This window comes from Haliotis asinina, chromosome 5 (assembly GCF_037392515.1).
Source record: "Haliotis asinina isolate JCU_RB_2024 chromosome 5, JCU_Hal_asi_v2, whole genome shotgun sequence".
Lineage (NCBI taxonomy): Eukaryota > Metazoa > Mollusca > Gastropoda > Lepetellida > Haliotidae > Haliotis > Haliotis asinina.
Genome location: NC_090284.1, coordinates 27,327,371 through 27,388,318, shown reverse-complemented (window position 1 = coordinate 27,388,318; position 60,948 = coordinate 27,327,371). Strand labels below are relative to the sequence as shown.

General features: G+C 39.4%; 1 protein-coding gene across 1 annotated transcript; it reads right to left on the bottom strand.

Annotated features, from left to right (window-relative positions):
* Positions 1-1,866: 1,866 nt before the first annotated feature.
* LOC137283483 (probable glutamate receptor) lies at positions 1,867-35,591 on the bottom strand. The gene is made up of 11 exons (XM_067815008.1): positions 35,540-35,591; positions 34,978-35,186; positions 33,840-33,999; positions 33,741-33,742; positions 32,109-32,282; positions 30,825-30,931; positions 5,233-5,323; positions 3,228-3,555; positions 2,794-3,011; positions 2,314-2,579; positions 1,867-2,077 (listed from the first exon to the last, which is right to left on the bottom strand). Exons 1-11 carry the CDS (start codon positions 35,589-35,591, stop codon positions 1,867-1,869), a joined length of 1,818 nt encoding a protein of 605 aa, XP_067671109.1.
* Between the last annotated feature and the right edge of the window lie 25,357 nt (positions 35,592-60,948).

Sequence of the window (60,948 nt, the reverse complement as noted above, 5' to 3'; positions counted from 1 at the left end):
CTACCACCATGTATAGTGTAATAAAGCACACTTTCACCCTGAATTATTATATTGTTAAAGCACTCGGACTAAGATACTGTATTTAATAATTTATAAGCCTAATGTCGATTAATCTATGGCAGAAAACAAACGACGGTGTCTGTGACCTAAATTAATAATCCTCGCACAGGGCTAACTGATGCGCTGTTCTCTTGACGTGTCAGCCCTCTACATTAAGACAAACGTTACTAGAAAAAACAATTGATGAACAGTTTGGTTACGGTTTATGGTCGGGTTAAATATCTTCTCTAGATCATTTTTATTACATCTGTGATTCTCTTAAACCACACAAGGCAATATGACTGTCTCATTTCTACTACCAACGAAAGTTTAGATCAGTACATTCAGCTGAAACATTCAGCACGATTGCATTGTGGGGATGTAAACACTTCCAACATTGCCGTGTCTCTGTCAAATTTTGAGTCGAACTATAAGACATTTTATCCTTCGGAAAACACAAACGTAATGTTTCCACTAGTGATGTTAGCTGTGTGATGCAACTGCAAACCAAGAAACGGGATGCGACGAAGCAGTTTATTGTGGGAGGCTGTATGAGGCGACGTCGGTTACATTGTGACAATGAAAAAAAAGTTCGATTACAAGGGGCAGACTGGAATGGCGCATTGACGTCAACACATTGTGACGTAATGCAAAAAGTGCACATTATCGTCTGAAAAAGTATTGTCGGCGCCTTTGATCTTTCACCGAAGCATCTTAGAAAATGCCGAAGCATCTAAGAAAATATGATAATTAAAGGGAACATATCAGTCGTGTATTGACATTTAGATACACTTGAATTCGACGATTAATGAAGGGACACAAGGCGATATAGTCAAACATTCATAACTTTGCAAACACGTGCTGGTATATAATGTGATGACAACTTCGAATAGACTAACTTCGAATAGATAGCAATCAGCTGAGGAATGTTCCCCATTCCCCATTAGTATATGCTAGTGAGTGAGTGAGTTTAGCTTTACACCGCATTCAGCAATATATGGTGACGATCTGTGAAAATCGATTCTGGACCAGACTGTTCAGAGATCAACAACATGAGCATCGGTCTGCGGAATCGGGAACCGATGACATGTGTCAACCAAGTCAGCGAGCCTGACCACCCGATCCTATTAGTCACCTCTTACAGTATATGCTTGTGGATTTGGCGTGTGCATGAATACCACGTACACATTCTTTGTTAGGTGTACATGTATTTATCTCAGCTCAAAGCATCACACCACCTTACAGAGGTAAGAACATCTCTTTTTAAGAGGTATCAAGTGCACATATCATTACACACAGATCGACGTGGCTGTCAGCTCGATCGTTTCGGTAACACAAAAACAAAGAACACTCCGCAATCAATTAAGAAAAAATATATTCTCGTAACTGAACTCACGAGAACGTATTTTACTTGCGTACGCCTACGAGTTTTCATAGTTCCAAACATCTTTGTTCTATCCAGGCACGTCGCAGTCGTCTCAGATTAGTAACATCAGCTGACAGTTAACGAAAGTTCACCGACACCTTATTCAGAATTTGGTAAATCAGATAAGGACAGTCTTTATATATGAATAATTTCATTACCCAGCTGATTCGACATTTCGATACAGATGCTTGTATCGTTGTGTCTTGCTCGATAACGATTCGGGATTCAGTACAGAAACGTCGCATTACTGGAATAAAGTTGTTTATCCAAAAAGTTGTTTGTTCTTATGTAAACGTTCTCTGTGAAATAAAATAGACAGTGATTGCGTCCATATCCTAACACCATTTCAACTGACGAGGAACACATGAACATATTTAACAATAGCATGCATACGTTCGCCTTCAGGTTCGCATACACCTTCGAATGATAAACTCTGTCCCAAGAATACAAGTAGCAATCATAATTCCGCCACCACATGCTACCAAAGCACTTTGCAATTTAGCCATAGTTTGAGGTTTCATGCGCATTGAGGTGTCATGAACGTCTTGTCTATTGACATTCCACTTTTTCAACAAGCCAGACAGCATTCCGTTCTCGTGCATTAGCATAAGTCTGAAAACAAAACGGAAAAGTGTCCATCAGTTCAGCGTTTTGCCTATGCTTATGACTATTTTACCAAGGAGTAGACGTTCGTGGGTTGCTAGAATTATGTCCCTTTCGGACCGCTCTGCGTTTATGTTTATGCAAGAATAATTTTGTATTAGATAACACATACCTTAGTGCATAAAGAAAATACATATTCTGGTATTTATAGAAAGCATATGATTCAGATCGCATTAGATGCATACTTCTCTGAAAATATGTCTGCAAGCGGCGAGTTGAGAGGAAACGGCAAGGCCATTTGTATTCCGATTATCCCTCCTTTCATCACTTTTAAGTTTTTCACTTCTTGCTTGATTGCGCCAACAGCGAAGTCCTCATCTAATACCGCATGGTTTACAGACTGAAGGAGTTTTACATGTTCTTGATATTCGGCTTTGGAGTTGATGATTTCTTTGGTTCTACTAGCGACAGTCCTTTTCCATAGCGCTTTCATAACAGAATCGTTCGAATTCTACAAAAACAAAAATCATACGATGACTTCAAATCAGAGTTGTTTGTTTCTGTGGTTATTTGTGCTCGGAATTAAGGTCTTCTGTTCGTAATTCGTTTCATGATGTTTACAAATGATCTATACATGTAAAAGTGAAAATGTTACAACTAATGATGTCTAAATGTGTCAACATGCCACACAATTTAACCTATGACGGTGTTCTTCAAATCCGTACCTTCACCACGTATTCAATGTAGGATCCCCTTGGAATGTTTACAGAAAACTCAGTGTTTGTTGCCAGCTCTTGAAGATTATTGAAGGGCACCTTTTCTCTAACCACAGCGAGAAGTGCTGTGAGATTCCCCGTATATACAGACGTGATGACTATACAGAAAAACCACCAGAATGTGTAGAAGACACGACTTGGTAAACTCTTGGGTAAATACGGTAACCCTAAAATTGAAACAATATGGATTTAAAATCGTATATTTTTCAATCATTCTCCTTTTCTTTGTTTACATATATGTTTACACGTGTTCCAAATGCAGGAAGTGACAAAAGAAAGTGGAAAAATAGTATTATGATTCTGATATTAATCTAGAATCTAGAATCTATGAAAACAAACATTGGAATGAATTGTACACATTCTACGGCAACGAGCACTCATACCCTGTCGCAATGGCACCTGTACTGCTATAACCACACTTAACGCTGTGGTGGATGTGCAGGAAGGGTTCCTTCTCTCCCCGTCTACTCGACGTCCAACGTCTGTTTCCTCCAGTAATTTGAACAGTCCCATACACCAAATGATGGCACACATACCACAGAAATATACTTCTAGTTTGAAACAGGACAACAGTGAATACCAGGATATTTCTTCGTTGTTTGCTTTCCTGTACATCACCCGGTAGACTGAGAACATCACAATGTATGAGTATGTTATCACTGTTGACCTCTCCACTGTTATTCCATACGGTAACCCGGAAACATCAGCTTCCTGCAAGCATAAACATCAGCATCTTCTCCAAGTATTTCCTTTTCTCAGACTTTGGATGATTTCCTTAATCTCGGAATCTCTGCTGCTGCCTTTCCTCTGTAGAGGTAAATCGGTTCTCATTCAGTCAGTCAGGTGACGAATGTTAAAAGAAGAAAAAACAACAGTCTTCTTATCATACTTATCGAGTGTCAGTATCGAGCCAGTGTGCAACGGTAGGTATTCGTCAATAAAATTACGGCAGCCTGAACTACTAGTGTAAATTCGGATAGAAAGTATAAGCGTTAACAAACCTTTCAGTGAGAGACATAAACGCGCCACCATTTCTCTTACGCCAACCCCTAAACACAGCGCATGGGGTGCACAATGCAGTAGCCCAACACAGGTGCACGGGGTGCCATTTTTTAATTTGACGAAGGTCTATAAATGACTGTAGACCATTAATTTTGACAGCCATCACGCATCATACAGTTTGCGTTTTTGTTTTGTTTTGTATTTTCTTGGTTTTGAGGGATTTGTTTTGTTCTGTTTCGTTTTAAAAATGGAAATTGTCCACATCTATATTTCACGTCAAAACCAATCATCTTTCAAGAGCAATAAGTGTTCAAGCAACTACTCGACTAAACATATTTTCATATCAACATGGATTGACTCCGATATATCTCCCGTGCGTTTCAATCGTACAGTAAAATATAGTTCCCTTACTTTTATAACGTATATAAAGGTAACAAAAGGTAACAGATAAAATGTAATAAGCAATGGGTTATCTTCTTTCCGTAGCATTTAGTTATCTGGGAAGTACAAGGAAAACCCTTTTTATTTCATGAATGTTACATCTCAATACAGATTCTTGTACCGTAGTCAATCTGGCGTGTACCATGAAATGTAGATGAAGTATATATACTGACTGTAACAAAGAAAACAAGACGGAACAGTAAACTGATACAGACACAGAGTTTATAAAGGGTTTGCTTTGTGTCTTTTGGGTGGAGGTGACAGCGTTGCATCAATGGTTCTGTTGACTGTATAGTTGTTTAGTTGTGCAAAGGTTCTCTTCAAGTGTTTTCTTCATACAAATGTTTTCAGCAGCTGTTCTACTGCCAGCCTGTGCATGTTTCCCGTCATGTTAATGTAAATCTTCTCTATTGTCCTACCTCCAGTCTGTACAGGTTTCCTTTCATGTCAATGTAAATCTCTTATAATGTCCTATTGCCAGGCTGTTCAGGTTTCCCCTCATGCAAATGTAAATCTCTTCTACCCTCTTTATGCCATGTTTCCTTCTTCCAAGCGCATGCGTTAGTATTAATTGTTTTTTCATGTTATTTTCACGACATAGTTTGGCTGTGCAATACTACATAGATCAGTTTTCTCCTCTTTAAAAGTTTGCCGGGGTATGTCTCGCTAATCAGGGGCATGTCTGATTGCCTTTGCCTATCGTATTACGTCTGTGTTAAGTAAATCCAGATGTTTCTTGAAACTGTAAGATGTTTTCAAAGTTTTACTGTCTGAAAACTGTTGTGACAGTTCTCTAGATTGTCTTGCAAAGAACCATTTGGCTCATATTGTGCTTAGACACCTATAACAATTAATGCAGAAAGGAGTTGGAAGTTGTAATTTCTTCAGACTGTCATATAATTTTAAAAAGGTGACAATTTAACATCATACATTATATCTACTTACATTTCGTGATATCAAGCCCAGTATTCCGCTCCATGATGTGTTGGGCAAACGCTCCCCCCACGATCTTACAGATGGCTCGACAAACACATAACTGAAATCAAATGAACATGGTTTACAACGCATCATTAAAATTGAAAACAAGAGTCATTAGAAGATGACATATTCCATGGAAACCGAGAAAATCTTAAATCACATAAACCTGTAAATAGCAAAAGGCACCACTTTGGGGTCTACCCCACATATCTGCCAAGTTTTAAAGACAGGTATTAAGAACCTTTTGAGTTCTGCTCCGGAAGCGAAACACACCGCTCACTTTTGAGACTAAGTCCAAAACGTTTCCATGGGAAAAGAGAAAATAATAAATCACAAAACCTTTTACATAGCTAAAGTCTGGAAATAGCAATAGACACAACCATAGGTTCAGATTATTATATCTTTCAACTTTGGTCTAAAAATATTGAATGATTTTTGAGTTAAGCACCGGAAACAAAACGATTACGGACGGACGGAAGACAGACAAGGCGTCGACTATATTTCCCCGCATTACATGCCGGGGGGATAAACAAAAACAACAGAAACAACAATTGGCATTGAACAGCTGCTGAACGTCTGCGCGAAAAAAATCACAAAACAAAACAGAATGTTCATAGGTTTAGAACAGCAAAGGCACACTTGAAATAAATAAACTTGAGCGTGAATTTACCATGTTGCTTTAGTTTGAGTGAGTGGATATTTGTCAAGTTAACCAAATATATTTAAGAAATACAGTTCGTTCTCTCTCCGAGTGCTTTAACGATATAATAGTTCAATGCGAAAGTGTGCTTTATTACACTATACATGGTGGTAGAACGAACTGTATTTCTTTTTTCAAATGCCGTATTTGATCATTTCCAAGCCTAATTTCGATTAATCTATGGCAGAAAACAAACGACGGTGTCTGTGACCTAAATTACGAATTCTCGCACAGGGCTAACTGATGCGCTGTTCTCTTGACGTGTCAGCCCTCTACAGTAAGACAAAAGTTACTAGAAAAACAAATGATGAACAGTTTGGTTACGGTTTATGGTCGGGTTAAATATCTTCTCTAGATCACATTTATTACATCTGTGATTCTCTTAAACCACACAAGGCAATATGACTGTCTCATTTCTACTACCAACGAAAGTTTAGATCAGTACATTCAGCTGAAGCTGACTAGTCATGCGACATTCCAAGATTGCATTGTGGGAATGTAAACATTGCAAACATGACCGTGTCTCTGTAAAGTTTTGAGTCAAACTATGAGGCATTTTATCCTTCTGAAAACATAAACATAATGTTTCTACCAGTGATGTTAGCTGTGTGATGCAACTGCAAACCAAGAAACGGGATGTGATGAAGCAATTTACTGTGGGAGGCTGTACAAGGCGATGGTAACTGACATCTATCGTGACGTCGGTTACATTGTGACGTACTGCAAAAAAGTTCGATTACGAGGGGGCAGACTGGAATGGCACATTGACGTCAACACGTTGTGATGTAATGCAAAAACTTGCACATTATCGTCTGATAGAGTATTGATCTTTCACCGAAGCATGTTAGAATGTGTTATATTTGTCATTTCTTCATATCGTGTGAGGTTTTTTGGCCCCAAAAAATCATCTATTACGTTTTTGTCGTATCTATAGCTGATTATCAGGACATCAGGTATCTATAAAATAACTTCGAGTCTCTTCAAGACCCCATGACAAACCACCTCCTCGTGGTGGGTGCTGGGTAATGTTAGGGGCTTGTCAACCCCTTGTCGATCTGGGGGCATATTTGTGCCTGCCTGCTATGGGTTGCGCCCCTCTGTCGGTGGAGGAGGGAATTCTTGTGGTTGAGGGCCTGGAACTATGTTCCTTTGGCCCTTACTTCACCTTTGACCCTTACTTCACCTGGAGGAGTGATAGAATCGGCCCGATTCTATCAGTCCCGCCAAACCCAGTGCTACAACTATGTAGTGTGGCACCAAATTTTGAGCATTAACAGGCGATGTTTTTAAGTCGTGGTGAATATTTTGATCTCAGATTATCAACTACACAGTTTCATGTATGTTCTTGCCTAGAGTTGTAGTCGTTCGGTGGCTCATGGGCCAGTCAGGTGAAATCACTGAACTTATAATTTTTTTCTGCTAGAATATATCATCCTTGGTGTTGCAAGCTGGAGATCCGCTTGTTTTTAGCAGTGCCCTTGTGATACTCCGTCGTGGAATCAGTACCTACCATGGAATACCAAATCTCAAACAAAAAATCCTGAAAGGTCCACTTGACAATGACGACAACGAAGAGCAACCCTCAAAATCCGCTTATTATTGGCCACATTTTCTTCAGACACATGGCCAGACTCCCTTAAAGTTGAATCTGTTCGCGATATCAGAATGTGTCCACTAGCAGGAGAATAGCAGGACAAATTGAAGCTGTGAAACGCTTACGTTCACGATCTCTAGTGCTCGAATGTAACAGCAAGCAATAAAAGATCATGGAGTGATTAATATATAAAAAGAGTTTCAAGCTGGAACAATAATGAGACTGTTCCAACAGACACGTATCTTTTTTCGTTTTCTGACCAAATCCGCCAAAATCAATCAGGGCAGGTTACTTCAATGTTAACGTTGATTTGTACTCCTCCAAAGCTTTGCGGTGTTTTGCGGCGTCCAAAACTTTGGACATGGTGTGAACACTTGCACGTAGTCTGCTACATGTGCTCCTGTGCTGAGAATACATAACAGTAGATTGTGAAAGTAGCTAAAAAATGTGACATCTGCCATGGAAATCATTCAGCCTTTTCTAAGGATTTGTCTCATTTGGAAAAAGCAGATGGAGATCAACAGGATTAAATTTATCAGGAATATCAGTTTTGCAGAAGCCAAAACGTTAATGCAGCCAACTGATACTACTGAAACCTATGCCTCCATCGCCAGAAAACCAATAAAGCAAACCCAAAAGAAAATAACTCACCAGTAATTACTTTTTACATGGATGAGAACAAACACTCCTGAACTTGCTTCTCCTGAGGAAACAACACAGAATGCAAAATCACTTCCTGCTCAGCAGAAAAAACTCACAGCAAACATCTTCTGTTTCACAACCTCGATCGCAACCTGAGCAAAATGAGAAACAGACAGGAAAACCAAAAGTCAAATCAGGATCAGACACTTCAAGAACAAATCGAGGATTTGGGGGATTTTCCCCAAGACAGACTGGTCCTTATTTAAAACGTTATGCACATCTAAACTCCGACCGGTAATGTTTCAGAGATGAACATGATCCTATTCGAGTTTTTTCTGCTGATAAATGTTCATAACTGTCCATACATGAAATAAATTTAAAATGTTTAATGCGAGGCTAGACATACCTTAAAAGAACACAAATGGAGGAACTAGGTCTCTAAAATTAACTCACGCACGCCAATGTCCAAGGTATGGAACTTGGTTCAAAGACTTAAAGGCAAAGGTTCAAAATCTACTGTTCCCCATCTTAAAGATGGGGAAAATTTAATCACTTACAAATCTCAAATTGCAAATACACGTAGAGAAACTCTTGCCAAAAATTCAGCATGGGGATGAAGGGAACAACAGGGAAAGACATAACTTGATTTTGACTCACATAACGGAGAAAACTATAATGAACAGTTACTGTTTTCATTACATGAGCTATATATACAGCACTTGAGCAAGCTCATGACACAGCAGCGGGTGATGACAATATACATTATCATCTACTGAAATACTTGCCTGAACCATTTTTGTTCACACTGGTCAAAACATTTGATGAAATATGGATGTCCAGAAATTTTCCTACCTCGTGGCATATTTAATATCACACATATGAAATATCTTAAAGCCAAATGCCTGGAGGCACTCGACTTGTTAAAGGGTGTTTGTAATTCAAAGTAGGGAGGGGACCAACCTATCCTCCTACATTTGTATAGATGACTGGTCCGACGAAAACTTTATTACGGTATATGATGGGGCCTGTAAAAGAAACCTCAAACTTCTTGATTCTGTGCATCAGCAGGGTCTAAGACTTTGTCTTGGATCGTTCATTACCTCTCCCATTGAAAGTCTCTACGTCAAAGCCGATGGGCCATCTTTAAATTGTCTTTACAATATATTACAAAGCTATATTCTAATGAATCCAATCCCGCTCACAAATGCGTATTCAATCCTCCTTACGAGGATCTGTATGATAAAAAGTCTTCACTTGTTCTTCCTATTGGGATAAGAATCAAGTAATTTATTTCTGCTGCTGGCATTGATCTTGAAAATATATCTCAGTTCCGTCTACTTTCTCCTCCTCCTTGGCAGTTGTTTAGGCCACACGTTGACCTAACACTGACCACATTAAAAAATCAGAAGTAATGAATTACAATATTAACCAGAATTTATTCAGTTACAAAATAAATAAAATACATACAAACCCTTATTTACAGACCGACCCAGAAAGTATCACATAGAATATGTGATAACAGTTCTATACTTACAGCATAAGCAAACGCTATATTAACTGCCTTAAAGTATAATAACCCTAAACGAAAGGAATATATAAACTTTTCCTACTCTGTGTCTTGTCTTCAAGCTATTAAAAACTTATCTTTGTAAACATCAACTTTTAACAGAAATTATTGAATTATGTAATGATCTTGCTACTGACTAATTTATCATTGTCTTAGTTTATGTTACCCAGCCACGTTGGCATTTCTGGTAACACAATGGCCGATTTTGCAGCAAACCTGTGACACCAGATTTTATTCCATCTTCAGATTATGAGGCCAGAAGAATGAGAATTTGACCCTAAACAAATTGCAACAGAAATATATCCACTTGTTTTGTACTAAGACAACATCAGTAAACATCATACTAAAAGTCTTTGTAAATCCATCGGGGGAAAAAATTCTAATTTGACTTAATTAATGAAGTAATTAACCGACATTGTTTTAAAATATGAAAATCGTTCTATTGAAAGCAATACAGGTTAGAACACATCATTTTAAAACTTATGACAAGGCAGTGACAGTTATTACTTAACAAACATCACAAACTTAACTATACCATCCTTAATTAAGTTTTAATTGATTTTTATTTGAATTAAGTAGCATTATTCACAGACAAAACCTATGAAAAAGACCATTGTAAATATTCCTTTGAAAGGTGATAGAAGTCAGTATGTGATTTGTGTAACAATTGTTATTTATTAAGCTTACTTATTAAAATGTTAATGAGATTACCTGCTAAAACTTTCAGGAGTGACTGAGGAGCTGCTGGCATATCTGTCTGAATAGGTGTTAACCTGCCCTGGCAGATTTTCCAAACCCCAGTCTGCAGGGTTCATGTCAGTTGATCTGATTGCCCATTCTTGCATCTCATTGAACACTCTGTAACTGTGGAACTGAGCAAGTAGTATAAACAATGGGGGTTTTGGGCCAGGTCTTATAAAAGCCTTATACATATCAATAATATAGATCTAGAGCCCCTTTCAAAAAACACCAAGACAAAAAGACACAACCTGTCTCCCTTCACACAAGCCCATAGTGAGCAGCCGACAGTGCTGTGGGCTGGCCTATTCACTAGACTAAACAAATGTGAATCGATCGATACTGTCTGACTGAGAGCTCGGTCACACAGTGCGCCAGCATCGATCGATAAAGTGACAACCAATTAGAGAAATGTTTCACATATGGTATGAACCCTGTATTATGGCTACAGTGAGTGTGTTGAAAAGGCTGGCCCTTGAGTGTGGTATTCGGGGGTTTTCTCATATGAGGAAGTCTGAATTACTAACTTTATTAAGGATAAGAGATCAAAAACCTCCTACTACGAAAGGTTTAAAAAGGCAAGTGCGTGAACGCAGTATGAGAGGTTATTCACGTCTGAGGAAGTCTGAGCTTATTGAATTACTAAAGGAACAAGCTCCTATAGAATTACAATTCACACCTACTGAGCGGGCTATAGGAAAATATTTGAGAGGGTGGAGTTTCAAGATATGAAACAATTGGTATTTGATCCTGTGAATGAAGAACAGAATGATTTAAGAGGTATTACATTTCAACTCACATTAAACATGACACTAGAGAAACAAAAGGCGGATGGTGCTTCTGAATACACTATTGTTTACTTAAGAGGTAATCAGGAAGTTACAACACAACCATATACTATCAAATCTTCTATTGACAGGTCATTCAAAATAAATCGAGAACCACTAGAATGTTATACTAATATGGGGTCTGGTTGGGTTGTTGAGATGAGAAATAAGATCTACCTGGATATAGCAAACTATAAACCAATGATAGGTGGATCATACTTACCCATCCCTAAATATTTCACTGCCAAACACTCTATAGTTAACATTGTAAAACATGGTGATGAATGTGCAAGGGTATCAGTAAGAGTTGCTAAGTTTCCAAACTAAAAAAACACCCCAACAGACTTTCCCGATGGTAGATGATGGGATAAATTGGGAAGGTATAAATGAACCAACCCCTATCTCTCAGTGGTCAAAAGTAGAAAAACAGAACCCAGACTTAGCTGTAAATATATATGGGCATGCGGGTAACACCTTAATAATCATTTATTAAATCAGGAGGGTCATCTAACAATTAATCTATTTCTAGTGCAGGAGGGTGAAAAATATCTTTATACAACCATACAACATTTCAGCCACTGGGTGTACAGTCAGTCGAAACACAAGGAAAAGAAAGACTTCACAGGTTTTCTAGGGCCGATCTACTCAATTCACACAGGGATGATTGCCTAGGTGTAGGGGAGACAGCAATACGGGTAGATATGCCGAGAGAAAATAACAATATCTTGAAGTTTATCAACCACAAGATACCAGTACCATACATTATCTACGCCGACTTCGAAACTATCATTAAACCAGTCGATATGGTGGCTCCAACCCCTTATAAAAGTTTCACTCAGAAAAATCAAGAACACGAGGCTTGTGGGTTTGGGTACGTTGTCATCCGTTGTGATGGCCAAAGTAACCCTCCCGTCATTTATAGAGGTCCAGATGCGGCTGAGAAATTTCTACAGTTTTCACAACACGAGGAGAGAAAGATCAAGGCAAAATTACACAACATAACCCCAATGCATATGACCAAAGCTGATCATGTGGTTCACATCAAAAGCACACATTGCCATGTATGCTGAAAACTAGAGCTTTGCTGCTATGTAAAGATATGAACAACTGGTCTAAGTTTAATGAGACAGAGTTACCTCCCATAGACCACTTCTATAGCAAGCTGTCAGACGTGTCTGTCTCACAAGACGATTATGAACACGAGAAAAATGTATGGGAACAACTAGGCTGTAAGAATCTAGGTGATTACCATGATTTATATTTGACAACAGATGTGTTGGTGCTGGCAGATGTGTTCAAGATATTGAGGAAAACATGTTCAAAGCAATATGGGTTGGACCCCACATGGTTTTATTCAAGTCCTGGGCAATCGTGGGATGCCTTACTGAAGAAAACAGATGTGGAGTTAGAATTATTCACAGATTACGACATGCATCTGTTTGTTGAAAGGGTTACGCAGTGGTATTTCTATCGTATCAAAACAATATGCCAAAGTTAACAACCAGTATGTGGAAGGATACAACCCTAATACGCCTTCAAACCACCTACTATACCTGGATGCCAGTGACCTATATGGCTGGGCTATGAGTCAATATCAACCAACAGGGGGATTCGAAAGGGTATGGACGGGGCTCTGGGGGATGTGATGCGTATAGCTCCGGATTCAAACAAGGGTTATATACTCGGAGTGGACTTAGAATATCAAGCAGAATTACATCTGTCTCACAATAGTTACCCACTAGCACCCAAACGGCTGAGGGTTAATCCCAACCCGATGTCTGAATACCAACATAATCTAATGAATGGACCACTAGCAAATGTAAAATTGGTACCGAATCTGATGAATAAAACAAAGTATATAGTTCACTATCGTAATTTACAGTTGTATCTATCTCTGGGTATGAAGCTTACTAAAGTCCATAGAATACTGAAGTTCAATGAAAGCCCATGGATGGAACCCTACATCAAGATGAACACAGACATGCAAAAGCTGGCCACTAACAGCTTCAAGAAAAATCTGTACAAACTCATGAACAACTCTGTATTCGATAAAACAATGAAGAATTTACGAAAACGTGTCAACGTGGAGCTAGTCAGGTCGAACGAGGAAGACAAGCTCAGGAAACTGATAACGAGCCCGGTGTACAATAGAAGTACTATTTTCGATGATGACTTGGCGGCCATACATACGAAAAAGAGTCACATCAAACTTAATCGACTGGTGTATGTTGGCATGAGCATTCTAAACCTTTCTAAATACATGATGTATGACTTCTACTATAACGAGCTAAAGAAACAATATGGTGACAGATGTGATGTGTTGTACAGGGATACTGACTCCCTGCTGATGGTGATTCAAACCGATTTTAGGCAAGATGAAAGATGATTTTCTATCAAGAAAGCAGGTGACGCTGAAATAAGAAAGGCTAAGGGTGTGAAAAAGACTGTGGTGAAACAACATATCAAGCATACCCTCTACAAACAGGTCCTATTTGAGAAAAAAAACGTTCAAACATCAAATAAACATACTTTGTAGTGATATTTGGATTAACATATAAAAAAACATCTCTATCACCGCTTGACACAAGATGCTGGATAGCCCCAGATGGTGTTAATACCTACGCTTACAGTCATAAAGATATTTAAGTAACAGAGATATAAGGAGAAAGTTTACTACAGCCCACGGGGATATTGAAAAGGGGCAGATGGACTTAGAATATCAAGCAGAATTACATCTGTCTCACAATAGTTACCCACTAGCACCCAAACGGCTGAGGGTTAATCCCAACCCGATGTCTGAATACCAACATAATCTAATGAATGGACCACTAGCAAATGTAAAATTGGTACCGAATCTGATGAATAAAACAAAGTATATAGTTCACTATCGTAATTTACAGTTGTATCTATCTCTGGGTATGAAGCTTACTAAAGTCCATAGAATACTGAAGTTCAATGAAAGCCCATGGATGGAACCCTACATCAAGATGAACACAGACATGCAAAAGCTGGCCACTAACAGCTTCAAGAAAAATCTGTACAAACTCATGAACAACTCTGTATTCGATAAAACAATGAAGAATTTACGAAAACGTGTCAACGTGGAGCTAGTCAGGTCGAACGAGGAAGACAAGCTCAGGAAACTGATAACGAGCCCGGTGTACAATAGAAGTACTATTTTCGATGATGACTTGGCGGCCATACATACGAAAAAGAGTCACATCAAACTTAATCGACTGGTGTATGTTGGCATGAGCATTCTAAACCTTTCTAAATACATGATGTATGACTTCTACTATAACGAGCTAAAGAAACAATATGGTGACAGATGTGATGTGTTGTACAGGGATACTGACTCCCTGCTGATGGTGATTCAAACCGATTTTAGGCAAGATGAAAGATGATTTTCTATCAAGAAAGCAGGTGACGCTGAAATAAGAAAGGCTAAGGGTGTGAAAAAGACTGTGGTGAAACAACATATCAAGCATACCCTCTACAAACAGGTCCTATTTGAGAAAAAACACGTTCAAACATCAAATAAACATACTTTGTAGTGATATTTGGATTAACATATAAAAAAACATCTCTATCACCGCTTGACACAAGATGCTGGATAGCCCCAGATGGTGTTAATACCTACGCTTACAGTCATAAAGATATTTAAGTAACAGAGATATAAGGAGAAAGTTTACTACAGCCCACGGGGATATTGAAAAGGGGCAGATGGTGTTAAAAAATTAGCTAAAGCCGCACACGTTTCAGAAGAAAAAGTTAAAGTCTGGTTAAAAAAAACAAGCTATATGGCAAGTATGATTATCTGCACCAAGATATATATCCAGGAGAAAATTTGGTATTCATATCCCTAATCAAGCTCACCAAGCCGACCTGTTGTTTCTTCCATATGACACCGTCAGAGGTAAAACCTTCAAGTATGCCCTGACAGTCGTCAATGTAGCCAGTCTCTACAAGAAAGCCGAATTCTTGACCGCGAGGGACGCTACACAAGTAGCATGTGGTTTTGAGTGCATATACAAAAGCAGTCCGCTGACATGGCATTCCAATTTGTAAGTCGACCCGGGTAGAGAAGTCATGGGTGCCGTAACACAACTGCTAGCCAAACACAATGTTGTGATAAGGAGGGGTGTTGCAGGAGAACATCGAAGCCAATCCATAGTGAAGAGATTCAATCGCTCCTTAACCGAACGTTTGTTTGCACACCAATATTCACGTGACCTGCAGTCGGCTGGTCGCAATAGAGAATGGGTAGTGCGACTTCCATGGGTGGTTGATTTTATGAATCATGAAATAATGCCACTAGACCGGTTGACACAATCCATATGAAATCAGTTATAGTAGAGGCAGCAGCACCCCATCGTAAAAAAAAATAGATTCCAGATCGCGCACTCGTAAGATATTTATATCAACCGGGCGAATACGAGGGAGACAACCGTAAACGTGCTACAGATCCTGTCTGGTCTATGAAAACGTATAATATCGATCAAGTGGAAATAAAAGACGGGGAGCCTGACCTGTACTTCCTGGTAAATGGGCCACGCAGAGGATTCGTTCATGAGGAATTACCAATCATACCTTGATCTTTAACAGGCATTTAACTTCCCGGATGTAGTCTTTTTTCTTCTCGTAAATAAGCTGAAATCATGTTTCATGGGATTTACATAAACGATAATGACCTTTCACCCCTATACCGCACATGGAGCACGTGTAGTTGATATTATCTTTACGGTGATGAGAACAATAACCCACGCTGTGGCTCATTTTACCACAAACTATGTTTTTCCCCATAAGTACCCACTGACAAATATGTGGAGGTATTCTCATTTTGGGATATATTAATTTGTGTGATTAGTCTAATTGTTTAATGATTAACAATGTCGCCGCTCAACCAAGTGCCACGAAGATCAATTCACGATCTTTCTGTTCCTCTGAAGGAGTGTAGTACTGAGACATTGTTGGTTCATTTAATGGTTCCAGCTGTTTACCCATTAATATTGCATTCTTTCATAGCTTCGTCGAAGCGGAATGATTTTCGCACTGGAGTTGGTCATTGATACAATCAAGTGTCTTCAAAAGCCTCTCAATGTAAACAGCCTGTGTGGCTTGTAGCTTTTCTATAGCTATATTGTGTCGTTTATGTCCTTCCTCTATCTCAGCCTCGTTTGACTCTCTCAACTGAGAAAATAGCAAAATTACTCCCGGAAAATGCTAGTGCATTCACGAGAGCTCCACCAACCATCCGCGGGACCATGTATATTGAAACAGCAGCAGTGGCTACTACACCACCTACAGCTACCCACATGTAATTATTATTATTTTTGTGCCTGACTATGGCATTTTTCTTACCAGCTACAACTCGTTTCTAGTTGTTCTTCTTGGTGACTTGCATTACTGGCTCTGCAAGGGTGTGGGGTATCCCCACTGCAGGACTCTCCACCGTCTGGCTGTCCATCACCAGGCTGTCCACTGAGCTGTCCACAGGACCTTCCATCTTTTATAATATTGTTTTTTACAGATTAGAATGAAAATGCAGCAGAGAGGGTTCGGGTGATCCTGGCACAGTCAGGCTGGTCAAGCTCATCATCAGCTCAGGGCCCTTGCCCCCTCTACACGCAGCCCAGACAGCGAATGGGACTTCTCCCAGGAAACACTGCCTAGTCGAACCCACCAAGAACTTTCCGGAGAATATGGAGGCTCCCCAACACTGCAGCCTTCTGCATTACCCAGATTGTCAGAAGGGCTGTGCTCCCGGTGGAGAACCCGGGCACTCTCCTGATCTGTGCCAAGAGGTCAGGAGGTACCAAACCAAGGGCACCGAGAATAATGGGGAGCCTGACGACAGTGTACTTGGGATGCAAGCGAGACATTTCAAAGGCGAGGTCCGCATATTTATCATGCTTTTCCTGAATCTTGCCAATCACATTGCTGTCAAAAGGGACAGAAAATTCAATGATATAAATAATTTCATTGGTTTTATCAAAAAGGACAAGATCAGATTTGTTGGCTGGAATTCGTCTCAGGCTGTATATTGGCCTATTCCAGAGAAGTTTAAAAGCATCATTTTCGAGGACGCCCTGGACATGTTCAGGGTCATACCATGGATGGACCTCGGAGTCAAAGCCACAGGCATGGCGGAGACGATAATAAAAGTAGCGAGCCATGCCATCATGTCTTTTAAGATATGCTGTTTGTGCCAAGGAAGGGCATCCACTGACAAGGTGTTGGACAGTCTCTGTAAATTGATTGCAAAGACGACATTTCATATTGATGTTTTCTTTAAGAATCACATTCTGGCGATTGCGAGTGGGAAGTGACTGGTCCTGAGCAGCAAAAAGGAAGCCCTCAGTTTGACATTTGAGACCAGCCGACTTCATCCAGGCGAAGGAGTCGGTTGGATTGCTGTTCTGTTCCACACACTGCATATACACACGATGCAATGGCTTCTCAGACAGCTTCTCCACAAAGGACCGACTCTGGGCAGACTTGGTGAAAGACTTCACCTGGTTTACTCCCATCACTGTACCGTCCAGCAGTACATCGCCATCAACAAAATCAACTTCAAATTTCAAGTTATTATTATTTGTTTTATTAAATTTACAGTGCGTTGCTGTGATGATCGCTGCCGTCATCAGGGCTAGATACATGCCGTATTGCACAACTTATATAGCTCAAGGCATTATCGATAAAGGGGTCCTTCTCTAAGTCCTCCCACAAATAAACACGATGCTCTGGTGGGATTGGTAAAAGGTGCGACACTATGCCTGTGTAAATCTGGGTAATAGTAGAACCTATGACTTTTGACATCCCAGCCCCGGGTTGTGCCTCATACCCACAGACGGCTGACCCCCGGGGGTGTGGGTGGACCCCCCACTAGTAGATGGCTTGCATGAATCTCCCATTGTCTATATTAAGTAATTACAATAATTACATATAAATATAATTTCAATTTCCCAGATGATTGAGCCTTTTTTGTTATTTGAATGGTTATACCCTCGCTTCCGTTTTCAATGCGGCGCCCACTACCATGTAGATTGTTATCATCCATCGATCTCATATCCAACCACAATGCTTACTTTGATGTTAAGTAATCCCCGCTATTCACAGCAACATTGTCGACTATTGAGTTTTGTTTGGTCGCCGGTAGTTGCATTATTTCTTCCCACTGCTGGTGCGCTCTCATTCCATGACTAAATAATTGATTAGGCACTCCCTCTATGGTCACTTCTACTCTGCTGATTTCTGGGTTGTAAAATTTCTCGCTGTCTCTTGTAAATGGATCATAATCCTTCACGGATATGATCAATATACCTTTCATCGATGGCGCTGGCACATTCATATTGATATTCCATACCGTGTCGCTCTTGTCACGTGGTACCATACTGTGTCACAGTATCCTATCGTTGAGGATGGTCATTTCTCACTGATTTCGAATATGCCTGGCAAGACCCGGACTTGTCACCATGTCCAACTCCAATGATATGTTGTCTATCACATAACTACCCTCGTCACCATTCGGCTATAATCATTGAGCGTGAGTTTGTATTCCAGCCTGTCACCCATTGTGGCCTGGTAAAACGTGTGAGGTTAGCAACTCGAAGTCAAGCGGGATACAAAACCTCTTTGGCGATTGCTTTTTCACTTTCCGGTAGTTTAGCTGTCTCTTCTTGTGTGAACACGTACCCGACATGTAACCTATTCGATCTTTTGCTGCCTAGTCCCTGGTATACGCCATTGTGTCGCTCTTCCTCACTTTTCCACAGGTCTGTGCAACAGTAAAACACACCGCTGTCGTCTATGCTAAGCACCTCATTCCCACTAATTTTTATGGTGGTCTTCTTGACTATGGCACGACTCACATTATTCACGAGCTCACGTTTGTCGTTGTCTGAAGTCAAAGTGATGTTAAACGCCAATCGTACCGTACCCAGTACTATGACGTTGTTCTCACCCAAGTTTGGATATCTAGCCAACAGTGCTTGGTTCTGGTCTATCTTGCTGGGGTTGTTCGTAATAGATTTATATAATATAATTTCAAATTATGGACGATATTGAAATGGATGATTTGGGGGCTACTGCTGCACCTGATGTTGATTACAATGAAGATACTTCGTTTATTAGTTCACAAGCAAGAACCACAATGTTAGAAACAGCAGTAGATGATTATTACAAAGGATTAAAAAGTGATAAAAACTCAGTGCGCTTGGTAAAATTGCCACATGGCTTGGTCAAAATCTGTGGGCATTCATCGTTGCTGTGGCTGGGCAGGTGTACGTTGTGGCTAGAAGGGTCCTGCGGTGAGTTGCAGTTGGCTGACCAAAGGGACTTGCAGTCGGTGGTCAGAGAGTGGGGCTTCCTCCACTTTACCAAATAAGGCACAAGCCGACCGCGACACTTCTGACCACTAGTGCTGTTTTATGATCGATATGTCACTGGTTTGCTGGCTGCACGGTGGGTGGTGGGACCTGCTGGTCGGGCAATTTCTGTACCCTTGGCTATGGTGGTGATGCCACTATACCCGTTTCACTAGTTGTGGATGGTGGTATGTGAGAGACATTGACGTCCTCATCAACACCTAATTTTTGATTGGTTGTGGCGATGATTATTTCATTGTTGTAGCCTGTTATTTTATTCATTCTCAGACGCATGTTGCTAGGAGCCATGTACGATCAAACACTGAACACGTAGTCGACTTTTGACCTGGCGTATTGTAACGTGTCCCTGTATCGTTTTATAGAAGTAGGTAGATCTACCGGTGATGCAATAGCATCCTCAATATTTACCACAAACTGTTGCTGCCTGTCAAAGCGGTTCTCTTACCTATGATGCGGGAGTGCATCTACGATTGAGTGCCAAGAATAGCCCACACATACGTTCTAATTGAAGCGTTTAAACAGATAATGCCAGCGCGAGTGTATCCTTTCGACGTATATAGCATAAATTTTTACCAATCATCACCTGGTCCTTGTTTGAACTTCGGAGACTGATTGTAACAATAGGAATTCCTAACCAATGATTCGGCCCCAGCAAACGCCAGTCCGTATTCGTATCAACACCGGATTCATTACAAACTCGTTCGTATGCCTGTCTATCGTACGGATTGTTTATTGCATTCCATGCCTTATCCTGAGATATTGGTGCGCTTATTTCTTTGAGAATACGTCTGATATGGTAGTACATGTGAAATGTAAACACAGATTTACTCAGTTCACCCCGCCAAAATAACAGGATTAACATCAGTAATCATATACACACAATAGAGGATAGTTACTACAGCGTGTGTTCTCTCAATGATGAAATTTTCGAACCCACAGGAGGTGAGCTTAAAATAATTGACTCAAACGGAAGAGTGACGTTTGATAACACGAAAGGAAAAGAAATGGTGGGAATCATTGAACAGTTGGCGAATACACCAGGGATGAATCCAGCTTTTGTATCCCCTGACAATATCATCACTGGTATGAAAGTTCCAAAGCTAATTCCATACCACGAGCCATGCGTTCATCTCGACCAGCTTAACACAATTGATAATATACAAAGTGAAAGTCTTCCAAGTTGTTGAGAGCTATCCCGGTTCAAACAGAAAAATACAATGAGGGTTGCACCGAGCCATTTTCATCACGCCAGTATAAAAAATTAACAAATGGTAATATTCCCGAATTAAGAGTATCAATTTCAGATACAAAAAAAATACTGTAAATATAGCTTACCTAAGCATAACACTACTTACACAAAATGGCCAGTAATCAAGGTCCAGGATAAAGAGATGTATTAATGTTGGTTTATCAGACTTAGGTGATACTAGTGGGTTTGACACGGGAATAGATGGTAAAATACATGAGCTTCATATGTAAGCCTATGAACAACATTTCCAAACAAGTTGAAGTCCCCACCACCGGTTGATCTGGTAGTACTTTTGAACAAGGTACATTTGGATCTACCAACCTAACACCATACAATATAATTTGCAACAACGCAGGTGAATGGTTAATACACCCTTTGGTTGGTGGTAAACTGTTTGATTTAGATGACTTTGATAGGCCTACAGATATTTATCAAAACTTACCATACCATCTAATGCACACTGACGACAACAAGTGGACGATGTTAGCAGTTCAAATCAACTGGTTTCTCAACGTAACACTAATCTCCCCATACGTTTTCATGGAAAACAAAGACCACTACCTAAACAAAGACATAAACAATGGAACCCTGTTCATGGTTTACGTTCCATCACAGAGACGCAGTGTAATCATCACACCAGCCTCTAGTAGAGCAGTCCACATGCTGTCGAGTAAACCTGGGGAGCATGCTGTATTGCAGTTGGTTACTGAATTTGATGGTGTAACCACCCTCCTAGAAAACCTCTCAGAGAATACCACACTGGCAATCCAAGTTTTCCTAGGTGAACCACCACAGAGCGATATTGAGATCATGAAAGGAATCAAACTCCGATTGGTTAAAAAACACTAGGGTTGCATTTGCTCAATTTCCGTATGGGTGGGAGATGATTCACACACCAGTTTGCGAGATGTCACAGTTATCGTGGAAGACACTGTAATTCTAACCAAGATTTTTCTAACCGAGCACATCAGTTTTATTGGTTTAAAGTTCATACATGAGACATTATCAGAAAAACAATTTGAAACTATTTTCTAACAGTATTATATAAATAATGGCATCTAATTAACACCCGGTGATCTAGGAGACACAAATGAATTCGTTTTACCTGGTAAGGAAGACATCCCACACCTCTTACACCTTAAAGATAGAGTATACAAACGAATGCCTCTAGCAGATTTTACAGATCTTGAATGGGTAATTACAATAACACTAACCAACCCTTACATCAGGTTTAATCAAAATGGCTTGATCACAGGGAGCACCAATTTTCAAGACCTTTTAGATGGCTGTTCAATATCTTAGGATAAAAGTCTTTATGAGAATAAAACTTGTCAAATCATAATAAGAAAAGGCTATCCACCAACAACGAGACTCCATGGTGTTATCGTTAAATGTAGATCATATTTAAATTTACAACGTATTCATAACCAATAATTTAAACCTTTTAGGCTTAAAATAAACTACCGGGGAAAAAAAGTTATCACTTTTAAATTAGCTGTATAAAAAACACAAAGATGGAAACAGGTGTGATCCCACGTAGAATATATACGCCCAAATGCAAATTTTCCCAATGTTTCGAGTGTGTATTTTCTGTATATTTTTTTTATCAATTAAGTAATAATTATTATTGGGTTACAACATTTAGTGTTTTGAATAGTAAATATTATGGGTCACATTTCGCTTTAATAGCTGGTCAACACTTTTAGCAATCTGGTTTTTCCGGAATTTATCTGCTCGTATTTTTCGATGTTCACTTCCGGGATACTGTTTCGAGACCATTCTACAGTGCTGACGATGTTCATTTGAGCCCAAGCTTTCCGGAAACGACTTTGTAAATATATATAAAGGCTGGTTGTAGTGCGGAGGTTGACACTCACACTCATTTACATCTCTGCCCTGCTTGAAATCCTGTCAACGCCTGAATCTACATTATCTGCTGTCGCATTGATTGCTGTGTTGACATTCTGCCATAGCTGTTCTCTCTAACACCAAGACTTTGTTGAGTTTGCAATATTGTATTTTGTGACCCACTGACTTAGATTTTGTCTCTCTTGAACTGTACCTGAAATCTGCATTGTTATATTGACTTGTGACTTTATATACCTTGCTCTCGTGGTATAATAATAACAGAATTTGAACGTAAACAACTTGTCTTTGTTCTGTTGTGCTGGTTCACGGGGGATTTCTTAAATAGTTTGTCACGGTAAATTCTTAACCGTAACACCATTAACAACACAGCTTCCTGAACGCAGCTTTCCAAATCATGCATTTTGCAAAACGTGAGAAACGTGTCTTCGGGACATTGGTCAAAATGCATGTACATGATTGCAGCATAAATACTGACGTTGAACAGAGCAAGCATACAGTTAGCAATAACCCTTTAACAATATGGCAGGACTGACACAGGCGCAATGAGACAGAGCAATTGGTATGGCGAATATGGGGGCTTCTCATTGTCACCTGGCAAGAACCTTCAACTGCAGCCAGGCCACCATCAGCAAGTTGCTATAACGCTACAGGCAGTACAAGACACTCAAGACCGACCAAGATCGGGAAGACCGAGAGTTACAACACCAGCTGTAGACTGCTACATGCAACAGATTCACCTCCGGAACAGATTCGTGTCAATGACGTCAATGGCAGCGACGGCACTAGAGCATTCCATCAGCAGACGAACTATCCTTCAGTGACTTTGTAGTCGTCGGGATACGAGCTGACGACCCTTCTGTGGAATGGCCTTGACCCGTCAACACCGTGAACGCAGACTGCACGTCGGTGGCAGCGACGCGACTGGGAAAGGGTGCTCTTTACAGATGAAAGTCGGTTCTGTCTCTTCAGGAACGATGGCAGGGTTCAGGAACACCACTGGTGATCATCCGTGGACATTTGACTGGTCAGTGATACATGGATGAAGTATTGAGACCGGTTGTGGTGCCCTTTATTCAACAGCAGCCAAGACATGACAACGTAAGGCCTCCCACTGCCAGGATTATTCAAGAGTACCTCAACAATGTTAACGCCAATGTATTGCCTTGGCCAGCGTGTTCTCCAGACATGAACCCCATTGAACATCTGTGAGATCACCTTGATCGTCAGTTGAGACAGCATGTTCCACCTCCAGTGAACCAACATGAACTCAAACAGACTCTATTGAACCTATGGAACAGGATTCCTGTTGATGTTATCCGCCGTCTGACGACGTCATTGAGAAGCTGTGTGTTAGCATGTATTGACACCCAGGGGAGTCACACTCGCTATTGATGAAGTGTTTCCTGACTTCTGTGCCATAAAATGACTCTTTATGACCTTTTTGAAAGAACTGTGATTTCTGTAATTTTTAATTTGGACCTACTGACTCTTTCTTTGTGTATTGCGGGAGATTGCAAAATGACATGACAATGAATTTTCATTCGAATTATCAGAAAATGATTTCTGTCAATATATCAGTTATCAGAAATCTCATATACGCTACTGTTTTTACTGTTGAGCCAATTTAAGTTGGTGATAACCTTCTTTTGCCTGGTAGTTTATAACGATAAAAAATTAACTGAATTATAATTAAAAATAATTTATAAACTATATTATAGACAAACAGAATGGGGCTGTATCCAGCCGTAGATGATGAAGGAAATAAAAAGGGAAGTGCAGATGGATTTCGACTTAAACAGATATGCAAATAAAACACCAGCTAGAACAAGAGCGCGATACCCGGGCATCACTACATAAAAAATACAATAGAGCTTTAAACTACATAGATGGTGCTGATACCACCCTAATGGCAGCTAGCATGGGATTAGGGGCTGTAGGAGTTGCACTGTTGACAACAGTCATAGCCGCACCTCTTGTGTAAGGACTTGAATTAGCAGCTGTAGTGGCAGGAACAGTTGGATCGGTGGTAAAATTTGTATCCCATAAATTGAATCGAAAAGCAAAGAAACACGATGACATTAAAATACTTGCTGTATCAAAGTTAAACATGATAGAAGATCATGTTTCAACCGCACTCAGTGACAATAAAATTTCAGAAGAGGAGTTTCATTTGATCATAGGTGAACTCGAGAAATACAACAAACTTAAAAATGAAATTAGATCTAAGGTTCATAAAACATATTCTATAAGACAGTAGTTCACTCTATTAGAGATTTATTCACACGTAAATTAATAATGGATTTGTGGTGTATTGAAAATATATCATTGACAGATGCCGAGCCTCTGATTGTTAACAAACTCAAAGAAGTAGAGAATGGCATCTATCAATTGACTATTGTTATTAATTAAGATATCTTGAAAGAGTATTTTATGACTGAATCCATTGCTGATAGTTTACATACATGTTTATCCAGCTTCCTAAACAACTACATAAGACATGAATACAACACTGAACCCATAATTGATAGAGTTAGTCTGACTATAGCACTTGATTACTGATAAGCTGTACAGCTGGCACACTGTGTGACCCAGCTCTCAGCCAGACAGATTCAATCGATTCACGTTTAGACATTTGTTTAGTCCAGTGAATAGGCCAGCCACAGCACAGTTGGCTGCTCAGTGTGGGCTTGTGTGAAGGGAGACGGGTTGTGTCTTTTTGTTTTGGAGTTTTTTGAAAGGGGGCCTAGATCTATATTATTGATAGGTAGAAAGCTTTTATAAGACCTGGCCCCAAACCCCATTGTTTATACTACTGAGCAGTATTTTGAGTCGGGGATAATGACTGGGGCTGGACACATGGGAAACTCGTTGACACCTTTTCAAAGAATTTCCTGTACCTGAGTTGGTCTAGGTTTACCTCAGGGTTTCCTCCATACAGGCACACCAGAGCTTCTTGTCCTGCCTTGCTACATCACCCTGTGAAGATTCTGGATCATGAAATATGAGCGCCTGAGACAGAAAATGAGAACATTTACCAATGGTCTTCAAGGCAAGTTCTTTGTCGAGTCCAAATAGCCACAATGTTGTGTCACACAGAGGTATGGCAAGAACAAACAGTATGTTCTCACATATATTAGAGCTGATTTGTTAGATTGTCTCATTAGAGCATGGGAATCAAAGAGGGCAGGTGGGTGGCTACACATTTCATATCTGAATACATCTGCTAATACCTCCTGTGAACAGTTTGCTGCAGTAATCAGGCCTTGAAACAACAGTTGTGGATCCACTTTAACTGTTTCACCATCAATCTTCAGTGATGACTGTGAGGCAAGTGTAATGGCTTGATCTTTCTTTCTGAAGCTGACATCTCCTACATCGTTTCCTGTCATCCTTTTCAAAAGACAATTCCCAACTTATTTTGCCTTGTCAACATTCACAGAAGTCTCTGATGACATGTCGCAATACTTCTCAGTGTTGAATCTTCAGAGAAAGGGTTTCTGTCTTCTAGGTACTGCAATATTTGAAGAATATCTTCTGAATCTCTTGCTAGTTTGGTAGTTCTTGCATCCTTGTGGTTGCAGTCAGTTGCAAAGGATACACTTGTGAGTTCTTGCATGGCACTACTCACTTCTGCACATGCTGGCATTGAGAGGAGCCAGAGAGAACGCTGCATTTCAGTCATTCCTCTTCCTCTTGCCAATAACCCTTGACTTCAAGCTTCTCATCAAGACTTATTCAATCACAGGAAGGAACACCACTGATGACATACCTGGAAACTGTCCACGATGAACTGTTTGCATCATTCCTGAATATGATGGTCTAACTTGATGTCTCAGCAGCCACAATGATTTCCAAAGAAGATCAATACTTGCTGTAGGATCCACTTCTGATAATTTTTCTACTGGCTCATAGTGAAGAATTCCAAGACTAGTACCTGTCGATTCATAGTGAAGGAGTTTGATTTGTCCAAGCTGCAAGAGATCTTCTGCTTTCACATTAGTCTTCAAAATAGGCATACTTGTCTTTGTTCCTGGTGTGACCGCTGCAATGATGTCCATACCATGAAACGTGTTTGATCCATCTAGAGTACAGGTGTTGTGGTCCACATTGTCTGCAACATACTGAATGACATTTCCAAAGCTTCCTGGACATATTCTAGAGATGTCAGTTCCCTTGCTGACAGCAGCACTTCTCTCACATCTTTCACCTCATCATAAGAACTGCAGAAACCATGAGTACTGAGAGAATCCACAAGAAATCTGGAACCAAACAGATGATGCATTTGCACAGCAAGTCCAATCTGAAGTGGGGCTGTGAGAACTCTTGGTCTGCAACATTTCATTATTGATTGTCCCAATGAAGCTTGATATCAATATGTTTTCTTGAAATCAGTTCTTTCAGGAAACATCGCAACAATTCTGGGACAAATTCCAGATTTGCTTCTAATGATGCCATTTCATCACATGAAGGGTATCTACCATCATTGATCTCTACTGACTTAATGTCCTGCTTTATATGCTTGGCAGCTGTTTGAATAATCTGATGCTTTTCTGAGACTATTTGTTTCTTTCTGTGTTGCTGATAGAAATCATGGAGAATGGATGAGGCTATGGTTGTAAATGTTATAACATTGTGTTTTCAAATGACATCAGTTATGCTAATTCGGTCTCTAAAATGCTCATGCAATCGCTTCTTCATGTAAGGATGGCTGTATTCTTCAATATCTGTTCCCTTCAAACTATCCTCCATGTAATTAACCAAGTGACTTATGGAAATCTGTTCATCATAATTTTCCTCAAGGAACTCCAGTACAGAATTAAAAGCTGCTGTCCTTTCAAAATCTTCTGGTCTTCCCTGCTTAGATTTCATGGAGATGGCAACACTTTTGTCAAACTGAGATGGAATCTGTTTTTCAGTCCTGAAATTAACACTGCATGCCTGATAGTAGACTGCATCTGCTGCATGTAGATCACAGGTTTACACATCATGTGACCATTTGTCCCCCCGATCAAATTTCGTATCTGGTGAACGTAAAGTCCTAGAACGGTTGTCCTTTGTGACTTCATTCCTTCTACTCCTGAGTTTCTTAATTTGCTGCAGATTACAGTACCGTCGACGATATTCAACATGAACAATCTGTCCTGGTCTGGTTTTGATTGAGTCACCAGGTGCTGCACTTGCTTCATTTACACCTCTGCTGCCTTTCCCTCTCAGCACAACTGATCCTCCTGTCTTCTCCTTAAAATGCAGCTTGCATATTTCATAAAAAATTATTGTGCCATGTTTTGACCCTAAAAGAGAAATTATTAACTTGAAACAACTTTAAAAAGAATTAAAAGATTACTAAAGCAATTACATAAATTGAATGAATAAATCCTAAAATTTTGAAAAATAAAATTATCTATGTAAGTCAAGTAACATATAGCACATAGATATATTTATGTAATATTTTCAGGCTCATTTATAATAAATAGCCTGAAGTTATGTAAATTACTGTGTACAAAGTGCAGCAAATTGATATGATGATCCATGATCTGTTATTACAAAATGGTGAAAACCAATTTAGGATATGATTTTTAATGACAAATTGTATGTTTTGAAACATCAATAAATACAGAACTAGATATCTAATAATAAAACAATATAGGAACAACATGAAAAAACATGTCATATTCTTTTCTGTATTCATCTTTAGTTCATATAATACTATCTCATGCATGAATATTAAAGCAAGTACACTGACCAAAGTTGGCCATATGCTATGCATGTGACATTTTGGGTCAAACAAACAAACAAGCCTTTAGGAAAGTAGTATACACTAACAACTCCCTCTGCTAGGTCATAGTGGCCTTGGGAACATAATGACCAAACATTAAGCATTACATATAAAAATCACAGCACTTGATAACAGAGATAGTCCACATAATTCATCAAGGGAGAAGCAATGCCTCCAGATCAAACGTATAGAGCTTATAAAGCCTTCATTTAAAATGCTATGGCTATGTATGGGGATCTTGAAAAACAGTGCTTGCTGGAGCTTAGAAACATTAAGTATGCATTTACAAATTAACTTTGTCAATTAAATGCTGGGTCCAAAACATCTATAAACGCATGAACTTACCTCCCTTCTGTGAAAAATGCATTGATAACCGTTGCAAAGCACAAAAAACACAATGAAATCCAGCTGAAATGCTCCAAGCAAATGTCAATGTTGTGGAAGGAAGATAACTCTCATGAGTGTGTGTGTACGTACCTACACATACATGCATGCATGCATGCATACATACATACATACATACATACATACATACATACATACATAAATACATACATACATACATACATACATACATACATACATACATACATACATACATACATACATACATACATAGCAAAAGTTTAACAACACCCAAATCTTGGCAACTGTAAACTGGACTGTACAAAACGCACGTGCATCCAGTGGGCTACGCTGCGTGTCATTTAACGGAATATGGGATCCACTGTCATTCAGTCTTTTTTATCATTTTGAAAACAAATGCACACATCAAAACTGCTTGCTTGCTGTCAGATACAAAAACATCACATCACAATGGATTGTCACAGAAAAAAAAACTAGAAAACGCCACACATGATGTCATTTGAATGCTGAGAGCCGATATGAGCTTACGACAGGTTGCCAGACATTTTCAGGTCCACCACCGTACCGTATCAGGTCTCAGCTCACGCCGGGCACAAACTGGAACCGTGAAAGATGGTCCATGCAAGGGCAGCCCTCAAGAACAACGCCACCTGAATATCGTTATCTTGTGGTGTCATTACGTCGCTACAGATTTGTCAGTGCACCAGATTTTGCTCAGTCTTCGGCGGACTACAGGAGCACGAGTGCATCCGCAGCTTGTCCGTAATCGTCTCCATTTCTGCTCGGCTCTGTGCAAATCTTCCCCTCAAGGCTACCTCGTTAAGGCCACGCCATGTTCAAGAACAGTTAACATGTATGCATGCCCATCAGAGATGGCGTCTTGCTCAGCGGAAGGAAGTCCTTTTTGGTAACAACCCGCGTTTCTGTCTGTAGTTTAGAGATGGCAGAAGAACGTTTTCAACCTGACGTCATGGACCGTGAGCGTTACTGGGTGGACTTTGGCAATGCCCTTCAGCTGGAATGGGGTTCGACAGCTCATCATAAGCATAGGAAAACGCTGTGTGGCAGTACGACAAGCTGAAGGCAGACACACTCGATACTGGCCTCTTATTGTTTGTGAGTGTGAATTTTCACTGACCCAACCTCTCACATTGTAGTGCACCACATTTCCATTTTGAAATGACGTCACAACTGCTTGTATCAGGTTTTAAATCGAAAATAGTCAAAGTAAAGTATAAAACGATGCAGTGATTCTAATCCTCATTTGTGTCTGTGTAGTGGACTATTTTATTAGGTGTTGCTAAACGTTTATTACTGAGTATATACGAGGGATAGTCAAAAAGGTGTGACGTAAGAGATGTTGAGGGCCAGGGCAACTGATTTTACGTGACAATGCTTCGTCTCACACCTCTCGATTGGCAAAGTCTGCAGTTCCTTAATGTGGCTTCGAAGAACTTCTTCTTCCTCCATATTCACCTGACCTGGCCCCAAGCGATTTTCGCCAATTTCCATAACTGAAGGAACATCTCCGTGGAAAACACTATGAGCTCATAATGACGAGCTCATATCTACTGTACTCGTATGTATACCCAAGTTTGCTTCAAGGGCGTGTTGCTTGCGAACTAGTTGATCTATTCGAGTAAAATAACTGGAAATGCTGATGAAGAACACTGTCCAACAACACTCCTGAGAGTAGTTGGTGTCGCCAGTCTAGAAGTTATGTAGGCCTAGAACTGTTTGACCAGCCTTCGTATTTACGTTTTCATGAATATGAATTTACCTGAGCTGGAACGCGGACTGGAATATTTAAAGTAACCCTGATATACGTAATAGTAGTAACTCACCTGAAGTTGAGACGTGATGCGAGACTGTCGAAAAGATCCTTGCACAGGTGGATGTATGTTACAGGGTGGTGCTTTGAAGATGGCATTTTCTTGCAGTAATCGTACCACTGCAATATAGACCGAATAGCGAGTCACGTGTCCTGAGCAACCCCAGTTAAACGTGTTCATCATATATTGTTTCGTGTCTCTATAGTCTTCCAGCTTCTGAGATCTTTTTAGCAATATTAGTCCTCATGCAGGAAGCAAATGTACTGTAAGCCCCCTTGGTCCTTAGTATGGTGATCTACCTTCAGTTGTTGACAACCTATAGCTCATTTTTATATTGTATTGTCCTCTTATAGTTGAATAGTTTATAGATACATTGTTTTAGGTCTATTCACTAGTTTTACATTCTACACTGTGATATTCTAGTTAGTTTTACTGTCCTTCGTTGACAGAGTTTTACAATGTATGTGCTATTAATTCATTTGTATTTTTATAATTAATTGTTCTCGTCACAATATGGCTGCAATACTGCCGATGTGACGTTAAATATTAACTCACTCACTCACTCCAGCTTCTGAAATGTCTGTTAAGATCTCCGGTTGTATATAGCTACATTGTATGATTTGGTTGTATCGCCGTGCTATGTGGTCTCGCCAGTCTCTCCTTCAGTCACTGTGACGTCATTTTAATGCTGATAGATTAACCTAACGAATGGGCTGCGAACAGAATCCAAAAGTATTTGCCAGCTACATACCGTTTTACCGCCAATAACATTATCATTCTCAGATACGCTGCATATGGCCGGCTCTTAACTATGTTATGGTACTTCGGAGTAAAGATCAGATAAAAACTACATATACAACATGATTATATTTAGATTATAGTTAGATATACATAGATATTTTACTTTTTAAAATGTCACAGTAACACACAAGTATCGAAATGAATAGTCGTTAAGAAGTACTGTGTGGTGAAACATACCTGGTCCGTTGTAAGAAGAGGAGTGCTTTCCTCCGTTAAACAGCACGTCATACATACAACTGACACTGCCACCAGCTAAACCAAAAAACGCAAACACACCACCCCCAATGTACTTTACAAGATGCAAGTTTGTATGATGGATCACTTCTATGTCAGCTTTAACATTGAACCCAGTGCTGTCATCATAATTCAGTTAAGTTCATCTCATATTTCAGGCATTATAATGATGTGCCTATGGACTTGAGATGAAATAGTTATATATGTTTGACAAGGACTTCTCGGTGTCATGTTCACACAGAACATCGTCGAGAAACTTACCTCTAAAACAGCAACAGTGAGCGTCCTCCCGTTTAATCCCATGTGTGCATTAGGAAACAATGCCGATGTGTTGGTTACACTGCAAGGCTCACCAATACGTGTCCATTCTCGGTCAGTGCGAGTCCACTGCAGTGTCATCACGTGTGTGCAGGTGACGCTGGGGTTTCTATCGTTCTGCGCCGTGTTCAACAGAGTAATAGCTTTCGTAATGGCACCTAAGACATGCATAATATTTGGGAATTTTCAAGTATATTTCTCAGGATTAATTAAAGGCCAATAACTGCATTAGTTCCTTTCCTTCATTTTGTTTCTGATTTGATAGATTTAAAACTTTTTCCTGTGAAAATTAATGTTCTTATTATGTTTACTGCTCAAATTTTGCTGAGGATCACCACCACTTGTCATCTGTTGAAATAGCCAGGTGCAATAATATGTAAATGGTTTAATGAGCGAAGGTGTGTTAACCAATAATCACCCACATCAAACGTGAAAGGGAATGTGTCTGGCAAAAACAGATACGTACAAAATCACGGATGCAAACGTATTATCCCAAAAAACAACTCTAAGGAGTGTGCGTGCGATTCACGTCATGGTACGACCAAAGCCTGGCGAAAGTCGTTTCTTGCTGCAAAGGATGGTCACATTTTGGGTGACGCCAAAGACGTATAGAACATGTAACACATGTAGTCATCTTAGACAAATGACTTTGTTCAAACTCGTTTCTGTTCATCTAGCAGTGAATGGGTACCCGATGGGATGAGATGTTCATATGACTATTAAACTTTTAGTACCTCACAGACAGCATGGATTGTAATGCACACTGATCCTTTGGCTGGAGTAGTAATGTCTGCGCTTTGGGTATAATTTGTGTGCATGGGCATTTTTGGAATACAATTACACACATTATTGTTACATTTTAGAGATTAAGATAGATGTAGCAGAGAGGGTCCGGGTGATCCTGACACTGTCAGACAGGTAAAGCTCATCATTAGCCTCTTCTACACGCAGTCCAGACAGCGAAAGGAACGTCGCACACGAAACGGTGCCCAGTCCATCCCACCAGGTACTTTCAGGAGAATCACCATTATTATTAACGTTATTATTACATAATCATTAACATGGCACTGTCTTGACATGCTTTTAAAGAATAAATTTTCGATCGTCAAACGACGCTAAGGGTGCACATATGCATTCATCAGAAGCAAATAGTGTAACAGTCAATGGTAAATGCCGCCTCTGTCCGTTCATAATAGAATTGAGGTCCTACGAGAGTTATTCAATCGTTACATTCCGTTATGTTTCCGTCAGTTAATGCTTTATCTCTTGGATTTTTGTTTACATCATCACAACGTGATCCATAGCAGACTTTGAGTCATGTTTACTGTTCATGTGGTCTTTCTTATTAGATATGCTTCAAGGGTGAACATGATAACGAAATTTCAGTCAAGTAACAGTACAGAGGAAGTGATTGATATATTTCAAATGCAAAAACATGAGGTTAAAATACTCTCTGTTTCGTATGTACGATGCTTTATTTCAAAGATACCGGTGGATACCCTTTGCTATCTTTTGTCTTTTGTTATCTAAGTCGTCAAAAGTATTGCTATTCGCGGAATGGTTAATTTCAAACACTTCTTCCCCGAAGAAACTTCAGAAATACCGCATACGCGAAAATGTAAAACATATTCACCAATGTTAATCAAATAGAAATTAGCGTGACTGAATACAAACGTACCTGAGACAAATCCAGCTTAATTGCAAAAGCCACATTATCGATTTCAGTGTCGATTGCACGAGGTAGTGATGTATCCAGATAAGGGAAAACGAAAAGCCATTTTGAGAAATGTCTGAAAAGTGACCGCTTGCCATATCTTCTATCTTTGTCTGAAACCTTGAATGTGTTGGAAATGTGTAAATACAAAATTGCCTCTTTCAAAGTATAGTTAACTATTAAGCTTGCTATCTCAATCTACAATATCACTAATAGGAATTAAATATGGCGAACAGGGCAACACATTTATGTTTAGTAAACCTTGATACCTCACGCATCGTTCTGTTATAGGCTATAACTGTCGTAAGTCGATCTTAGTGCATGGGAGTTTCGTGTGTTTTAACGCTAAGATCGTACTGTGACAGGGTACTTCACGTAAATTTCGGAGGATACTGTCAGCATCCGGTAACCATACAAAATCGTACAGAAAATCTTTATATGTCTGGACAAAACAGTTTTGAAATACTGCTGTATTTGTTAATCAACCTATATGCGTTGCAAGAAACGCTAGAAGTTTTTAAAAGTTTGGACCCATTGCATGATCGTTGGCATATAACAAGGATTTGTCGTCCATGCATGTTGTGATGCATGTGCAATTACTTTGAAGGCAATGTTTAGCTCGTTTAACATCATATTCAAAGTAAGGTGACAGTTTGAGCGTGTCATGAGTGGAGATCAGGAATATGTTGTTAAGCATTAGAAATTCTTCTAAGTATGTATGGTTAAGCTGAGCAACATTAGTCCCGTTTCCTCGTATGCACCACGAACTCTCAACGTGTAGAAGACCTTTTACTTCGGATTAAAATATTTTCACATGAATATTTCAGTAAACATGCCCATGTGTTCACTACCAACTTGTCTTGTTTTCAAGAGATTTTTTTATAGAAGAGTCAAAATTATAATAAGTCAACGAATGTAAAAAGAATTGTATTCACACATTGTACTCGTGTGGGAAACCACCAGTGTAAATTTTCCCTCACGGCATAGCAGCAGTAGACATTCCAGAAATATATCCATGTTGCCCGTAAGAATGTTATTTCTAAGCATTTAATAGGAAAGATGTACTCAGCAGAAGCAGAAAAAAGACAACTCACATACCATAGCAGTAATGCCATTCAAACAGTTCCTTTTTCTTTCACAGAAAATGAGAAAATTGAGTTGTTTCCGATAAATCCTGATTTTGTTCTCTTCTATGATGGTTTGAGTGAGATTTGTGAGAAACTCGTCAAGGTTGAGCAGGGAAACAGACATCATGGTGACATACTTTTCAAGTGCCCATTCTTCTATGGTGTTTGTTGTTTCCATGCCTGAAACATAGCACGACAATCTGCAGAAATCCTTGCACCATATGTCGAGGCTGAGTCATTTGTGCGTGAGTGTAAACCTTTGCTTGGTTAACCCAGACTACAATCTCGGGCATATGTCATACTTCCGGCGGACACAAGGTACAGCATGCTCATAGCACATGAGTTTCTGATTATAATTGTTTGTTAAAACTGTGATGTAAAGATTGGCATACATTTCACACAAAAATATGGACTATATATGTGGTTATATATTCTTACAGGGCCGATGAACAGACACTGGGCGATTAAAATTAGTAAACAACTAGGCCGCAGTGAACAAAGAGCATTTATATATACCTGGTCGCTTTACTTACAGAGTGAATCTCCATGAACGAACACCAGTGTGGAGCCAACATCTAAAGCCATCATATCCAATAAACCTCTCAGCTCTTGGTTTCCAAACAACGGTTTGTGTAAAGCTGTTAAAGACAGGATATGTGTAGCTGTGTGGCCATGATGACCTGTTTACACTCTACTTAATGCATGGCTTTCACTTAGTATTGTGTAATTACCTTGGGTGAGTTGATTAACTGTGACAGTTACATTTCAGGATCGTCATACCAAACATTTTAACGTCAAGGGTCCATTCTCAGAACAGATGAAACAAGGTACAAGCCGGGTGAACTGGTAGCTCAAAACAAATGATCACACAAATGATTTTTACTTGGGTTCATTCCCAAGAAAACATACACAAAAAGTGAGTGAGTTTAATTTTACGCCGCAATATTTTTACTCAGCAATATTCCAGTCATATGGCGGCGGTCTGTAATTAATCGAGTCTGGACCAGACAATCCAGTGATCAACATCATTATGCGCATCGATCTGCGCATTTGGGAACCGATGTCATGTCTCAACCATGTCAGCCAACCTGACCACCCGATCCCGTTAGTCGCCTCTTACGACAAGCATAGTCGCCTTTTATGGCAAGCATGGGTTGCTGAAGGCTTATTCTACCCCGGGAACTTCACGGGTACACACACAAAAAGAAAAGCAGGGTGAAATTATATACAGTGTTACACGTTCACTCCAACAATAAATCTAGTCAATGATATGAAACCATCTCTTCGAGTTACTAATATTACAATGATATTGGCATCAGGCCAATCTAGTAGGCTGCACCAAACCTGTTTTCATAGGTGAGAGGTGGTATGAGGAAGAAGGAGATGTGATATTTAAGTGTAACATGCTCCACAATAAAATCATTAATAAAATTACTTAAAATCTGTTACGTGAGGCAAGCGGATTGCACTTGACGTTTGATCTGATGATTTTGTAGTCAAATTCATGTCTTGAGTCTAAATATAACGAACAAGCGACGACAAAATTACCCACATCTTACATTGACGTTAGGGGATATAAATTAATGTACGAGGGTTGGCTGAAAAGTTCTAAGCCTCACTGTGAAAAAAAGTTACAAAGTCCACGTTTGTAATTTATTTTTCTACATAGTCCCCTTCCAAGTTCACACACATTTGCCAGCGATGCTGCAAGGCTCGAATCCCGGTCAGGAAGAAATCTTCTTCAGCTACCCTAAAAAAATCAGTCACAGCGGAAATGACGTCATCATTACTTGCAAAATGGCGACCGGCGAGTTCCTTTTTCATTTTGGGGAACAGGTGGAAGTCAGAAGGAGCCAAATCAGGTGAATAAGGAGGATGGTCAATGAGTTCAAAGCCACAATCGCGGATTGTTGACATGGCCACCACCGATTTGTGAACAGGCGCATTGTCTTGGTGGCAGAGGACACCTTTAGCGATCATCCCTCGTCGTTTGGCTTTGACTGCTTCTCGCAACTGGTTCAGTAGATCAGCATAGTATCTGCCGTTGATAATTTGACCTTTTTCAAGATAATCAATGACTAGAATACCCCTGGAATCCCAAAAGACTGATGCCATCACCTTTCCAGCTGAAGGAACAGACTTGGCTTTCTTCGGAGCTGGTGAATCAGGATGATTCCACTGTTTTGACTGTAGTTTTGTTTCTGGTTGAAAGTGATGTATCCAGGTCTCATCCATGGTTACAAATCGTGCCATAAAATCATCGGGATCTGCTTCAAAACGACGCAAATTGTCAAGGGACGTCTGGAACCTGACACGTTTCTGTTCTGCTGTCAAGAGCTTTGCCACCCATCTTGCAGAAACTTTAGTCATTCCTAATTCGTTGGTGATAATATGCTCAACCCTCTCATGAGAGATGCCCACTACACTAGCAATATGTCGAGTAGTCAATCATCGATCATCCATCAACATATCGAGCACTCGCGTGATGTTTTCTGGAGTGGTTGCTGTTGAAGGCCTTCCTGAGCGTGGGTCATCATCAAGGCTTTGTCTGCCACGCTTAAATTCTGCAGCCCACTTCTTTACTGTGGAAAATGAAGGAGCATCATCCCCTAGAGTGGAGACCATGTCAGCATGTATCTGTGCTGGGGACATCCCTTTCTTTTGCAAGTACTTGATGACTGCCCTGTATTCAGTTTTGTCCATTTCTGATGATTTCAGAGGGTAGGTTTACCAAAAGAGCTGTAGTTGAGATAAAACTATTAGTACGTTTGTAGTTCTTGTGTCTATGATTCACTAAATGATTGTCCTCATTGGTGGCAAACACCTGTCTCTACCTGGTGGGGAAAAACCACCCAGACTGAGAACTTTTCAGCCAACCCTCGTATATTTGAGAAACTAATGCAAAAATATTTTAGGTACGAAATCGCTACATTCTGATTGGATTTCTTGGAACACATGTATGGACCCAATTCTGGCCTGAAAGAATCGTTTTCACATTTCAAAACGTGTGTTTTATTTTAAATCACCCTGGGGTACAGTTCCTCTTTGTGACTTCACTAGTGAAGGTTCGTTTGTGTTATTTACCTTTTGCCCACTCAACGAAACAGTATTCAAGGACTGACACATAAACAAACCACAGAGGTGGACAACACAGAAACATCAAACCAAATCAAGAGAAGGAAAAAACAAACGCAGTGGCTTCTTGATCAAAGCCAATTTTCGTGGACCTGTTGTTGGTGATCACTGGCCTTTTATGGAGAGGATGCCTGGGAGCTGATTATCACATTGAAACAAAACCATCAGTATCTATATTATAGTTGCATAATTCCAAAGTGTCATCATACTGTTTCATTGTATATCACACGAAGTTAAACAGAAAATGGTGAGAACCTTATCCGGTTCACAGGTTCAAGCCAAGTGAGAGGGATTTTCTATTACACTCAGTATGTCTTCAAAGTCTCACTGCTTTTTCACATTGTGGTAAACCTCTGTCGTGATTTGTATTTTGTATGTGATTTACTGTTATTATGTCATTTGTTCATGTGGTGTACGGCACCTGTTAGGATCAGAAATCACTTCCTTTGTCGGAGAGTCAATTATCGGGAAGGCATATATGACCAAAAATTGGGGGAACATTCACACTTTTAGTGAATGTGTATACATACTAATTAATTTGGGGGCAGTTTTCACTGGTTTACGCCAATTTTTGTTTTCTGTTCTCGACTCATAAAATGTATGACATAGTTATATTGATTTGTTGTGGGACATAAGAACTACCCAAGTCCTAGTAGATGTTCCTCTTAAACAGGTGTTTCTATCTAGATTATCCCTAATATGTTTTGTATATAAATTCTTATGAAGAACATCCTACCCAGTATCTTATGTATGGGTGTTTCTATCATGATCCTTCATAGTATGTTATGTTTATAAATTCTTATGAAGAACCTCCCATCCAATACGTTGTATATGATCGTTCCTAAGGTATTAAGTATATACACTGGCATTCAACAAATGCCTTAATCCTCATAAAACGATCAATAAGATATCAGTTAATGGAAATATGTAGAATATATAAAGGACGCAATGTATATCTTGCGGATTATACTCGTTATATTCAGTGACAATGCTCCAAAATAATGCCGTAAAATACAACGGACAATATCAAAATTGGTACGAAATATATATTCTACAACCTGTCGAGTAAACGAAACGAGTACATGCCGTACCTACGAAATACCAAAATAGAACACTTGCATTATAGTATCCAAGTATGCTATGTGCGAAATGTCATCGATATTATAATATTTGATCCCTAAAAAGTAATGAGCTTTTACTTTTTAAAACTCATGTTAGATGCATAAGACAGCTATATACCCTCCAAATTAAACTTCTTTCAGTATTTAAGGCACGTGCTCTATGTCTGGAGGTAAATGGAAAACCTCACCTCTTGAGTTCGTAAAATAGCCTCGTGAAATGACCAAGCAGGTTGCCAGCACAATGGACGCCCTCATGTTTCACTCAGCGTGTTCAGCAAGACGCAGGAAATATAGTGACCCTCTATGGCAATTCTCGGACACCAGCAAACTTGTATCTGTCTATATGGTATGTGTTGACTGTGCTTTTGATATTAGGGCGTCATTCGAATTACTCCAAGACGGATTCATTAGTCACTGTCTTCAGTAAATATGTCAGCTTAATGCAGTATAGATCGTGGAGACGACGTTGAGTAAATAGGCGCTGGTACATTTTCGCCATAATATTTGATGACTCTGCCAATAACCTTTAGATAAAAACTCAAATACGAATTCATGTGGAGAAAATACACGTACATATGAAACATTATCCTTGAACAAACCCGCGTGTGGTCAACTCGTTTCATCCGTACATTTAGTGACATGAGTTATACCGAAATTGAACACGCAGATTTTTGCCGACTGAGCTGTGCAAATCTGCAAGCATCTATTTGCTCGCTCGCCCATGATCTCCAGAGAATCAACATTTTCAGATGAATCCTAATAGGATAGGGATAGAATCTAAATATTTAGAATATTCTTTTCAATCTTAAAAATGGCACGTTCACATGGTAAGGTGACATGGTTTCAGTCCAATAGCATTTCCCATTGTACTATCGTTCTCAACTTCTTTTTCACGGGGCTCCCCATGCATCAGTTACAGGGTGATAATTCATACCTGCTGAAATCAACACCCCACTTGCTGACCAAAAACCTGCTGTGAAACCTGTGGTGAAGTCAAACGTACTGCGGTTACCTTCTACAGTCTTGACATAGCAACGCTCGGTGCTTTCGTGTATGTTTGGGGCTCTACCCAAGTAGAAGAGGCAGGGATTACAGAGATAAATCACTACTGCTTAGACCAACTGTTAGAAGATTGTTAATAGTGCGTCGAACTTTCACGGTCAGCTTTCATCAGCAGCTTTGAGACTGTCTTTGAGGCTAAACGTAAACAACTTTATACTTGCACTAACATGTACATTCCCTGGCCTTACAGACGGGTATCATGGAGATCTTGTAAATAATCCATTGACACACATCGTGTTATTTGCTGACAGCATTACTTGCACACTAATTCAAGTAATGGTTATCTAATTCGTCTCTTTGGAAAGAAATCGACCCCCACCAGAACCGCCGTGGTCCACTGGGACAATGCTAACATGGACGACATGAACAATCATTTATATGTTTGATGCGTCGATTACCAATATTCATTCGATCGTCGAGGCATATCAATATAGGTCATCTGTAATAAGTTAAAGGGACCTTGACGCTTGATTTGTATGTGGAAAACATTTGGTGAAATGTAAAATTTAGATAGGGTGAAAAAGAACCCTCAAAGTAAAACCCTACCTCCACTTTGTTCAGTTATCTGAAAATCCGTTTCAATATTGTTTAGGAGTAACAAAGGAATGTCCTTCATGGTCACGCTTTAAACACACTTATCCTGGTTCCAGGTATTCAGTCGATCTCACTAACTTGTTATTAACTTGCACAATACATTCTTTTTTGTATTAATTAAGTACACATATGGACTAAACATTACACGTTATTTCGACTCAGATGCAGTTTTTACAACTGTCCGGAAATCGGCTTGGGTCAAGCATTCTCCAGATTTGTAACAAATCAATTGTGTACAGCTTTGTGTTTACATCGGATTCATACACGTGTTGTACAGTTCTGTACTTATATCGGATAGATACACTTGTGTTGTGCAGCCACGTGTTTATATCGGATTCATACACGTGTCGTGTACAGTCACGTATTTATATCAAATCCATACAAGTGTATTGTCAAGCCACTTGTTTATCTCGGATTCATACGCTTGTGTTATACAGTCACGTGTTCATATCGGATTCATACACTTGTCGTGTACAGTCACGTATTTATATCAAATCCATACAAGTGTATTGTCAAGCCACTTGTTTATCTCGGATTCATACGCTTGTGTTTTACAGTCACGTGTTCATATCGGATTCATACACACGTGTTGGGCAGCCACGTGTTTATATTGGATTCATACACTAGCGTTGCACAGTCACGTATTTATATCGGATTCATACACATATGTTTGCCTCCTGCATTCGCTGGACTGTGTGACTCTATGGCGGTTTAGAAATTACTGAGATAATATTCTTGTTAGTTCTCTTTAAACCAGCAAATATTACGCAAACGAGTCTATAACATATAAGGGAGTTGACTTTAGTGGACTGTGGGAGTGCAGAGAGAAACGGTAACCCAACAAGTAATAGTTTTTCAAACGTCTGATTCTGTCATATAGTGTCGTTTCTATACCTGACTATGACGTGAAATATTCTGATTCACAGTCGACATTGTGAACAATAGTGACATGTTGCAGAAAACAAGCTATTTTCAATTTTCAGTAAAGGAGTTGACTTTAGTGACATCTGATGCTTTCCCTCTGTAACTTCAAACTTTATTCAGCGATGTGACATGACACAGATCGGCTTCATTTTCCTTGGCTTGCCCAGGTTGGATTGGTTCTTTGACCTTGGTGTCCAGCACACCTTTGCACACCTGTCTGATATTGGTTTCGACGTATGACGTCCTACTTTGATAGTAGTTGTCGTTGGTATTTCGCAACTAAAATTTCATCTGCCGGAACTCTAGATCTTGGTTATCGTGATTTTGGTCTGCTTGGTTATCGTGATCCAAAAGCCGCTCTGTTGAATTTTGCATCTGTGTCTTCTATAGTATAGAGTATTATGGTTTGCTATTGATCAGCATTAATGCGCTTTGAATGGATAGCTGAAGGAGAACAAATAGTCACGCGGTCCCATTATCTCTTTCCGCACCGTATGCCGTTGTTTACAGTTAATTCACCACCATCATGAATAAACAACAAAATCAATATTGACACACTTCAATTAACGGCGAGGCACGAAACAGTTGTATGTCATACTGGGTCGATAGATGGTTTGTTGCACAATGAAGCATTCTTGAAAAACCGTCAAAGTTACAACTGTTCAGTTATTAAAAAACGCATGGCTGCATCTAAATAGTTCATGAGAATGCGCCTGCCTCCAGGAGCAGCAAGATGATTGTAATGTCTTTAAAGCTCCAGGTTTGTACTATCTGGATCAGCATTAGGGTAGGGTTTAAGTAGATGGACAGGCGAGTTAGTAACTTCATTAGAGTGAGTGAATGAGTGAGTTTAATTTTACGCCGCAATCAACAATATTCCAGCTATATGGCGGCGGTCTGTAAATAATCGAGTCTGGACCAGACAATCCAGTGATCAACAACATGAGAATCGATCTGCGCATTTGGGAACCGATGATATGTGTCAACCAAGTCAGCGAGGCTGACCACCCGATCCCGTTAGTCGCCTCTTTGGACAAGCATAGTCGCCTTTTGTGGCAAGCGTGGGTTGATGAAGGCCTATTCTACCCCGGGACCTTCACGGGTCAAGTTCATTAGAGTGAGTGAGTGAGTTTAGTTTTACGTCGCACTTAGCAATATTCCAGCTATATGGCGACGGTCTGTAAATAATCGAGTCTGGACCAGACAATCCAGTGATCAACAACATATCATCGATCTGCGCAATTGGGAACCGATAACATGTGTCAAGCAAGTCAACGAACCTGACCACCCGATCCCGTTAGTCGCCTCCTACGACAAGCATAGTCACCTTTTATGGCAAGCATGGGTTGCTGAAGGCCTATTCTACCCCGGGACCTTCACGGGTCAAGTTCATTAGATGTATGTAGGTGCGTTATTAAGTAGATTAGAGTATTTCGGTGGGTTAGTAAGCAGATGATATGTATGTGGGTGGGTTATTATGTAGATGTGATGCACGTGGGCGGGTCAGTAAGTAGATGGAATGTGTGTGACTGGGTTATTCATGCGCGGCTTATTATGTAGATGGGATGTATGTGGGTGGGTTATTATGCAGATGCGATGTATGTGGGTGGGTTAGTAAGTAGATGATATGTATGTGGGTGGGTTAGTGAGGAGATGAGATGCATGTGGGTGGGTTATTATGTAGATTAGATGCATGTGGGTGAGTTAGTATGTAGATGATATGTATGTGAGTGGGTGGACTTATAAGTAGATGAGAAATGAGGGGAGTTCTTAAGTAAAACAACATCACTTTCCAAAGAAATATTTAATTCTCAAGTAATGAGAATTGTCTACATTCAAACCCATTACAAACTGGGTAACACATTCAAAACCAGCAAAAGATACCCAGCGAAAATTATACAGTATGCAAATACATATTCGAATACAAACACAAGTTCCTACCCGAACTTTTCCTGTGATCACACGTGGATATCACTGTGGATGCACAGCCAAAGCTCACACGTGCCACCAATACCTTAATCCCAGAAAAGCGCATTCATTCAACTGCGTACGTAGACTGTTTTCAGTAGAGTAGATGAAAAGTCACACCGCTGTATGGGTTTGTTGTAAACCTTGGCAAAAGTTTGTTCAGACGACTCATCAGCTTGAGCCACAATGACAGACACTGGAACCCGCAACTCTCCAGCTGCCAACACAGACGCCGATCGGGTGCTATGTGCACCATGTATGCTTGTGTCAATACCTGCCCACATGAGAGCAGTGCGAATCCATCTACTGATAGTGTCCCTTGACATTTTCTTGTGACGGGTTAGAGAATGAATAAATAAATACTGTTCGTCTCCTCTTAAGATCTCATTTTGTTATATGTATTCGTTCAAAACTGCCAAACAGCAGAATCTCCCGTCAGATAAGCCTTAAAACAAACTTTATTACTCTGATGTCGTGGTCTGGACTATTTCAAGTGATCCACTAAATACAATATGTGACCCTACTACAGGAATCTAAAATAGAAATGTGGTCCAAATTGAAACACTACAAAGACTGGCCTCTTTGGGCAGAAAACAAAGTCACCAATATTGCCAAGTTGATTGACAACTCGTGTGAAGAAAGTTTCCTGAGTGGAGACTGTCGTCTCAGTACGTTGAACACTAAGCGAAAGTCACAAACTCCGCCGAATTTAGGAAGAACAGGTTTAGATAAATAAACCCCTTACAAGATACTGATCACCAGAGAATGCGATTCCCCAACCACTGTCCTGGAGAAGCACAGAAATGTGGTCCAAATTGAAACACTACAAAGTCTGGCCTCTTTGGGCAGAAAACAAAGCCACCAATATTGCCAAGTTGATTGACAACTCGTGTGAAGAAAGTTTCCTGAGTTGAGACTGTCGTCTCAGTACGTTGAACACTAAGCGAAAGTCCCAAACTCCGCCGAATTTAGGAATAACAGGTTCAGATAAATAAACCCCTTTCAAGAAACTGATCACCAGAGAATGCGATTTCCCAACCACAGTCTTGGAGAAGCACAGATAAAGGACTACGAGCAGTGTTTCTGGCACTGTGTCCAAGTCCTATATCCAACAAACCTTGCAGGAAGTCAAAAACGTGATGTACAGAGGCATCAGTTGGACAAATCTGCCTGTCATAACAAAACCGAAATCTCCTCCAGAACATGTCATACTGTGCTTGGCTTCCATGATGCCGATGATGTTTTGGCAAACCTGTTTTGAAATGTCTCTTGCATCCCAGTGTTCCCAGATACTAAAAATAACCGATCGTGAAATTCAGGATGCTTGGGTGCCTCGCTGGATCCAAAGTAGAGTGACATATCTCCTGAGCAGTTTGAACACTCTCGACCAGTCAACCAGGATATTACGTAAGTCTGTAAACCATGCCTGAGTTGGCCATAATGGCACAACAAGTACACCAGTGGCTATAATCCAAAATATTTTTCTGAACACAGTTTCTGATCAGTCAAAATGGTGGACAAGCATAGAAATTTTCCATCTGCCAGTTCAAAGCAAAGGCATCCACATCGCATGCATATGAATCTCTTTTCCAGCTACAGTATCTTGCTACTTTATCGTTAACTTGAGAGGCAATTAGATCAATGGTCAAAGGATGTGGCAGAATCAACGTGATCTTGGAATATGGGAAATCACTAGGACAATGTTTTTTTCACAAGAGACCGATATCGAATTGCTTTAGCCAGTTCGTCACATACTTCAGAATGCATACCTCCCATTTCTTTTATGTCTGATACAGCAGTCGAATTGTCACATTGAATGTGTACGACCGTGTCAATAAGAACATGCTCAAAAGATAACAGTTCTAACTGAATAGCGTTCAATTCCAAGATATTAACATTATCATTGCATTCATCCTCAGACCATCGACCCTGTGCCTTCTCGTAGCTTCCACATGCTCCCCAGCCAATCTGACTAGCGTCAATCTGAATCAAAATATCAGGCTGAGGGGTAGGACAGAGCCTCTACCACCACAAACATTTTCAATCCGCCAACAGACATCCTGCCTGGATTTGCCACTAAGTATCATAGGCTTGTCAAAATACCAGTCATTTTGCCTCAAAGCAGTGATCTCATCTCTTTCAAGATGTCTGTAATGCAATTTGCCGAAAGGGACAGCTGGAGGAGAAGCAACACGGTGAGCCCAGTGAAATGTCCCACAGAACAAATACTAGGATGTCTTGTACTTGTACTCTCCTTGTATCAGCTATATATTGTGCTTACTTACTAGTATCAATCAATACACGAGTGCAAACAAAACTCAAGAAATTTCATAGTTTGCGTAACACCACGGCCTCTACCTCACTGTGTATACCCGCCATATTGAGCCAGAATTCAAAACACATTCTCATCCGGCAGAACCATAAAACCTTATTAAAGGTTGCAACATCACTCCCAAGCCAACAGGATGTGTTTACGAACTGGAATGCAACAGTGGCGACATTTACCTTGAAGAGACTGGCAAACCTATTGCAACCTGGATCAAAGAGCACCCAACGTCTGTCAACAAATCAGACTTAACTTCAGCTCTTCAATCTATGGCGAAACGTCGGTACTACGGTAAAGAAATTGTATATCCATAAAATAGTCCTCATCCTTCATCTACCCAACTTCCAGAATGCCAATCATAGAAGACATCGTTCACCTAATGGTTATCGGTCTTATGTAAACAACCCCGTGCCTTCGTGTACATACTACACCTACCATGGTGTGACGTGTTCGGGGTAAGACAAAAGATGATCATGTAAATTAGCAGATTATTAAATCTGTAATTCCGAAATTACATGTGATCTCACCTTTCATAAAATTATTGTGAGTATGTTCTGTCGTTCGCTGGTTTTCAGTGCAGCGAACATTTCGAGTCTGTCAGCCATCGCGTTATTGCGCGGGGTCACGCCCTTGTATGGAAACCAAGGTGACGTATTCTTCTCCATAGAAATCAACAAATACTCCGTGGTATTTAATAAAACGTCTAGCAAAGTGGTCATTTTTTCTTGATTATCTGAGTGGGGGTTTTGAAATGTCAAATATAAACATACTTACAGGTAAGTTTTTTTAATAATGTGCACATTCATTCTTCTTGTCTGCATGGCACACCATGGCAGGGACACTAAAACAGGTCTCGCACAGTGCCATCGCATCGCATTTTAAGAGGACCCAGTAGCCACAAGCCAGGTACAAATTCTGCAACACGTAAAATAAATATGTAAGAGAAGACCAATTCGATTTTCCATAGTGTTTATTTTTTACATCGGCAACATTCCTTTGGAGCAACGTGATTGTTTATGTTTATTTTTTTCACTCTCGCAGACGACGGTTCGCTCGACAAGTTACGAGATTTATTTCAAAAGTTATGATCACATGTATGAAGGTTCTGAAAGTGCATTACGCTCTAGGGTAGAATTGTAGCACTTTGACAGAAATTTCCGTGAAAGCCGGATATTTGAAACACTTTGTTTACTGGTTGCCCGGAAGCTTCTGCACTGGAGACGGTGTTTACCGGTGGCGTTGTCATCTCACTGAAAAAAATTCGGAAAAAAAGAAATACCCTGAAAACATGGTTCCCCTAAAAACAAGGTACGGCACGGTACCTTTGTAAAATCAAATCTATGGCTTACTGTAATACTATGTATACATCTGTAACTATTCGCTGCCATTCATCCCTGCCATGCATACAATTCCTGGTTTCACAAATAAATAGTTTGATTGAAGATATATAGTGAACAATGAAAAAGCACACAACAACAATGCTTACATACCGAGATTCCCGCAGAAAAGACACCGTCCTGATGTTGTGTTTTCTCCTGGATATATCTATGCTTACTTCTCTTAGCGTGTGACGAGTGACAGCCTGGGGCCTTGGGCTGGAAGTGCCAGTGTTTTGGTTCCTAAATTAAGATATTGGGGTTCCTGATAAACCTTTATTGTCTCATCGGCACAGGATGTTTGTATTAAAGAGAAGTGGATATTGGCGAATGTGTGTGTCAAATACTACGCTTTGAGACTCTGTGAAGTGACATGTAGGTAGATATAATAGTAATCTAGTTGTCTGGACACATTTCAAGATACATTGGTGAGGTTTAAGTTGTGTTTAAAAGCACGGGCAAAGTCGGCACTTTCGATTGAGGCTCTTTTGGTGATTTTGTTTTCCGAGGACTTTTCTCCCTACAATCGTGGGGAATGGAGAGAGAAAAGGGCTTCACTTTTACTTCATGAAGTCAATGATTGAAGCTGTCTATTGTGCATTGTCTTTAGCAGACAGGCAGGCAGACATACAGGTGCAATAAACCAGACATTGAGCTTTCTCTGTGACAGAGGCTGCTTACTGCAATCAACAAGTTTTTTATGTAACGCGTAGATTATTTACTTGCTTGTGTACACAACCAAGATTAGAATACTGCTCACGACCTCATACTCCGAGCATGCATATTGTTTCAAGCTCCGCGAACCTATTCACTGCGCATGCGTTATGTGCGCAGCGCAGCACAGCTGTTGAAACCAGTTTTCCCCCAGCGCTGGGGGAAATTTAGTGAATCGTTTGAACTCCGATTTTGCGGGGTTTTTTTCATCGCGTTTTTTTCAACCCTATAGACTAAATTGGCACTTTTCATGATTTCTTTCGGTAAGTGCATACCTAAAGGTATCAGAATCTGCAAAGTTGCGTTTTGGTTGCATGTGACCTTTTTATAGAAAGCTGTATTCTACTGCTGAAAATCATGAGAATAATACCTATTTAGAAAATGTGATAACTCCAATCACAGTGGCACAAGCTACTGCGCCACCAACCTTGATTATATTTCCAACAGAGAGACATACTGGAAAAATATATGAAATATCATCAGTAAGAAGTGAGTTAATATTTAACGTCACATCTCAGACATATCGTGACGACAACATTTAAATGAAATGTATGCATGTAGTAAAATCTGTCAACGAAGGACAGTAAAACAACTAGAATATCACAATTTGAATTAAAATTAGCGTGGAAAGTTAAAACTAATATGACTATTCGGACAATACAATATAAAAACAGGCTATAGATTGCCAACAACTGAAGGTAGATCACCATATTAGGGACCATGGGGACTTACAGTACCTTAGCTACCTGCATGGACCCTAGTTGGATTTACATCATCCTCTCAGCCGTTAGCAATTTAGACAAATCTAGCCAAAAATTAAAAATACACATATACTATGATTAAGAACGGTGGAAAGTTTAAATTTACTGTAAATGTTTTGGACTTACGTACCCTCTCAGGAGGACAATAATTTTACGGTACTTCAACCCCCTTTGAGGGTACAGCCACCAACAATTCAAGTTACTAATCTAAACTACCAATAATTAAAATGCAACTATCTACAGAACATAATAATCAGAATTCATTCATGAAATCAATTTTTTAAATCAAGATTTAAATGAGCACTAACTGTGTTAAAAAGATCTGAAATTGATCTGAATATTTATCCCTTATGATGGAGAATTTAACACAGTCATGCTTGACAGTGGTTCTCTCATCACAAGGGATACAAAATGGAAGATCCTCACCTTTAAGCAAATATTTATGGGTATATCATGTGTGGTCAATACGAGATCGTCGTAAAATAACCTCTTCAAATCTGGACTGACGACCCAAGTAGGTATAACCAATATACGGTTTTATTTCATGTAATTTATTTATACCTACTTGGGTGTCCCACTTCTTCTGCATCAGGTCACGGATATACGTTCTAATGCAAGCTTTGTAATCTGAATATGGAATAAGAAGCAGTGTCACAGATTTGTTGAGTGCTGCCGTGGCTACAAGATCAACCATGTTACCAGAAATGAATACATGGCTGGGTAACCAACAAACGACGATGTCATATTGGCCAGTAGCAAGATTATTATACCATTCAAAAATGTCAATTAAAAGTGGATGTTTACATGATAAATTTTTAATCGCCTGAAGACAAGAAAGAGAGTCTGAATAGATTATATATTGTTTACGTTTAGGGTGTTTTTGAATATATTTAAGAGCTGTTAATATGGCGTTAGCTTCAACAGTGAAAATAGAGCTATTATTCGGTAATCTAGAAGATATTGTTCTGGATCCAATGACAGTGACACAAGCTACTGCGCCACCATCCTTGGACCCATCTGTAAACAAAGATTTGTAATTGCTATATTTGGTTTTTAATTGATTATATTCCTGTTTATATTGTAATTCGTTAGTTTATAACTTTTTAAATGTAGTTAATGTGCGGTCAACTTGTGGCCAAACTAATTGCCAAGAAAGAAGAGAAAGAAGTCGGAAAGGAGCTATATTTTCCAGCTCAATGCCGGCAGAAGAAATAAATGGTTTAATTCTGTGCTCAAGAGGCGGAAAAAGAGAAGATTTCATGTTGTATAAATCCTCATAAAGGGGACTGGAAACAGAGTTATAGGCAGGTTTAGATTCATTAGAGTATAATTTAGTAATGTACTGTAAAGCTAACTTTATACGGCGCTGCTCAAGGGATGATTCATCAGCCTCAACTTAGAGACTGTCAATAGTTGAACTTCTGAAGGACCCAAGACAAAGTCTTAGACCTTGGTGATGCACAGAATCAAGAAGTTTAAGATTGCTTTTGCAGGCTCCACCATAGACGATGGAGCCTTAATCTAGTTTAGAACGAACGAGAGATCGATATAGATGGAGAAGGGTAGCGTGATCCCCTCCCTATTTTGAATTTGAAACCACTTTCAACAAATCAAGTGCTTTCACGCATTTAGTTTTAAGTGATTTAATATGTAGTAAAAACGTTAAATGTGAATCAAAGATTATACCCAAGAATTTGGCTTCCTTCACAACTTTAATGGACGTCCCATCTAGAGACTTTATTAGGGTCTTTATTTAGTTTGTATTTACTACAAAAATGTATGCAGTTAGTTTTCGATTTAGAAAATTTAAAGCCGTTTTCAAGACACCATTTATTAATCTTGTTTAAACACAACTGCAATTGTCGTTCAATTGTATGCATATTTTTACCACGACAAGAAATATTAAAATCATCCACAAATAAAGATCCGTCAATTGAATCGTTTAAAAGTCTTGATAAACTGTTGATCTGTTGATGCTAAAAAGAGTGACAGACAAAATACTGCCTTGTGGAACACCCTGATCCTGAGTGTAATGATCAGACAGGGTAGAACCCACACAGACCTGGAATTGTCTGTCATTTAAAAAGTTGGCAATAAATTCAGGCAAACGACCTCGCAAGCCAAAGTCATATAAATTTCTCAAAATGCCATATTTCCAGGTTGTGTCATATGCTTTTTCAAGATCAAAAAAGATAGACACAGTGCGTTTTTAACAAATGATTCCAGTCGCACTAAGTGATCGACATTCTGTTTTTACGGAAACCACACTGTATATCTGTTATGAGATTATTTGTTTCCAAGTACCAAACAAGTCGATTATTTATCATGCGTTCCATGGTCTTGCAAACACAGCTAGTTAATAAAATCGGAGGGTAACTGGATGGATCCGTATAATCACGTCCAGGTTTAGGTATTGGTACTACTAAAGCGTCACGCCATGAAGGAGGAAAGTTACCCGATGTCCAATATCATCAAAAATATTTTGGAGAGTTTCCAGACAGGATTCTAGTAAATGTTACAGAAGTTGATAATGTATGTTATCAGCTCCTGTAGCAGTATGATGAGCTTGATCAAGAGCAGTATGGAGCTCATGAATAGAAAATGTTTCATTATAATCCTCCCCATTATCTGAGTTGAAATTAAGAGTTCTTTTTTCTTGTTGTTCTTGATACTGATGAAATTTAGGTATATGATTCGAAGAGGAAGAATGTTTAGCGAGGGTTGCACCCAGTTTATTCGCAATATCTGATTTATCAGTAAGCAATTGATCTCCATGTTTAAGATGATGGACAGTAGATTTAGTACCGTTACTTTTAATTTTCTGAACAATGTTCCATACCTTGGACATGGGTGTCCGAGAATTTGTTTTAGATACATAATTTTGCAAGATTGGCGTTTGTTCTGTTTAAAAGTACGCCGTGCTTTAGCATTTAAAATTTTAAATTTATTTATATTATGCACCATAGGAAGGCGACGGAAATAATGTTCTGCTTTTTCCCTTGCCTTCCTAGCTTGCTTGCGGTCAACGTTGAACCATGGTTTCCGAATACGTGGAACTGCAGAGGAATTTGGTACACACTCATCAGCTATGGAGTTCAATTCCTCAGAAAAGCAATTACTAGCATCAGGAACGTCAACAAAACGTTCGGGTTTAAGTTTTTCAGCACACAGTGTTTCATATAAAGGCCAGTTAGCCTTTTTAAAATTGCGCCTTGATGATGGAGGAACATCAGATGGAGTTACAGCTTTTAATATAGTAGGAAAATGGTCACTTCCTCAGAGGTCATCATTGACTGACCATTCGAATTCACTTAGTAGTTCTGAATTTGTGAGTGACTAGTCGAGAGCAGATTAAGTCCCTGTACCAGGGTGTAAATAAGTGCTAGAACCATCATTATAAATACATAAATCATTGTCAGAACAAAAGTCCTCCAACAATTTACCTCTAGTGTTTGTAGTTACACTACCCCAGAGTGAGCTGTGGGTTGTTTAAATCTCCCATTATAATACAGGGCTTCGGGAGTTGGTCATATTAAGCTTGAAGATCAGTTTTGGCAAACGTCGAAGACGGCGAAGTATAAAGAGAGCATAGCGTAAACGCTACATGTAAAGTAATTCTCACTGCAACAGCCTGCATATTAGTATTAAGTGAAACAGGGCTTTGAATAACGTTTTATCTGACGAGAATGGATGATCCGCCAGTGGCCCTATCACCCGGAGTTGGAAAACAATGATATGCATTAAAATGACGAAGGTCAAATGTATGTGTTTGTTTTAAATATGACTCTTGGAGACATATCGCTGAAGGTGTAAAATCTTGGACTAATAGCTATAATTCATGTAAATTGGTCCTCAATCCTCTGCAGTTCCACTGTACAATATGATTGGAATAAACTATCTTAAGGGGGGATTTATTGGGGATCTACCCCGCACTCTTTTGGAGGGCGACAAGCTATGTGCCCTAGAATGTACGTTTCCAGAAACGACCATGTCTTCAAGAGACCCGTATTTATTGAACAATTGAATTTTGTTTCGTGACCCTTTAGGAGCTCTGCCACTTTGTTGTTTTGAAGTATCAGGCTTTGGCTTCGGTTTACTTTTCACCGTTTGTTGACTATCAGCTGTCGATTGAGGCTTTGAGTGTGACTGAGATGATGATTTGTGATCAGAAGAAGACTTTGAGTTACTAGGAAGTGATTCCTCAGTCTGTGATGATATAGCAGGGTAAAACGTCTGTGGAGAATCGCAATTTACCCAAGTCAAGGTAGTTTGGCAGCCTGTGGTTGATGTTGTTTTAGAGCTACACCCCGATGATGTTTTTGCTACCGTAACATAATTTTCTGAAAGTTCAGATCTCTTTACCAGTTTTTTGGCCTCAGAAAAAGAGATGTTTTGTGTAAATTTTATTTTATTGATCTCCATTTGCTCTTTCCAAATTGGACATTGTTTAGAAAAATGAAGAATGGTCGCCTGAGCAAATGGTGCATTTTTTATAATCACTGTCACAATCTTCTGTTGTGTGTGTGTTCTCACCACAGTGAGCACACACAACAGACAATGTGCAAGTATTTACACCGTGTCCATATTTCTGGCATTTAAAACATCTTAGCGGTTTGGGGATGTAGGTATCAACTGGAATGTTACAGTAGCCTGCCTTCACTGATTTGGGAGCATTAGAACATGAAAAGGTAAACAGATACATGTTCGTTTTGATGGTTTCACTGTTTCTCCGAGTTGAAAAGCGCTTGACGTAGAGTACACCGTGATCCTTCATTTCAGATCCTATATCAAATTCCGACATATCATCAAACAATCGGTCTCGATCTCTTTACGATACCTTTACTTGAGTTCAAGGTTTTGTGTGCAAAGACCGTGACCGGAATGCCCACAAAAAATTTGATGTTCAGCAAATTAGTTGCTTGCTGCTTTTTAACGCACTCTACTAGCAGGGCACGTGAACGTAAGAGTCTTATGCACATCCCCAGCAATACCTTGAATACCCATGGATACAGCAAAGTCGTTCAACTTCAACGGTGTCTCAGTCACAATGAAACGCGGCCAATACTCAATCGATGCAGACGGTCTATGGTCAGTATAGACAGGGTCAATATCAAGTGGACGTTTTGGTTTTTTTTGTTGGGTTTTCATAAGCCATGGTTAGTGTAAATGGTTCATCATCCGAGCTCCCCACCCACCACGGGGTATCACAAGGACAATGCTAAAGTAAGCGGGCCTCCAGCTTACAGCACCAAGGATACTCGGTTGACATACTCCAGCAGAAGAATTAAAACAATAATTCCGACTCTAGGCAAAAACATGAATTAGTAAAATTTGAAATTCAGAAGATCCAAAAATCGGCCAAGACCTAATAATATACATATTGCAATTCTCAAAATTTTGTGCAACAATACATACAGTAATGCTCAGGGCTTGGCGTGACCAGCCGATTGGTTGAACCGGGCCCATTCAACCTCCCGTCTAGTTGAAGTCAGGGCCGAAGTGGTGTGTTGAGCAATAGGAAGACTGGTCTTGCTCCCATTGCCCTGAACCACCAGGATCCCCTCCTCCACCGACACAGGGCCGCAACCCACGGCAAACGGGTTAAGATGTCTCTGACTATGAAGAGAGGAGTTATCACTTGTATACCTAAAGCAAATGAACTTAGGACTTTATTGAATAATTGGAGACCAATTACCTTATTAAATGCACTGTATAAACTAATACGCGCGTGTATATCAAACCGGATAAAAACTACTCTTGATTTCTTGATACACAATAACCAAACTGGATTTATTCCGGGGAGAACATTAAGTGAAAATGCAAGGTTATTATATGACATTATGTGTGAAACTAAGAAAAGAGACATGTCAGGTTTACTAATTTTGACTGATTTCGAAAAAGCATTTGGCACAGTTTCCAAGGATTTCATCAATTCTGTTCTAGCAAAATTCGGTTTCGGTCCAAATATTATACGTTGGATTAATGTCTTAACATATGACACATCCTCGTGTGTTATTCAGAATAGGCATCTCACTGACTTCTTCCCAAACCAACGGGGTTGCAGGCAAGGGGATCCCATATCACCATACCTGTTTCTTTTTGTAGGTGAAATCATAGGATGCATGATAAGACAACATTAAGTTATAAAGGGAATTATAGTTGACGATCAAGAATACAAATTGCGTCAATATGCAGATGACACTGAACTACTTCTGGATGGCACTGAGGAAAATTTGTACTCCGCTATAGACACACTTAATACATTTTAAAATACGTCAGGACTAAAACTAAGCATAGATAAGACTAAAGCAATGTGGTTAGGCTCAAAAGCTGGGTGCAGGGATATGTTATGTCATGATCTGAAAACAGAATGGCAAAGAGAACAATTTGAAGCTTTTGGGAATTAAATTCACTCCGGATCTGAGGGATCTATGGATTATTAACACAAAGCAAAGATTGGAAGAGATCAATAGATTACTGGCAACCTGGAGAAAAAAAATCACTATTGTTAAACTATTTGCCCTCTCAAAATTAGTTCATATTTTTAACACTTTACCTAACCCCACAGAGGACTTTATCGCCGCTCTTGAACGAATATTTTTTTTTAAATTCATCGGGAATGACAAAAACGACAAAGATCAATCGGAGCACATTAAAACAGGATTATAAAAAGGGGGGCCTACGCATGATTGCTATCAAGATCTTTGTTAACGCCATGAAATTGTCTGCTCTCAAACTATACTTGAAAAAAATAAATCCCTGTAACCCTTGCAATTTCCATTTTAAGGATATACTAAAATATGGGACAAACTTTCAGAATATAACAGCAGTTGATAATCCTTTCTTGGAAAGATGTTTCAAGTGCATGGACATTATATTGTACCCAAAAAAATATTGATGCTGAGAATATTAATGAAATCTTATCCCAACCCCTGTGGTTGAATAACAATTTCAAAAACTCAAACCACATTATTAGACGCTAGGCTAAAAGAGGAATCTTGACAATCAAGGACCTATGTGATGAACATGGATTTACATCCTTTGAACATTTGAAGCGTAAATTTAGTATAAGAGGTACACACCTAGATCTTGAATATGTTATGCATATTTTACTTGAATCTTGGAAAAAAGACTATAAAGGAATATGGATATATAAACACAAATGACCTCGCAATAAATTCTCTCCAAAAGGATTTTACAGCCCCAAGAAAAGGTTCAAGGGTCTTCTATGATAAATTGCTAGCTGAAAATATTAAAACCCCACAGGTGAAACATTATTTAATTGTATTGATTTTGATTGGTGATTGATTTTTTATACTTCCAGAAAGAATCTAAAAGATGTGAAATTGTTAGATTTCCAATATAGATTTCTGCATGGAATTGTATATACCAAAAAAGAACTTTTTAGGATGAATCTGGTTGACGATACGTTATGTTCTTTTTGTACTACATCTAATGAGACCTTATTCCATGTATACTGGGATTGTGAGGAAACCAAAATTTTATGAGAGAAACTTGAACAGTGGATTACTACACATATCCAAGCATATCATTTGACAAAAAAAATGATTTGTTTTTGTTTTTTGGGTTAGAACCCATTACTGACTCACGTATTGTTATCTGCTAAGAGGTATATTTACACATGTTCTTTGAAAAAAAAACAATTCCAAAAGTTGATAATTACTTGAAGATATTGAAAGACATATCTACCATCGAAGCTTTTATTGCCAGAAGAAATAATAATGTTGGAAGATTTTTAGCCAAATGGTTTCCTGTCGTCCATGAATTCAAACCCTGAATGACCACAAATACATACCACTGATATTGATATTGATATGTGATGTACACTTAATCCACTGTATGCTTTTTCATATCTCTGTACCAACTACATTGGGATATGTGATGTATTACTCTATCCACCCCACTTGTTGTATTTACACTTATTCTACTATATGCTTTATCATATCTTTGTGCTCACTATATTGGGAACTATGAAAAAGATGGGAAAAAAGTTCTGGTTATTCGATATTATAATACGCCCGTGTACCGATGTATTTTTTCTTTTAATGTTGGACTTGTTTCTGGGTGTGTTTCTGTGTTGGTAGTGTTTAACAGTGTATGACAGTGTATAGCCAAAACAAGCACTTCTACACGGCGATAACAGTCGGGCACGTCCGATTGCCATGGACAAAAACAGTTCTTCACGAGTTCACAACTTTCAAAAACAAAACAACAAAATAAACAAGCTGTGTGGATAATGTTTAATGTCATCATTCCCAACACGGAGCAGTATCAAATCCTCGAACATAAAAACACCAACATTGTTGCCGCAGCATGTGTGTCTAAATTGGCCTTGTTCACATTTGAGATCTGAACAAGGTCAAAGGTAACTGAATCCCGACACGTAAAACCAGAGATAAAAAAAAATATTTGAGATAAAAAAAACTCTGGAACCGTGTTCCCTCCACGTATGCAACGCTACCTATTCTATTGGAGGGTTTACAGTAGCAGACACGCAAAGTACATTGTTACAAAATCTACGAACAGTAAAACATCCACGTCCACATCCTGCTCCAGAAGATTCCTTGATTCACTTCTGCCCATGGAATGTCTTCTTGGCAGTCTTCCTGCCTCTGGGGGACTTCACGGTCCATTCCCGCCCCCGGGACGATGACATCCACGCTCCTGATAATAAAGACAAACATATTTTACATCATTGGTACTGTTGGAATTTTGAATTTGTTCTTGTTTATTTCTAGCAAAGTTTTCCTTAGGGGTGTGCACTCTGCATACTTGTAGCTCTCAAAGGGAGAGAATTCGGATTTGTTTGCACACGTTTTTCGATTCGCCATGTTTTAGACCTTAGTTTCGACGCTCCAGCATATAAATGGGAAATTATCATTTTATACATGTCAAGTAATATAAGTTACATTTCCCTGTATTAGATATTCCGTTTCTAACTATGAAAGTGTAATTGTCGTGGTAGAAGCATGAACTTGTATTCATATGTTACACTGACTGTCTTTACTTAAGTCAGATTTTTATGATTGTATTGCAGTCAATCTTCTCAGAGAATCTACCTATAAGGTCAAATACCTTGTCTGTCGACAGAATTAAACAGGAATATATGAAGATTCTGAATTGTCGTTTTGAAGTGATATTTTATGAAACCTAGAAACCAACAGGTACTGTGTGTATTAATGCAAAATATATATCGCCACGAGAAGAAAGCTCAAACATGAAACTCAAGTTGTGACTTTGCATTAGACGTCATGGTAAGCAAGGATGCATTGCATTTTGTTTTCTTCAAAATATTGTTTGAAAGAAACAGTTGCTTGCGTAAGCGACGGTTCTATTAACAAGTCAAAGAACACAGTAGACGTCACTGTAATCAAGGAGGCATTTTATGTTTTCTATGAAAGATCGTTTCGTGGGCGACGGTTCTACTAATAAACGTACATAGTATTCTATATCATTTATAATTCCCACACATATTAAGACTTCATCAGTGTAGTTTTTACACCGCTTTTAGCAATATTCCACCTATATCACGGCGGGAAACAACAAATATAGGCTTCACACATCATTCCCATATGGTAAATCGAATTAGGGTTGTTTGGTGCGTCATGAGCGAACGCTTTAACCATTCTGTTATTCGACGATCCCCATAGACTTCTAGGTTTCTAATGCTATGTATGTACCAAATAATCTAGTGATGCTTGTAGATGAAGTATTTACAAAAACTGTCTCCAACATCCAACAGTCTAAAACGTTTTATTGAGCGAGTTAACTATCACGTGCATGTGTGAATACAACCAATCATGAAGATTCCTTCACCAGTTGACCATGGTTGGAGCATTTGTGATGATCAGCTTATCCCTTTTCTGGTGATCTGATGTGGAGAGATTCTGCTCCCCGTGGATTGGTTGAACCGACATCGAGTAAATGTAATTATGTCAGTATGCCAGCAGAGAGATCTGTCAATGCAGATGTACTGATTTATTGTGCACAGAGACAAGTGTTTTTGTATGGCAGATGCTTGTTGCCCGAACAGCTTTGGCTTGTAGATGACTCTAATTCTGACATGATGTAACGTATGATATGAAAGAAAGTGAAGCGGAGAGTTAATTGTAAGCTTCTGAATGTATTAAAAGTGATGAAGAGTTATCTGACAGACCACTTTGAATATGTCAACAGTTATGTCCGAAGTCAACATTTCTCTATTAAGGGAGCACTATGAATATTAAAAGGGTGTTATATCATTATGTTTATGCATAAAAAGTAATCTGTCAACAAATTATTGGGGGCCTGCTTCCCCGACCCGGTACACCTAGAGGTTCGACTCAGTTATCGGCCTTGAAGCATAGTTTTCTAACACTTTGGATGATGTTATTTCATCAACTATTTTAGGCAAGTGACGCTGCCATAAACCATACCATTGAAATTTTGTTCTTTTTCGATACTTTTGTTACATATCAGTACTAACTTAGTCCTCTGCTATATATAAGTAGTAAAACTACAATGGCGGCCATCTTGGCAGCCATTTTGAAATCTGGGTAATATGAAACAATTCCATATAACATGCTGTCACTCTAGACATAAACAGGAAACAAAAACAACTGATTCTAGTTACAAGAATAATATAAACGTTCAATAAAAAAATCACCGCCACACATTTCCATGAAAAGTAGGAGAATCGCTAAAATCACCTGTCTCAAAGAATAAGATGTAAAACATTATATTACCACGACATGTCCATACAAAATTACTTGTTTTGTGCCCACGCCACCACTCTAGAAGAGACAAGTGTCAAAAACATCAAAAGTATCAACATTGGGTGTAAATGGACACATTCGATATTTATGTAAATTTAACTGTCGACAAAGCAACACACGACAATTCAAGATGGCTTCCAAAATGGCGGCCATTTTGATTACTTTCAAAAGTAAAAGTATGTCAAAGATATATCCATCTTTTAGCAATACACAAAGGTCAAAATGAAAGTGATCAGATTGATAGTAGTAAAACTGTCCATGATCTATCCAACTTTGAATATGTTGTCGGGCAGCAAACCAAATGTCATGAAAATGCTCACAGACCCGCACCACATCAAAGGGCCTGTAAAAAAACCTGATACCACAATCTGAAAGTATTACAGGCCTTTTCATGAGCCCAAAACATCATACTAACTGAAAATAGTGTCAAGCAAAATCAGTACTGGGGAGGTTACGAAGTCCTATTTCCCTGCCCCTTTTGAGATTCTCCTCCTGGACTAGTTGCAATGTTTGTATGCACAGCCCTAAAGTATAATAAATGATGCAAAGAGACTCCATTGCAGCATTTAATCAAACGTGTTATATGATTATTAACAATCACTTATCAGATCTATTCTAATATCACCAGGGTTATCATGCTCAAAATATCAACATAAATGTATAGCAAATGTGTACCCTGATACTGGCATCAACCCATAAAGACTAAAGTACTCTTGGCGAGTTTTAAGGCATTGAATGTATTTCGATGGTAGTGTCTTAGCATGCCGATCATACTGAATTGTTATATTAGTAAACGAGCATTGTCAAATTCATTGTATTCAGCAGTATTATTGTGCTTAGATCGTCTGATTTCCAGTGTTTGCTATAATCATAAATGTTTCCTAGCAGTATTGCTAAAAGGTTTTCATGATGTTTTGCAAGCCGATTCAGACAATATTCTTCGAAAAAAAGTGTGTACATTGATGGATCTATTAGACTTTCTTACAACGTTTTATACCAAAGTAACTCAAGATAAGGAATATGTTTTTCGGTATCATGTTCCTGACAGCCGACAGTTTTACAAGTACACCCCCAGGTAGAAATCAGTGGTTTGAACTCTATCAGTTACGTCCTCATAATACACTAAAACAGAATTTCAATAAAAATGTCGCGTTGCCGCATTGCTGCATTGCCGCGTATCGTGTTT

What these genes read in the sequence shown, in the direction of transcription:
- LOC137283483 (XM_067815008.1), bottom strand. Translation starts at nt 35,591, where the DNA reads ATGGCTTTAGATGTTGGCTCCACACTGGTGTTCGTTCATGGAGATTCA. An exon ending in CGTTCATGGAGATTCACTCT is followed by an intron (nt 35,187 to 35,539) that starts GTAAGTAAAGCG and finishes GCTATGTTTCAG; the next exon opens with GCATGGAAACAACAAACACC. An exon ending in ACAGGTGCCATTGCGACAGG is followed by an intron (nt 3,012 to 3,227) that starts GTATGAGTGCTC and finishes TTTCAATTTTAG; the next exon opens with GGTTACCGTATTTACCCAAG.